General features: G+C 37.3%; 3 protein-coding genes across 3 annotated transcripts; 2 read left to right on the forward strand and 1 right to left on the reverse strand.

Annotated features, from left to right (window-relative positions):
* Positions 1–5,020: 5,020 nt before the first annotated feature.
* Positions 5,021–5,594, forward strand: LOC146930063 (uncharacterized). The gene is made up of 2 exons (XM_085701718.1): positions 5,021–5,177; positions 5,275–5,594. Exons 1-2 carry the CDS (start codon positions 5,087–5,089, stop codon positions 5,409–5,411), a joined length of 228 nt encoding a protein of 75 aa, XP_085557844.1. The 5' UTR covers positions 5,021–5,086; the 3' UTR covers positions 5,412–5,594.
* Positions 5,595–7,528: 1,934 nt separating this feature from the next.
* LOC146930064 (uncharacterized) lies at positions 7,529–8,236 on the reverse strand. The gene has a single exon (XM_085707462.1). It carries the CDS (start codon positions 8,234–8,236, stop codon positions 7,529–7,531), a length of 708 nt encoding a protein of 235 aa, XP_085563588.1.
* Positions 8,237–29,317: 21,081 nt separating this feature from the next.
* On the forward strand, positions 29,318–33,794 carry LOC146930065 (zinc finger protein WIP3-like). Its single transcript, XM_085701719.1, has 2 exons — positions 29,318–29,756; positions 32,820–33,794. Exons 1-2 carry the CDS (start codon positions 29,325–29,327, stop codon positions 33,264–33,266), a joined length of 879 nt encoding a protein of 292 aa, XP_085557845.1. The 5' UTR covers positions 29,318–29,324; the 3' UTR covers positions 33,267–33,794.
* Positions 33,795–72,089: the final 38,295 nt, after the last annotated feature.

The raw sequence follows: 72,089 nt of genomic DNA on the forward strand, positions 1-72,089 counted from the left end.
TTTTAGTAATTGTCCAAAATGTTCATTCAAAAAATAATAGTGTCAAAGTTCAATGAGTCTAAAATTAAAAGGTCCATGTCCAAAAAATCTTTCTCTTCTCTATGCCACAACTTTAGGAGCAAGTCCCAAAAATCAACACCTTTTTTTTCTCCTCAAAGTTATTTCCTTTTTGGCAAAACTCTAATCCTATAAATACACATCATAACTAACACACAAAAGACACAATTTTTACCCAACACACAATTTCACACACACAAAATATTCCAAAAAACAAAACCCTAGCTAGCCACCGTACAATATTTTTGAGTCTGCACTTTTTTTTTCTTTTCGATTCAGTCATAAAATTCTCATTCATTCCAATCACCGAGGCTTTTGTTATTGCTGCCTAATTATTTTCATGTTACTGTTCCAAATCCAAATTAATTGCCGTGCCCTTCTTTAGATCAATTCCATCGGTTATTTTTTTTCTTTAGCTCTATATTGCTTTCTTTTGTTTTCCATCGGTTATGTTATAATTGCTGGATTCCAATTCATTCCATATTGATGCAATTCCATATTCCATTGAAAGCTGTGCCCTTCAATTCCATTGCCGTTAGTGTATATGCCCATATTATTCTATTTTGTGTTGCATGATTAATTCAATCCTTAATTGTTTGCTGCTTGTTGGTCTATTTTCATTCGTTTGATTTGCTACTACTAATTCTTGTATTGTCGCAGCACTTATTCTTTTTATTTAAAGTTTCCATCATTAATCGAGTGTTCGTCGTGGCTGTTCTATTCCATTCTAATTGCAAGGCTGTGGTTGCTCTCCAAAGTTAAAAGATTCCATCATAAAGAGAAGTTTGCATTTCTTTTTCTAATTTCTTCTTCATGCATTTTTTTTCTTTCTTTTCTTTAGCATTTTATTTATTTTTTTCTCATACATTTTATTAGTTTAGGTTTATTATTTTGCAACCTTAGTATTACTCATGCATATTTGTTTAATTTTCGTCATTTATTTTATTGCATGGATTAGAATGTATTTTAGGTCCAATGTAAAGTCATAAATAAAAAGTGTGTGTGTGTGTGTGTGTGTGTGTGTGTCTTTTATTTCTTTTCCGCTTTATAAATATCAAAAATACAAAAAAATTAGATTAGAGATTTTGTGGTGATCCAACGTCACTACAAGTCCACGCGCATTTATTTTTTATTGCTCCGTTAGTTTATTTTCATGCTTTAAATTAATCAATCAAACATCAAAAACTTTTCATAATAAACCTTGGTTCCAAAACCAAGTGATCTCTTTTATTCTATTTTCTTAATCAAATTCTAAATCAACTTAATCATATTTCGAGTCTATTTTCTCTTAAATTAAAAAACACAAACAAGCTTACTTACCACTTGACCTTTTTCCTATTAAAATCTTTTCAAAATTAATAAAAAATACAAAACTAACAAAAAATCAATTTCTACCACGAACTACGTGATTTTGATCCCTCACGGGTACGTAGGCAAAGGACTTGTCCTTCCAAATCAATAAAATCTAGATAAACTAGGTCTCTTTTCTTTTATCATTTCAAACTCCATTTTTTTCAAAACAAGCAAGTTACAGCAAACTAATTAAATGAAACCAAGAGGTTCCCGTAGAGTACTGTGGACATAAAGGGTGCTAGCACCTTCCCTTTATGTAACTAACCCCCGAACCTAAAATCTTTTCAAAATGGGGTGTTTGAACTTTTTTTCCCCTTTTCTAAAAAATTAAATGTTCAGTCGTGAAGATAAAAGAGTGAGTCAAAAGCTAATCAAATAGCCTTGACCTCCGAAAAATGACGCGACACATGGCTTCTTTAAATTCTTGTACCTGAAAAGGAGCAGTTAGAAATCATTATCCTCTTCTGACACTACATTCTCAATGACCTCAAACACTGGTGCTCAACTGCTATTATTTTCAAGAAAAAGTTCCTCAAAGTAACCTTTTGCAACCTGACATAAGCCTTGTTCATCAGTTACATGGACCCCATCATCATTTTGTAAGCAGAGAATACGGTTTAGCTTTTTACAAGAGGTAGCAGACGCGTGAAAAAAAATCATGCTTAGATCACCATCACAGTACCAGTTAGTTTTTGCACGCTGTCGCTAATATTTATCCTATTGTATCATCAACTGAGTTATCTTCTTAAGATCAAATGCACAATGCTCTAGTCTCTCTATTATTGACATACCTGCACTAGACATCCAACTATCAGAAACAACATCATGAATTCTTGGTTCAACACACCAAGCATTCTCAAATTTAAAGGTTCTTTTGGGCACCCAGACAAGTGTAACAGGTTCCCTATTGAGAAGTATCAGATAGTAATCAGAGGTCAGGGCTATTAAATTTTCACATTTGCATTTGGAAATAAGTAAATCCAGGATGCATTAGAAAGTGCACGATCCAACCGTCCCTCAACTGATCTTGGGGTACCTAAACTTTTAAACCATGTGAAGGGATAACCTTCCACAAAAATATCTACCAGACATGCATGAGAAACAACTTGTCTAAAACCGTTAATTAACTACTGAGCACGTATTGAACCCCTTTTCTTCTCATTGGCATCCAAGATATCATTGAAATCACCAAATAGACACCAAGGTTAAGAAGTATTATTAGATAAATTTCTCAAGAAATTCCAGGAATCTCGTCTTCTGCCTCCTTCTGGAAATCCATTAAAACCTGTAAATTATCATTGCCCTCGGCTAGAATCATTGACCTCAACATTTATATGATTATCAAAATAATTCAACATAGTGCAATCAAAAGAATTTTGCTAGAATAGTGCCAAACCACCACTCTGACCATTACTACTAACAGCAAAACAATTATCAAAACCAAGCTTATAACGGAAATAAGGCATCAAGCTTATAATAGCAGACTAGATATTTTAATTTAGGAACTACGCACAGGTTCGCTAGGCCTCGACAGTTCCAACTTATAAACTCATGGCGGTATATCCATTTCATCAAGCAGAAGGTTATTCTTAGTAGTCATTGCTAATTGTATCAAGACAACCAATAACAACCCTTAATCACAAATAATAGTGGTGATGAAAAGAAACCCAGTAGAATACACGAGTGAAACAATACCTTGAATTAATACATGGTTGATGGCAATTAGAGTTAATCAAGAGATGAGATATATAAATTATATAAGGCAAAAGGAAACAACACACCAACCTTGAACTCTAAGACTAGTTGTAATGGAAGGGATGACACCTTGATTCAAAAGATATATGGTGGCACATGGATTCAAGCATGTTTACAAGAGAATACAAAAGTAAGAGTAGCTTAAGGCAAAGGAAAAACGTTCAAAGGAGAAGAATTCTCAACGAACGACCGCAAAATCCTTTACAAGGGAGCATCATCGCTAACCCTAGAAGTGGCGGAAAAGGCATCTATTTTAAGACACATATCAAAAAAAATCCTAAATATCAACAATAGTTCGCCATTATATTATTCGATCTTGTCGAGTTATTTAATAGAATGACATTTTGTTTCAGTAGTGTGTCTGATTGCAAGCCTATCCTGATGTGTCGCAGCTAACATCTAAATGTTCCTTTATTCATGTACCTAACAAAGGAAGTCTATGTCTAACACTCCCTAAGTCAAAAGATTAATTTTGGATTGCATGTCTAAAATGCATTAAGTGAAAAAATTGATAGATCGCTATAGTAATTTATAATTTATATATAACCATCCAAATAAAATATCTACACTAGAGTCATATAAATTTCATCCAAACTTACAATACATCACAATAATAAGAGAGAGTCGACATTGAAGAAGATGCCTCTGTCATTTCTGCCTTCAGCTGTCTCCCTTTGAACCTTATAAATGATGAAGTGAAGCTTGTATTCAAAGAATTCTAAAAAGTGAACTTTCATTAGGTGAGTGATGTCTTCGCTAGGAGAATGGATATTTCTTCCACTTGAAGTCTTTTTGATCTCAGTCACGAGGGCTCTAAACTACCACCACTCGCTAAGAAAGTCATTCCTTTGTTGGGAGAATTACCTGTTTAAAACCATGAGCTTCTGTCTTGAATTGCTGGGCGAATGGATGTGCTCACATGGCGATTTTCTCTCTTTTGATCTTCTTGATTCACTTGTGATGTGCTTCATGACCAAGCTTCCATTTTTTTGTGACCAACTAACCTTCCTAATCAAGTTTCTTTCATGCTTAAGTTAATTCAAGGTTAAGCTTCCTTGGTTTCTTACTATCTAAGTTTCCTTCATGATTAAGCTTCCTTGGTTACTTGCTAGTTAAGTTTCTTTATGGTTAAGTAACTTCTTGGTTAAGTTTTCTTTGTTGCTATGTTTACTTTTTGATAAAGTAAACTTCTTGTCTAAGCTTCCTTAGTGGCTAAGTTTACTTTTTGGATTTCTTCATGGTTAAGTAAATTGACTAACTAAAGTAATCTTCATCATTGCAATTTCTTCATGTTAGTATTTACATAAAATGAGGATTTTTCATAATGTTTCTTGCAGAATAAGTTATTATGTTCCCTAAAAGACATATGTAATGTCATTTTGGGATTTATCACCATGTCCATAAATAATTAATTTTCTCTTTCCTTGAGAAAAATAACACGAGATTTGCTCAACTCATATAATTTCCACATTTTATATGTAATAATTTTGTTATAAAGTGTTATAAAAAACAGCATACGGTACTTTTAATTTGTAGACAAATGTGTCGTCACCTCTTCGGTTTGTCCCTCATACAACTAATATTTTTTTTTTCAATCATTCATTATTGTTTTTGTTTTGGGATTTTTCCATATCTATTATGAAAGTCTAACATATACATATAAAAATATATCAAGAAGTTTAATAAAAAAATAATTAATTTTAATGATAATCTAGATTTTTATGTGATCTCTTTATTAAGGTTAAATGATAACTTGAGTGGGCTAAATGGATACACGCAATATATTGATTAAAGACATTAATATATATTTCAATTTTATAAATGGCTCCTTACAATTCCCAAGTGCTACAAGCTATTCAATTGAAGTTATCAAAGCATTAACCATTTACTTATAAAGCGATAAAAAACTTATATTTTTTACATGCAAATGAGGAAAAATATGACTAAAATTCTCATGATTGTTTATGCTTTGATGATCTTTATTTTGCTATCGATTGCTGTATCCATTACATGTATTTCTTTTTTTCACCATTTTATAATTTATTTTATACACAATATTTAATTTGTCACCTTTTAATAACACCATTTTTTTCTTATTTGACAATGCAGGTGACATTTCAGGGAATCTTGCCCGTGCTTCTCGAAAGAAGCCAGTGGATGTCATTCCATGCATTATTGACGATGATTGTCCAAGAAAGCTATATTTTTTGGAACAATGTATTGGTAATGTTTGCAAGTACTTATGAACATAGTAATTAAGTTTAAATATAATTATGGTACCTCTAAGAGTATGATTTTATATATAAGTCACAATGTTTACCCTTTTATAAAGTACTTCAAAATTCAATTTATGTTTCTCCAGCCTTTCTATTTTCATAAATAGAACAAAAGTGTATAATTATAATAATATGCAACTATTGTTACCTTCATTTTTTGGTTACAGTTTGTTATTGTTACCTTCATTTGATCATAGAAGATATACTAAAAAAATAATGTTACTCCATAATTAAAATTATCTAATTTAATAAATGAATGAAATATATGATTACTTTTAGAGATTAACTTCCTCTTTCTATTAGAGAAGATTCCCTTTGTTTTCTTGTTTTGTTTTTGTACGTCATTGCTTATTTTTCCCCCACTGATATGAGTTAGGTTCCCCCGTGTTGTTTTCATTTTTTTACCACTGACTCCCCCTTTTAAAAAAATCATTGAAATGAGATAAATTAAAACTTTTATGTCATAAATTCTTGCCAATAAATTTAATATACTCATTAAATAATGTATCTTGAGTAGTGTTAGCATCACTCTATTTTGAACACTCTCTTTAATACTCACTCTCTTATTGGTTTGAATCATTGCGGGTCTACACTTTGGAAATAAAACCCATACAAAGTGGTTGTACATACACTGATTCCATTCAATGAAAGAGTGAGTGCTAAAGAGAGTATTCAAAAAGTGAATGTTTCTAGCATTCCTCATGTCACATTATGCGGCGTCCCAAATTTTAGTCCATAATCACTACAAGAAATTTTTAGTTATATATTTCTGTATTTTAAGTATTTAATAATATATTTATTTAAATTGGCAACACAAACTGCCCCATTCAATTTTATTTTTTTTAAAAAAACTTAACATTTGCGACTGTTGGTGAAGGGTCGCAAGCCCCTTTTTTTTAAAAAAACTTAACATTTGCGACTGTTGGTGAAGGGTCGCAAGCCCCTTCAAAACTTTGTGAAAACTCTTCATTTGCGACTGTTGGAACTGTCGCAACACCTTCTGCAGCAGTTGGTGTGACTGTTCTATGAAGGGTCGCAAAAGACAGTTGCGACCCCAACATTCGTGACTGTTGGGGAACAGTCGCAAATGTACATTTACGACCCTTCTAACAGTCGCAATCAGTAATTTTAAAAGTCGCAAAATGCAGTTTTTCTTGTAGTGAATCCTACTTAAACATATTTATTCTTTTGAAAAAAAGTGTCTAAATATTTGTTTCTTTTAAATGTTAACATAATACATAGCCAAAAATTATTTTAGAAAACTCTATTTGATCAACCAGAGTTGAACTAATCAAGTGATTTGTTTAATATCTATTGTTATCACCATTGCCAACCAGCCAAATAGAATTAGACTGAACTTCATGTATGTTAGTTTTAATTCCAGAACAAATAGAAGAACGTAAATGATAAGGAATTCTGCTCTTTACCCAATTGATTTTGCTCATGCCCAAAGTAAAAGATCAAATTGCCCCTACGCATGTTAAGTCACGCTAGTGCAAATGTTAACGAATGTTAAGTCACGTTACGTAGGTTCACATGCGTTAGTGTTATTTGTAGAAAAACTTTGCGCATGTTAACATGCGTTAGTGTAATGCAGTGCGTGAGTTAACTCACGTTTCCATTTGCACTAGCGTGAGTTAACTCACGTTCATAGCAGAAACAGAAACTGCATTAAATGCATGCAGTAACAGAACAGACTTTTGAAAAGTCTAGAAAGACCGTAATCACGCCACATTCATAACTTAACCAAATTACGCCAGTTTAAGAAGTTTATCGGATAATACGACATAATCGATCAAAATTACTTAAAAACATTGTTTTTCTCACAATAACGTAATCACATATAAACGATCCAAACGGTCCAAATTTCATAAATTCGCCGGTAATGACCCGCAATAATTTAAACACACTTAATGACACGTAAACGATCCGAAATAATTTTTTTCATATATTTATATAATATTAGTTACATATTGGCCATAAATATCAAAATTACACAATAGGCCACCAAAAAATACGTCGGGGTGTAATACCACCAAAAAATAGGACGAACACCCACCGACCCAAAAATGTCATAACCTATCTAACTAGACTAGTGATAATGCATAATCTTCATCTTCATCCATGACATCGTTCTCTTGCTTTGACTTTTCTGGAGTGTCCAAAGTAATAGGATTGTGCTCATTTGTTGGTTTCTTTGGCAGCTTCGGCTCCTTTGACAAGAGCTCATCGAAGGCGGTGTTTCTATCCAAAAACTCAAAAAGCCATTGCTCTGCATCACCAATCTTATGAGTCATCCACTCCTTAGGAGGAGGTGGTAAAGGACAATTTTCTTTCAACTTCACATGAAGAAAGTGGTCCGGAATCAAGCAAAGGCACATTATGTTGGAATGTGGCTTAAGTGGTGGAGCACTCCGGATTGGAAAATATCTCTCACATGAACCACCCAATTCGGGCAAAGTCAATAGAACAACCGCTCTATTGTAGCAACTAGCAATAATGTGACCCATATCCGGAGTGGTCAACCACTTCTCTAGAGGTGCAATACCACTTTTACTTGTTGGAGGGTGTAAACCATCCAAGATAAGTTTGTAACGGCTCTCGGTAGCATATATTGACAAGTAGTCACTCTTGTGAGTTTTCAACTCATTAATAAGTGCATGACGAACCAAAACATGATCTTCCTCATTAAATCCCATGTGCCTAGCTACAACCCGGAAACCACAATTACCATCCCCTCTAACATTCACAATGTCTTCAACGTAAGGTCTCATGAGATTTGGAATTTGTGACATGTATGGTATTTGCAAATAAGGTTGTTTTTTTGAAGTAGGAGTTGAAGTTTGTGAGCGGGAGCAAGTGCCAAGACGTGAACCTTTAGTCTTTTGAGACTTACTCTTGCCATGTGAGCATTGACTATCGGGATTTTGAGCATCAATAGTCTCCCACCTAGAGGGGATTCGACCGGTGGACCTCGTTTTTTATGTAGACTTCACCCTTTTAGGTGCCCCCTTGGTGGCCACTTGTCTCGGAGGTGGCTTCAACATTGTTTCCTCCGAAAATCCTAGTTCACGCAACTTGTATTTGATGAAGAGTTTCATCTTGTAAGGGGCCCTCTTGATACGTTCTTGAATGGCGTCTCATTCCTCCATAACGGAAAAATTGGCATCAACCTCTTCTCCAATTACACTTAACCTTTGCCAATGAAGGTGTATTCATCCAAAAGAATAGGCAATTTTTTCTTTCTCTTCTCGGCAAGAATACAAGCACAAGGCAACCCGAACGTTGCCATTTGCACACAACCACAATCTTCTTTAGCAAAGCCAAATCTCCTAGACCTTTCAAATTCTTCATCGATGAAACCCATAGCGGCCTTAGAGACATAACCCTCCAACTCGAAGAATAACTTTTTTTTTGTATTTGTGCACCATGACAGTTTTTCTCCTACCAAAACTCCCATGTATCTCACCGAATTGGTTTTTCAACATTTTGTCAATTTCATCCCAACATGATGCCAAATCTCCCACACTACTCCTCAAGTATCTTTTCAATTGTGCATGAGCCGATTCAACAATGTTGGTGGTTCTACACCCTAGATGCAAGTATGTATTCGTCCATGCCCTCACAAAATGCTTTTTAAGGAGCAAAACGGTTTCCTCAACATATTTAACAAACAATGGAAACGGTCCGCATAACTCATCTTTGAATGTCAACCATGCAATTGCAAATGAATCCTCCGTAGGAGAGTTAACCACATCTCTCCAAGCACTCACTATTTTCTTAACAAGCTCACATTGTTTGTCATCATCCGCTTCCTTTGCTTCTTTGGCATCAACTTTTCCTTTTCCTTTCGAAGGCTTGGCATTGACTTTACAATCCGTGATGCGCCTAGATCTTACATTCTTCTCAATATGAAAATAGCAAAGTACATGGTCCGTTTTAGGGTGAACTTCGGCAACGACTTTCCTCAAAGCGGGGTCCCTATCCGTGACAATCACCTTAAGCATGTTGTGTTTTGAGGTCAAAAGACCAACCAACATCTCAAGTGTCCATATGAAGTTATTCTCTCTTTCAAAGGAAAGAAATGCAAACGCAACCGAATAGGTTAATATGGTATAGGTGACACCGACAATCTCAAATAATGGCATTCAGTATGTATTGGTTTTGTAGGTGGAGTCCATGACCAAAACGGTTGGAAAAGTGTTGAGCATATCAATTGAATCCGGATGAGCAAAGAATAAATCTTCAAGAGTGGTTTCCTCGCTATTTGCTCTTATGAAATAGACATACCGATGCTTCTCCAACTTTGTAATTAAGTATTGCAACTCGGTCTTGTCATTTCTTTGCCCCTTGCGCCATCAAGTTCGTGCATTATACACTTGCTTGATGAGTGTCACACTTTCTTTGTTTTTTTCCTTCAAATCCGTGAGAATATTCCTAGGCTTTGCCAAGCTCTTTGTCATGTCAATAACTCTTTGCTTCTCCTCCCCTTTTAGTCGACCCGCAAGAAGGTGGCCAGATAACTTTGGCGCCAAGTCATGGTTGTGAACTCAACAAAGCATTTCAATCCACCATTCTTGTGTTTTTTTTTCAAAGAAGCATTTCAACCTAAACGGACAATTGCACTTCCTTGATCTCGTGCCTTCAAGTTTCGGTTTCTTCCTCGTCTTAGGTGGCTTGTATTCACCACTCCTCTCACATTTGCGTCGTCATGTATGGCGCTATTGTACTAGATTTATCTATAGAAATAGTAAATACCGCCCTAGCCGCTTGTCGACGAACCCAACCAAGCAATTCTTCTCGATCTTTCCATCTCTCGTTTGTTGTGAAAAATGAACCGGTGTTTACTTCAATAACACGAACACTGGTAGGTACCGGTTTAGGCTTCTCTTCAAAGTTACCGGTAGGTACCGGTTTTGCTTGATTGTGAAGTATGTGAGCTTCAACTTGAAAAGGAATTTTCACTTTAAACTTCACATCATTGGTTGGTTTGCCTACGCCGGAAGCTTTATTTTTGCCCGGTTTGGGCTCAACGCCATCCTCCGCCACATTTTCAACCATGCCACTCAATGTCTACTCAATAAAAAACAAAAGAAAAAATAATTAAATGACTTGTGCGGCAAGCAAAGCAAGTAAAACAAGAGGCGCAAAATTTCAAAATTTGGGCAACATAGTAGCGTGAGTTAACTCACGCTAGTGTTATCTTCCTGCGCAAGTTAACTCACGCAACACTTACAACTAGCGTGAGTTAACTCACGCTCAGCCCTAGCACGTACTGAACAAAATGACATGACAGGCAAAAAAACCAGGAAAATAGGATGAGTTTTGGGGATACATTACCTGTTCTTTGATGCTTGATGAGCGTAGAAACTTGCTTCCTGACGATTTGCAATGATTTGGAATGAAGATTTTGACCCCAAAATTCGTACTTTTTGGGTTTTTGAAGGGCAAAGGAAAGAAAAAATGGAGCTTTGTGGTTGCCTGCTAGGTTTTGAACGGAAAATGATACTTAACGTGGCTGCGTGACTTAAGTCACGCAACGCATGTTAACTCACGTGGCGCATGTTAACATGCGTAGGGGTATATATGTATTTTACTTTGGGACTGAGCAAAACTGTTTGGGTAAAAATCAGAATTCAATGATAAGAAACTGGAACATTGTTCCTACGAAATATTTTCTATAGAGAATGGCCCAATCTTCCTTTGGGCTGAAAAATCTCAAACAAAGATATGAAATGGTTGCTTCATTGATTTTTCTAGAAGGCTTGATACCTAAGCCTTCCTCTTCCAAATATAGACAAGTTGGCTACTACCACTTGTTATTCAAGCAGTTACGGCCAACTTCGATGTCAGAAGAGTCATGATAGACACTGGGCCTCTTGTGACATAATGTACATTGGGATCTTCAAAACTCTCTAAATGACGGAGAACAATCTCTCTCCCTACGTGGGATTCGAACTCTACAGATTCAACGGTTCTTCCACCAAGCCCTGGGGTTACGTTGAGCTTCTCGTAACCTTCGAGGAGGGAGATGGGAAGAAGACAATATAGATCCCATTTTTGGTACAACTGCATAATCGGGAAAACAGGTTCAACGCAACTTGGAGCCGCATGCTCAACTGCCCATCTAAAGCTGAAGTACCATGCGGATGACAACACCATTACCACCCTGCACGGGGACATAAAAGCCGCTCGGATATGCTTCCTGCAGGCCAACAAGAACCAGAACTCGGTTTCCCTCTCTGAACTGTCTTTTAAGGACAAAGGGGAAACTGCTGCGAGTCTTCACGACTCCAATCTGATCGAGCTCGATCCTCGCTTCACCAAGTCTGAGCGGAAAGAGCTGAAAAAGTAAAAGAATGACCCACTCAACGTGGAAATTCTTAGACCTATTCCAGATGGAGACTTCGAGATGATTCCTTCTGGGGACAATCCTACAAAGTGTTTCAAGCTCGGCAAAGGACTCCCCGAGCTCGCTTGTGCTTAGCTGATAGCTTGCCTGAGGGAGAACGCTGATCTCTTCGGATGGAGCACTGCTGACATGCCTGACATTGACCCTAGCGTTGCCTGTCAGCGGCTGATAGTTAGTCCTAGTGCTAGCTTTGTAGCCCAATGACGTAGGAAGTAGTCTCCAAAAAAAGCAGATGCTGCTGAAAAAGCTGTAAAAGACCTCCTAGAGGCAAATTTTATTTCTGAGGCCAAGTATACAACTTGGATCTCAAATGCTGTACTTGTAAAAAAATCTAATGGAAAATGACGTATGTGTGTTGATTATACCGATCTCAATAGGGCCCTAAAGATGCATATCATCTTCCTAACATAGATAAACTAGTTGATAATTCATTCGACTACAAACTCTTGTCATTTATGGACGCCTATTTTGGGTATAATCAAATACCCATGGCCAAAGATGACGAAGAAAAAACTGCTTTCATGACCGAATCAGGGTACTACTACTATCGAGTAATGCCCTTCGGATTAAGAAACGTAGGGGCCACATATCAATGAATTATGAACAAAGTATACGACAAAAAACTACTGGGCAATATTCTTGAGGTATACATGGACGACATGATTGTAAAATCTAAAGAGTAGATCAATCATGTTGCCTATCTCAAAAGAGTATTCGAACAAACTTGAAAATACAACATGAGGTTAAATCCTGAGAAGTGCAGGTTTGGGGTGCATGCAGGCAAATTCCTCGATTTCTACCTAACAGAACGAGAAATTGAAGCTAATCCGGACAAATGCAGAGCATTTACGGAGCTCCCCATAGCTAAATCCAAAAAGTGCATCCAGATGCTGAACAGAATGATAACCTCACTCTCTCGCTTCGTTGCCAAATCCGCCCAACATGCCCTACCTTTCTTCAGACTACTAAGAAAGGAAACATTGTTTGAATGGACAGATGAATGCAAAAGTGCTCTAACGCACCTTAAAAATGCACTTTCCCAACTATCAGTATTGTCTAGGTTGGACGAAGGAGAAACATTATATCTCTACCTCTCTGTCTCCTCTGAGGTGATCAGTCTCGTACTTAACACCAACAAAGCTTTACTAGGGACCTGAAACGAGGTACAAAAAAAATGGAAAAAGTAGCCCTCGCCTTAGTAACCGTTGCTCGAAGGCTGAGACAATACTTTTTGGCTCACACAATCGTAGTCAGGACCAACCAACCCGTAAGGAAAATCCTGGGTTGCCTAGACGTCGCTGGAAGAATAATCAAGTGGTCGCTCGAGTTATCTGAATTCGACATACACTACGAATCACAGAAAGCACTAAAGGCACAAGTGTTCGCAGACTTCATTGTCAAGATGACTTTCCCAGCTGAGGAAAAATAAGAAGGAATATGGACCATCTTCATCGATGGATCATCCAATTCCAAAGGGAGTGGTGCCGGCATAATCGTCGGAAACGACAAAGGAATCATGATCAAACTGTCCCTAGAACTATCTTTCGCGATGACAAACAACACTGCAGAATACGAACCTTTCCCGGCAGGATTAAAGATCGCCAAGGATATGGGAGCAAAAGGAGTCAAAATCTGCACAGGTTCTCAACTCGCGGCTTCCTAAGTCACTGGCGAATACCAAGTTCGGGAAGAACATCTGCAAGAGTACGTTCAGCTAGTATAAACCAAGCTGAAAGAATTCGACTCCGTGGACCTGACACATGTTCCCCACGAACAGAACGCCCGGGCAGGCATTCTTTCAAAACTAGCTAATATGCGAACCTCTAATGTGAACAAAACCGTAATTCAAGAAGTCCTCACAGAACCAAGTGTTCAGAGGAAAAAATCTTGCCTCCTTGAAATCAACACGATCTCAGAGATTCAAGATTCGCTACATCACTAACAGGGAACTTCCTGTGGACCCCTACGAAAGAACAAAATTAAAACGAAGAACCTACTCGTTCACTTTAGTGGAAGGAACCTTATACAAGTGTCTCGGACCAAACGAAGCCCAAGAAGCCCTAACTGAAACTCTGAAGGATGCCAAAGACTACGTTACTTTGTGTGATAAGTGTCAAAGGCATGGGGATATGCATATCTCCCCTCCAACCGAACTCACATTACTAACATCTCCTTGGCCATTTTCATGGTGGGGAATCGATCTTCTGGGTCCATTTCCTAAAACTGTCAAACAACTAAAATATTTAGTCGTAGCGATAGACTACTCTACAAAATGGATCAAGGCTGAGCCCCTGGCAAAAATCACAGTTACAAACATACTTCTTTTCTTCAAAAGGAACATCCTGGCAAGATACGGAATACTAGCGCTCGTAGTTTCTGACAACGGGACTCATTTCATCGATCGCAGGTTTAAAGACTACCTGAGAAACTTGAATATAAAACAAAGATTCACCTCTGTCAAACATGCTCAAGTCAACAACGCAGCCGAAGCAGCGAACAGGGTCATCCTAAGAGGAATAAGAAGAAGGCTCGACGTAACCAATACCAGCTGGGCTTAGGAGCTTCATACGGTCATCTGGGCCTATCAAACAACACCTCACTCCACGACGGGCGAGTCACCTTTTCGATTCATGTATGGAACGAAAGCGGTCATCCTCATTGAGGCAAACAAACTCAATTGGCGGACTAGCACTGATACAAATTTCCAGACCAATGCGACCAACCTACGTCAAGAACTCGAGTTCGTCAACGAAATAAGAAGTGAAGCATCCCTGAGGGAAATAACACTAAAACAAAAAATAGCTGCCCGACATAACTAAAGGGTAATCAAACGAGAATTTGAGGTTGGCGAACTCATCCTACGAAGGAATCAGAAGGATTTTGAAGAAGGGAAACTCGCTGCCAACTGGGAGGGACCCTACAGAATTCTGATGAAAACCGGGACAGAAGCCTACGGCCTCGAAGACCTCACAAAGGGGTCGGTTCTTAGAACTTGGAACGCTGAGAAGCTCAAAAGGTACTACACCTAAAAGGTAACGTGGCGAACAACTTGTAAGCACTCGGTTCAAACTACGCTATCACAAACGAGCACTTACAACGGAAGAAGAAATTCGTGTCACTCTGATTTAAAAACCAATATAAAGGATCAATGAGATCTAAATACAAATAGATTCTTTGACTCCTTAGTATGTTCACTTACAGCTGCGACATCACTGCTCGACATTGTTAGGTAGAACCCCACCTCGCGATGGGTGATTCACGCCTCGTGGCATTGAACTTAAAATTTGTTTTCGTTCGTCCACCGTTATACGTTTACAACACAACTCCGAACACACACCTAGATAAACAATCTCTTGGATGTGAAAAGCCTCTAACAAAAAACACCTTGCGTGAAAGTTAGAATTCTCACGCTCGGATCCCCTCGCGGAATAGCGCACAAGTGTTTGTTTTTGAAACAAACAAAACAACACTTCGAGGAGGAATGGCACACCTTTAATTCACAATAACCAATTAAAGTGCATAATCCGGCGGTCACAATTGTCAGCAAAACCCCAATCATCACTTCACTTTACACAATAAGCAACGACTGCCGGGGGGGTAGGCCCTCACCGCCACCATATCAAATCTACTTTTGATTCATTGCTCGGATTAATCACAATAAAAATCCTATAAAGCATACATCTAAGTCAGGCTCACGCAACGAGCACTCAATTCGCACATTATACTTGGAAATAAAACAAAAATTTTCAAGCAAGCATGATAAAGAAATGCGCAAATTAAAACGACAAACCAAAATATTAAATTACATAATTTTGGGGTGCTAACCACGAAAGGCTCACAATGTCAGTGGCGCACAGGCCAGTCACAGCAAAAAACAACAATTGTTCAACAAAGAAAATAAAATTACACGACCTCTTCGGTCGAGGCGTTAATAACATGCACATCAATATCCATCGCAGAAGGCTGGGGTGACACAATCGCTCTATATTCAACCCAATTCAGGAAACCAATTCCCTCGACGCACAACTCCACGTCGGGATTGATTATCTTGAGCTGGGCGACATCATTATCAAAACCATGCTTATCCACGTCCACCAAATTGGTCTCAAAGACCCCAATCCTCTCCAACAAATGAGAACGGTCCAGATCAATTGTGTCATGAGACTCATACTCCCTTGGTAGATTTACCTTGCGAAAATCCTCAAGAAATTTAATCTCCTCAGCAAGCTTCGCCTTGGCCTCAACCTCTTGCTCCATGGCCTTCTGAGCATCCGCCACCTGCTTCTCGAGCTCAGCGATCCGACCGTATGACACCGTTTTAGCACTGGCCGTTTCTTCTTCCATCTTGGACACCTTGGCCAAAAGGGAATCCTGCTCCTTCCCCAGCACCTCAGTCTTGACTTCCCCCTTAGTTGAGGCGTTATTTACAACCACCGTGATTTCAAAGCCTTCATCGCAACAATAATCCCTTCAGTCATCGCCCTGCTCCGGCCAGCGGTCCTAAGGTCCTAAATAACCTTCAATTCAGGGTCACTCAGGTAGAAGGTGGTGGTAGGCCCATAACGGTCTATTTTAGACCATGTGCTGGGCAGCGAGAACAAACCCTCCTCTTATTCAGCTATATCCACCCTCTTCCTCTTTGAGGATTCAACAGCCTTTCCTCCAGCTCGGTCATCGCGGGGCAAATCTACCACCGGAGTCGAAGAGGAATCAGAGGCCGCCCCCACAGAACGAACACCTTTCTTTTTGTTCCTCCCAACAAACTTCTGGTTCGTCTTATTCACAAGCTCCTAGAGGTTTTTCATTTTGCCTGCAAAATCATCAAGTACGGGGAAAAATGTTAAAACAACAGAGAAAAAATTGCAAAGAGAAAAAAAAGAAACAAGACAAGTAAAACTACCAAGCAGATCCTTCGGATCCTCTACTACCATCAGTGCGTGGGTGTCGATAAAGGGGGTCGACGTGATTTCTTTCCCATCCACACCCACTGACTTTGCGGACGTAAAAGATTTCACGAAAGCCCACAACTTATCATGTGCCACCCACTTTTCATCAGTCAACCGAGCGATAGTACGACAGTAATTGCCCGACCTAAATCTATAATGGTCGCCACTCCATTCCAAAGGAAACCGAGAGACCTTGGCAGGAGCTTCGTCGCCCGTCGTCAAAGGCACTTACGCTGGACGCAGAAGGTTGTTGAGTGCCTCTTCACTCCTTGGCTTAACTAAGAAGTAGCGCGTTTTCCAACTCCTGAACTTCCCCGCGAAGATGGCAAACATTTTCTCTTTTTGGCGGAAGGACACCCAACCAGAACCTCCTCCCTTCTTTACTCCCCACTGCACGGTGAAGAGAGTAAAAAATAAGTTCTTGGAAGGGGCAATCTCCAAGTGTTGGCACACCAATTCAAACGCCCTAATAAACACGTACGAATTAGGATGGATTTGGGAGGGAGTCAGTATCGTCAACCGAAAACCTCCCTTTGGAAATCCGAGAATGGCAGCCGGAAACCCACGTCCTTGAAAACCACCTCATACTTAGGGAAAGAGTAGTCCGGGAAGTGTGAACATACTATATCTGAAGTACTCGGCAGCGCCATTTCCTAATCTTCACTCCTCCCTATACAACAAGAAGGGGTTTCCGCCGTCCCATCCAGCTCAAAGGAAGAAATTGTTTTTAACGGCTCGTCCCCCATCCAAGAATTGTCGGCCATAAGAAACCTGAAAGATAAGGAAGGAAATAAGTGAATCTAAACAACCAGATCCACCCTTCCTTCACCTATCAGACCGGCCATGACGAGGAAGGGATTGAGCATCTTCATAAAATGACAACAGATTCGAAGAGAAAGAGCAAAAAGGTAACAACTTTCCACGGGAGAAGTAACCTCACGGCGAAGACCACCTTTCCCACGGCAAAGAAATCTCTTTTCCGACGGCGACGGATCAGAAGCTTTATTAACAAAAACTCGACCCATCGCCAACGTTCCTTCCTCCAAAAAAACTCAAAAACACAACAGTTAAACAAACTCTAAGTCCTAACACTCCTCGTAATCGGTGGAAACCACCAAAACAACGGTGGAAACCACCGTAACGGAGTAACCCTAAGCCATTCATGCAGGATTACAGTTTTTAAACAACAAAAACTACGATGATCAAGCCATAAAAACAAAAGAATAATGCAGAAGTTAACAAACCTGTGTTGGAGACGATAAATTGGACTTGTTGATGAAGGGTCGAAGGACCAAAATGCACTGGAATTCTCAAGAACTTTTGAAAACTTTAGAGTTGCTAAAATACGAAGATGTGTAAAATGTTTCAAACATGTGATTGAACTTAATTATACTCCTTTCGCAACCTTTCAAAAAACAAACGAACGCGATCTGGTACATCCCTTCACATACAACTCTTCATTAATAAAGCGAAACAACGATCCAGATCATCCCTATCCACACATCCAACGATTCTAATCAAATGCAGTTGGTTCCCAAACGTTAGGATTAAATCAAAGGTTCTGATAACGCCTTGGAAACATACATCGAGGCACCTTCAAGGTGCTAGGTACTCAAATACTATCATTGCCTTCACACATGGTAGTGAGGAACCAAAGGTCATGTCCCCTCAGTCTCACCCACGAAACATGGGCATTAATTACTGAATGACAAGCGACCAACTCTCTGACGAGGCAATTTTTCCCCATTTCTGAATGCCATGGGCGAACATAGCAATGGCAAGCACATGTTCACTAGACAACGACCCCGACAGTAGGTGGCGAACATATGAAAAGGGATAGCGAGCACATACCACGTGCACAACGCCATTAACCCTGATGTTGATCTAACCACCAAAATGCTAAGTCTTGAGACACACCCGTCTATACCGATCAACCAAACCGCTTATGGTAGAATTTATGCGGCATTCCTCAGAAAACCACTCGATTCTGTTGCGAATACGTCAACAAAGGCCCCACAGCAAGCGAGTTTATCCAAAAAGGTCCCGACAGGCAAATTCTCGTGAACGGCACCGTTAACCCAATATCAAAGGTAATCGTCGATGTGATATGTTCTGAGGTATTTATACTTCCCTTATCCATCTGGCCCGCTCATTGGAGAACCTACTGAACATCTTATAGCGAACAAACATTATTCCGCCGCTAAGATGTTAGAAAGGTCTCAACACAAATGGTGTGCGCACCCTTGCATTATCCTCTCCATCAGGATACATCCCAAACCCCACATAAAGACCTCTGCGATCAGTTCCCCTCCCGTGACTTGGAGGGCTACTGTTCTGGACTAGTCAAAGACCTGGGCTCGATTGCAGGCCCAATAAAAAATCAAGCCTAAATGATGCAATTAACAATTTATTCGCAACACACCCCTTCCCCACAAGGGGGTTCTCAGAGCAACGGAGACCGGTTTAAACGAACTGTAATGTTTCTCTCCACGTTCTCGCGAATATCTCTCCGGCTGTTATACTTCCCACGATTTCGTAACTGCTGGACACACGTGTGCCATTACAATGGCTCTGCATTCACCCACCTCTATAAATAGGAGGCTCCTCGCAGCCTCCAAGGTAGATCTCTTTCACTCTAAAACCCCCAATTCTGAACCTCTACTGACTTGAGCGTCAGAGTGTTCGCAGGTACACCCCCTTGTTCCAACGCTCATTGACGCACTTTCATCACTGTGAACCACCGCATTAAAGAAGCACCGACAACCACCTTCTGATCAGATACAATCTTAATATTTTTAGTTTTAATCTAGTTTTACCTATTTCCTTTCATTTATGAAGGTTCTTGAGCTGGAAGATTAAGACAAAGCATATAGTTTCATAATTATCAATATTCAGAATGTTGTCAGCTCCACTGAAAAAGCAGGAGCCTGCTAAGCGAAACTTCGCTGAGCAATCATGAGCATGCGTAGCGAATCGTATCATGTTAGATTTGCCAAGCACAAGAATTGTGCTTAGCTAAAATGAGGTAGTTTATAGAAAGAGAACTCATAACAAGTTGCAAAGAAAAATATACTTTTGCCATGTCACATCATCCTTATGTTTAGCCTATTGTCACCTTATCTACACACATACAAGCTACAAAACTTAATGATAAATTAAATTTAAGTGGAAAAGGAGGTGAAGGAACCCCTGAGTGAAATAACCTTTCCTACTGGTTCAAGAAGTGGCAAGAAACATCTATAAATAGGAAGTAACATTCAATTGGAGAGGTATCACATTTTCTACACCAAGAGAACTAATCTTGGTTCTTTGCAAATAGTTTTAGAGTCCATAAGCAAAGAAAAAAATAGAGTGGCCTAGATGGAGAGAAAGTTGAAGCGGAGGAGATTGCGGGAGAAGCTTCGACGTTGAATCTTTCTACTTCTTCTTGTTATCATTGTAAGGTTATCATGTATAACTAATCATTTCTATTGTTAAGATTTAGCCTAGTGCCTATGAAGCTAATATAAATACTTAATCTGGCTGGTTGTATATGATTTATGTTCTCAATATAATTTTAGTCTAAATATTTTCTTAATGCTTTGCCGCCGACATAGTGTGCCACAGTTGACATTTCGATTTAGTCAGACCCTAATAAGGCTGGCTATCTAAGGGACATGGTTTAGATTATGTATAGGTGCTATCGCCCGAGAGATCGTGGGTAGGCTATAGTCATGTATAAATTTTCGACATATGCCATAGAAACAATCGACTATTTTTCCACCGAGCATCAGAAGTCAGTTTTTTCTATGTTATTTCATGTCATTAACCTTAGTTTGGAAATGTATGCTGAGGAAAAGGTGGAGTTATATCTGAGGCATAAAAAGTATAAAGTCAATTAAGGAAGGATATTAGATAAATAGTTCACGAAGCATAATCCCGACAATATAGTATTTCTACTCTTGTTTTATCATTTAAATTTTAAAGACCAATTCCTAAGCAAAACTCTTTTACAAATACTTTGTTTAGAAAATATGTCGATATAAACTTAAGTTAACTAAGTGGGGTCCATGTGGATAAAATATTTATTTGTTTAATAAAACTGGCATACTTACCACTGTGCTAGAAAAATACAAAGCTAGTGTTTTTCCTTTTATCAATATCAAGAGGTTGTTATGATCTAGATCTTGCTGCCTTGGAAATAGAAATATGTCAGTTGACAATGAATAATGATCTGGCTCAAAAACAACCTCTTGGGACACCTCCCCTTTCATCATCATTTCTCTTATTATATTGTTTTACAATGTTGAGTTATGTCGTTTATTTTTTTTTCTGTGTTATTTACCACGAAAAACCTCCAAAGATCAAGGTTAAGCACATTATGGGATTGTTCATATTATGTAATTTGAAATAGTTTTGAGGTTTTGACATATATAATCTAAGCAGTCTGTAGATGGCGTCATAGTGTTGCATCAAAGGTTTGGACGATTTATGGTGTGTTAAATGAGTTTTAAATGTTAAGCGTGTTTCCTTTGACCGGGAGATTTTATGGCTATAAGTAGTCTTGCAACCATCAACATTTATATTCATTCTTTACTTCTCATCCATTCTCAAAAAAATTGATTTCATTTTTTAGTTTTCAGTTGTTTATGATATCATGGTCACTGCTTCCCATTCATTCAATCTCTACAATTTCCTTGCATTTATGTGGGGATTGTACAATGATCAGCAGAGACCTTTTGATATCAAATACATAGCCATTTTCTGTGTTTCAGCATGTTTTGGTTTGTATAATCCAAAATTCCCTCGATAGGGGTTCAAATTATATTTGCCGAGCAAAGAGTATTTTGAGGGAAAAAATAGGGGGCGTGAGAAACCAATAGGGTGGAAAAAGTAATAGTCAAACAAGTTTTATCCTAGGACACAATGCATATCTTCTAAGCATTTATATCGATTTCTTCTCTTCTCCCAGCAAGTTTCGCTCCCACCCAACCAAACTGACCAAAATACCCCTGCGTTAGTTAACTAATGCAAGTGTAAAATTAACATGACTTAAAATTTCGTTTGTTTTACACATGCGTGACTTAAGTCACGCCGCATGAGTTAACTCACGCAGGTGTTATACCCCGCGTGAGTTAACTCACGCTAGTTTACACATAGAAAATCTCGTGCTTGACATATCATGAAGCATCTCACTGTTTAATGATAACAAATCTGAAGAATTAAGATCACTCCACTTACTCCTTGTAACAACATCAGAGATTAATATTTTATGATTGATCAGATGCAAAGGTTGTTCTTGCTTCCACTTTGTAACATTGCTGCTTCCACCTTCTTCGTGATCAAGAAGAACAAGTTCATGTTCTTGTTCTTCTTTTTTGTTCTTTCTTTGTGATGGTTGTCTCTGAATAAAGATTTCAAGATTTGGGTCTTCACTTAAATTTGAAGGGACCCTTAAGAATCTTGAGCTCAAGTGAAGTTTCTGATGTCACTTTCATCAACCATGTACCTGCTAAGAGGACAAGTAGAGTGAGTTAACTATGTGTAAACTAGTGTGAGTTAACTCACGCGGGTATAACACCTGCGCAAGTTAACTCATGTGGCGTGACTTAAGTCACGCATGTGTAAAACAAATGAAATTTTAAGTCATGTTAATTTTACACTTGCGTTAGTTAACTAACGCAGGGGTATTTTGGTCAGTTTGGCTGGGTGGGAGCAAAACTTGCTGGGAGAAGAGCAGAAATCATTTATATCTCCACTCCACACAAATTATTGAACCATCCATCAAGTTGTTTTGTTTTAAGAGCGAATATGCCACCTATATATGCTGAAAGAATAGGCGAGCATACCATGGATAATTGATTTAATAAGTTGAACTCTTCCCATATTTGAAAGAAAATCACTTTTCCATGTAGCCAATTTAATCTTAAATTTATCACATATATCTTTGAAGTGCATTTTCTTAGGTTTTCCGTGGAAAATTCGAACAAAATTCGAACTCTAGGATGCTTGAAAGGAATTGAAGCTAAATTCAACCCAACCGCATTTGCCAAAACAACACTTCTAGCATGACAAATGACTCCAGGATAAAGGTTACTCTTGCTAAAATTGACAGGTTGACTAGAATAATCACCATAGTGTTTAAAAACATCCTTGAGACATATAATATTATTTTAAGAACCTTTGCAACAAAAAAAAAAAAAAAGAGAGAATGTCACTATCATAATGAATATCGTTAGTTAAAGTAATGCCTTGAGGACCAAGCATAGACTGTAAATGACCATTTAAAACTTTGTTTGCAATATCTTTACTTAAAACTTCTTCTGCAATACAAAACTGAATTGGGGAGATAAGTTCCCCCTTTCTAACCCCCATACTGCAACTGAAAAAGCCATCAATTCAGCCACTGAACAAAAAGGACAGCTTTGCAGAAGAAAAATGGGATGATGATCATTAAATTTTTTGGGAAGAGAACATCAGCTAAATTATTCCATAGATCAAGCCAATCATGGTTACATATTTCCCTATCAAGCTTAAGAGAAGTATGAGCAACGCATATTCTTTTATTTCTCTAAGTAAAAAACACTCCTTTAGTACCAAGATGAATAAGACTGTTGGCATTAGTCCAATTTATGAAGTCATCACCTGAAATAGGAGGAAGCACTCCAGATCCTTTTTTTCATGAGCACCGAATATGGCATTAAAGTCATTGCTGAACCAAAATGGGTTTTGTACAATGCCTCTGAAGTTTTGATGATAATAAAGTATAAAAAGAACAATTAGATATACTAATATGTGTTCTATATTGCAGGAGTATAGAATTAAACTCAGTTTATTAAATAGAGTTTTGGTTCTGAAAGATCAAGATTCCGAACATATACAAGAGCATTTGAAAAAAGTGGGAAGCTGAAGATTTGAAATAGACTTTGAAGAGGCCGGGCATATGAAGATCGGAAGCACCTGAAGGTCTGAACTTAGAGGATGTCAAGATTATGAAGCCACGTCAACATCAGAAGCCTTTGACCAGTTTTTCGTCTTCAGAAGAAGGGTCACTTTCAGCCTCTGGTAGTACAATTTGTTTTTATTCTTTCTGAATCATTTGCAGAGACAAATTCAAAACAAAAGGAATGAAACAAATAATTCCAATTGAAGCCAAAGAATTTTGAATGTCTTCTAAACGACATTAAACAAATCAAGAAATTTTCCAACGTCTTGGTTCAAGCTTCTCAAGGACTCAAATTTATGCGCTAGCACTCTCCAACGTCTCTCAAAATTTCTATTATATAAGGAACTTAAGACTTGAAGAATAACAACAACTCTACAAAATGTTACACGTGCCCTTACTCCGTCGAAATCAATAGCAAACGAATACTTATAGAATTTCTTATAAATTTTCATATCTTAGAAATTCTTAAGTCTTAAAGTCCAATATAAACTTTATTATATTACACATCTGATTGTTTATCAAGTGTAAAACAAAACGATCTTTTATTTGATTAAGTTAGATTTTAGAAGTCTCTTTCTTGATTGTGCTTGAGCATTGAATGTCTCTTTCTTGTGTGATTGAGCATCGGAAGTCTCTTGATAATGATGAGAAGAAAAAAAGATAAAGTTAATTCAATTGGGTTCAAATGTGGAAAAGAAATTGATAGTGCTGGGAAGGAAAATGAGATAGTTGTTAATCTAAGACCCTTAAGTTTAACCATATAAGACATGAGCTTTTGCTCCCCGTGGGTCACATGGAACATGCTTGCCAAGAAAATGGCGCATGTGAAGGCTTCCAACAACTATAAATTTCCCAAGAGAAATTTCCTACACTTGAAATTCATTTAGGTTGATAAATTTATCTAAGATAAATTGATATAATAAAATCCAAAAATAAAAAAATCTCCAGCATCAAGTTACGTCATTTAGAAGTTTTCTCAAAGATTAAATGAAAACTTTTCCTACATGAAAAACGGTAAGCATGAGGAGTATTGTCACAAGATAAATAAATGGAACGTCTAGATATTAATTGAAGAAAAATATAATGAGATATGAAAAATAGAAGTTTTTATGTTATATATGTTATTTCAGTTAGTGAACCTTGTTTTTGTTGTTTGGGACGATCACCACCCTCATATAAGGATCACGTTGAAAGTCCTTGTTGCAGGTTAGTAAACATACTCTGTCAGATTTTGGTGTGGGTCTTGTGGATCATTTGTCTGTGACAGGGTTATTTTAGGGCAAACTTATTAATTAACTTATGTCCTTTTGAGCTTATCATTTAGCTAGTATTTTGAGATTGTAATATAGCTTTTGAAAATTGTAATTTCATGTGGGATTATGTTATGTGTAATGCTTTATAGTTACATTGTTTTCACATTATAAGTTATACGCTATATTTGAAGTATTGTGGACAACAATGTTTATCGATTTTTAAAGGAGTTACAACACACACACACACATAATCTCCTTGATTTTACAATTACGTAATTAATAATAGGTAGGAGTTTATTAAAATTTAATAGATTAATTAAATTTAAATATTTACAGATATATGACTTAAATTTTAAAAATTGGTTTTTATAAAAAACATGACCTAAATATTTGTGTTTGACACTCTTGGCTTCTTAGGACCAGACGTTGTTGACTTTCTACATAGAGTTCAAAGAGATATGCATAACAAAAATGAATGTTGTGTTTATGAAGATTGATTTTTCCATCCGAAAAGGTTTAGCGGCACAAATTGTTGCATGTATTCCATTCATCGGTATACATTTAGTTTTTGGATAAAATACAAATAAATAAAACTTTTTAAATTCAAGCCCGTATTTTTTTTCTTTCTTTTATCTCGATACAAAGAAAATGATATATCTCATAACTAATTGATTCTTATTTCAACAAAAAAAAAAAAAAAAACTAACTGATTCTGTTTGTTTTATTGCGCAAGATAACACAACATTTTCTCAACACATACATTTTCCATATTTTTTTGGTTACAAAAAAATTAATGCGTCATCATATTTGATATCATTAATTTTGATATAAAATGTTGTAAAATAAAAAGTCAGCATATGATAATTTTAATTCATAAATAAATGCGTCATCACCTCTTTCATTATTTATACAACTAACTTTTTTTTTCTCTTTCATTGTTTTTTATATTTTGGCATTTTACCCTATCTATTACGAAAGGTTAAAAATATAACTAAAATAATGAAGTTTAATAAAATACAAAAAGAATTTTGATGATCATCTAGACTTTTATGTGAGATATTTACTAATGTTAAGTGGTCAATTGAGTTATCTAAATGGTTATGCGCGACATATTGATTAAAAACATTTAACATCAACTCCGTCTTTGTAAATGGCTTCTCGTAACTCCTAAGTGGTATAGGTTATTTGATTGAAGTTAACAATACATGAAATATTTACATATAAAGAGATAAAGAAACTCATGTTTATTATATGAAAAGGAGGATACATATGGCTCAAATTATCATGTTTTTTTATGCTTTGATCATCTTTCTTTCCCCATTTCTTGTTGATCGTCGTTCTTTCCCCTCATCTTTCGTTTCCCCTAAGTCCTATACAAGTATGTCGTTTTTTAAAAATTTCTCAAATTTTCTAATTCATCTTATACACAATGTTTTATTACCTTTTTTGGTTACATTACTTTTTTTTTATATGTTTGACAAGCAGGTGAAATTCGTTGCAATGCTGACCGTGATTGCCCATATGAGTTATACTATGAAACAAAGTGTGTTGAGAACTTTTGTACATATTGGTGAATATGTTAATTAAGTTTAAAAATAATTATGTTCCTTCTAAACGTATAATTTTATTTGTATGTCATAATATTTGTATTTTTTTATAATTTACTTCAAAATTTGATTTATATCTATATCACCTTTCAATTTCTATGACTAGCTCAACAATTTATTAATATAATATGCAAGTTCCCCCCCCCCCCCCCGATTTTACTCACTAACAAAACAAATCTCACCATTTTAAAATTAACCAATTAATTTGGTTCCTTCCTAAAACTCTTGGACTTGAAGATCATATGGTGACATGATGATGTAGAATCATCAACGTAAATTAATTATATAAATGTCTTTAATTAAACTACAAAAATGAATAACTTTTAAGGTCGAAACCAAATATTCAAGAGGATTTTTTGCAATTTCGTAGGTATACTATATCACCAAATTTAATTTTTCTATGTCATGTGACTTAGAACATGCTGTGTGTGTGTGATATGGAGGGAATCAACTGCATGGAAGGGTGAAAATAAGGGTATCAAGACTAACAAATAAATATATTATTATAAATAAGCACCATATACGACCTAGCTAGTGTTTTTTTAGGGGAGGTCCTCGTTGTTGTTTATTGGTTCACAATAATTTATTTCTTTTTCTCCTTTTAGGTATTGACCAAACTAATCCAATTGATTAAGGTCAATGTTTAAGATACGATGGGCCTACCTTTAACATTCGCATGGTATACGTGAAAAAAATGAATTGATGCAAATACGCTTCATACTAATTACCGTGTTATCAAATTGAGAGATGTTAAACAAGATTGTGGACATTTTGCAGTGGCAACATAATTGGGTTTGCTTAAAAAAAAAACATAATCGGATGTCTTTGCATGCTCTTGGTTTATTAAAAAATTCTTGGATATGTATAATATATACCTCCAAATTGTACCAAGAGTCCAAGACTATAATATGGTTGTTTCTAAAATGAAAGTAGCATGAATTTATTACGTAGGTTTGTATGTAACTTGGATTCATATCTTGCATTCTGGGCTCAAGAGTCAATATGTTGGATTTTATATAAGAATAACAATAACTATAGATAAAATATAGCATATCTACATATTACGAGATGAATCAAGAACTATGTACTTTTTAGGTTCTACGAGAATCAATGGACAATGAAGGAACAAGAACTTGTTAGAAAGAAAGGTGAAATATCATCATTGCCGTCTAGAGTTTCTCCACATTGTTAACCGATAAGTAAAAGGATAATTACTACTCCCTCCAGTCTCAAATGTAAGAGAAAAAAAATGCACACATATTAAGAAAGTGGATTGACCACATTTAAGTCCTTATAAAAGGTATTATTTTTCTAATTTTACCCTTGTCTTGGAGTAGTAAAGACATTAATGAAGTGGTTTTAATGAGGGTAAACTTGGAATAGTGACATTTAATAGGTTCATTTTACTATACTTTTTCTTATACTCCCTCCGTTCCTTTTTAAGTGTCACTTTTGGAGAATTTTTTTGTTCCTATTTAAGTGTCACTTTACATAGTTCAATGCAACATTAAATGTTATTTTACTAATATTACCCTTATTTATTATTGTGGAGAGAGAAATATATGTAATGAGATATTAAATAAATAAGGTTATTATAGTAAAAATATAAATTATTGTATCAAAAGTAGCAACATTTATTGATTGTCTTGGTTTGTGTACAATGTCAAAATGTGACAATTAAAAAGGAACGGAGGTAGTATTTGAGACCATCAATTTTATTTTTTTGTTTTTTACATTTGAGACCGGAGGGAGTATGTTATAGGACCTAGAATGAGAACCTCCTAAAAATTGAAGAGAAGTAAATTAGACTTAATTTTATTAATGATTATAAAAGAGAGAGTGCAAGATCTTATATAGACAATATTATTCTAGATCCTTCCTAACAACTAGTGAGTCACCACTTAATAGCAACCTTATGATTTCACTTTTAATGATGATGCTTTTAAGCTTCCCTAACTCATTGGACTCTATCTCAATCTTTAATCCCAATTCGTTGCAGCTCATATCCTTGTTCGTATCATTAACTGTCTAACAAGATAATGATTAAAAAGAAAAATGCCTAATATAAGAGACCTCTCATTGAATTTAACCAAATGGTTCAATTCATCAAAGTTCCTCATTCAAAAAAATAGTGTGTAATTAAAATAGACCCTAATCTATATGAATAATAATCTCAATAATCGGTCATTGTCAATTTATAATTCATTAATTAAACAATTAATCTAACACAAGCTTGTAAATATTTTTTAATGGAAAACTATATGCCATATAAGTAAACATAAAAGGGTTTGTCTAACATGTGTAATGTTGCACATGTTAAAGCAATTAAAAGTATAAATTTTTTATTGAAAAAACAATTTTTATCAAAAAGGTATATCATTACTATTTTAAATTTTTAACATATGTAAATTTGCACATGATAGAAAAATTCAACATAAAAATAGTGAGATAAGAGATTAGTCATCAACAAAGTTAGAGGGTTTTTTCAATCACAAACAATGGCTACTAAAAAAATTGGTGAATCATGTAGTGGATGTCATTTTCAATCCCCTACATTAATTACTCTCTCTCACACATCTCTCCATAAAAGAAACGAGCAAAAAAGAGAAAGCAAAGGTTAACATGAAAAGGAAAAGAGAAAGTTCACAAACAAACAAAGAAAATCTCCCAAATTAATTATTAATTTTATTAAATCAAACCATCATATAAGTGCTTGGTTTCACTCATCAAGGTAAAGAGTATGGCTATGATGGAGTGTGATGTAGAGGACAATAATTTCATTGAGTGGCTCAAACCATCTAATTCCTCTCAATCATATCTAACTTCATCATCATCATCTTCTTCTTCTACCACTCGAAATGAAACTATACAATTCTTTCCTATTTTGAGTGCAAAGTTTTCAAAGGATGAAGAGCGTGAAGTGCCACAAATTGAGGGTTTTGAGTTCAAAGAAGAAAAAGAGACTGTGGCTTTGCATATTGGATTACCTCATGACACTAAAACCTATCTTCATGAGAAGAAGTTTTTCCATGTTAAAGAAGAAGAAGAAAAGCCTTCTAAAAAAACCTTCCAAAGGTTTTGGATACCAACTCCTGCTCAGATCCTTGTTGGACCTATGCAATTTGCTTGCTCCATATGCAACAAAACCTTCAATAGGTATAACAACATGCAGGTTAGTTTCCTTTTAATTAAATTTCATGAATATGAGACTTAGAAAAATTTCATAATTTTTATTCAACTATTTTAGCCTCAGTTACTTGTAAAGAAAAATGGAAAAACTCCCATGAAAAAAATGGAAAACTATAAATAAACACTACTAAAAAAAAATAAATTAGGCTGTGTTTGGTAACACAAATAAGCTAGCTTATAGCTTGTTGGACTAGCTTATAAGCTTGTTTTGATAGAATAAGACGTGTTTGGTAAAAAGCTTTTTCCACTAGCTTAGCGTTTTTTGAAAAGCTATTTCAAGTAGTTTTTGAGCTTTTAGCTTGTAGCTTTTTATATTTTCTTCCAATTTTAACCTTATTAATTTAAATTAATTATTTTTTAATAGAACAACTACCCATATTCATAATTAATAACTACCCACGGTTTATATTTTGTTAACACGTTATTCAGTACTGCTCACATTATTTATACTTTTTCGTGCTCCATATTTTTTGTGACTTGCTCGTAGATTGGCCACTGCCCTTTTTTTCTTTTTTTCATGATTCATATAATATATAATTTTACATAACATATATAATCAATAGTGACGAAACTGTAGTTAACTAAATTTCATGATTCATATAATATATAATTTTACATAACATATATAATCAATAGTGACGAAACTGTAGTTAACTAAAATTTGTAAAAAAAAATTGTTAAATAAAAAATGTCAATTGAATTCATAAATACATTTATCATTTGGGAGATGAAAATATTTTGAAATAAATTAAAACATTTAAAAAGAAATACACTAATTTATAAAAATTGTATATATGATTTATAAAAAAAGATTGTCCTTTTACGTCATTTTATATTTATCAGCCACTTGAACAACTAATTTTACCAAACATTTTTTATTTTAATAAGCTAACTTTTCTGCTATAAGCTATCAGCTATCAATCATCAGCTACCAGCTAGCTTTTCAGCTACCAGCTAGCTTATCAGCTATCAGCTAGCTTATAGCTTCTTTTTACCAAACACACCCTTAGTGAAAAAATTAGAGATATAAAACGTAAAACCCTCACTAAATTTACTTACGAAGGTTTTTTATTTTCATTACTAAATTTTGTCACTAATTTTATTTTAGTTTATTTTCTAGTATTGAATATAAAAACTATAAGGTCTAGCAGGAGAGGGTTGAAAAAATGATATTTAATAAAACTTTTTAATTACTCTATATCAAGAAGTTCCTTCATTTTTTGAGTGGCAAGGCAAATTTTAATTATAAGGGATTTTGGACTGATTTTTCTTCCTTTCTTTCAACTATACCTTTTATTTAAAAAAATCAGTTAAATTTCATTATAATAAAAACAAACTTAGTTAAGTTCTTATTTGATTGTGCATATTTCAGAAAGAAAATTATAATCATATATGATATGATAAATATATAATTAAACACAAAATATACAAGACCGATATAACAAAAAAAAAAAAAACTATAAATGGGAGGCAAAAAAAACACCCAAAAGAGTCCCAATAACGAGAGATCACCATAACAAACACCGAGAGATAGATGGAGAGAAATCGGATGGAGGGGCGATCGAGAGCAGACATAAGACCAACCAGGCGATCGTGATCCATCTCCAACAATCCTGTATGCCCTATCAGTTTGAGCACGGGATAGGTTGCACCTCCCACTCATAAAAGGAGCATCAGTGTTTAGAATTTTTACCAATGAGTCGTTTCCAAGACGAGAACTTCATTGACAACCCTTAATTTGTTTACTTCAAATTTGAATAGATTAGCACCTACATTTAGGCATACGGACAAATTATACATGAGAAATCAAAACAAAAAAAAAAGTTTCCATGAATTTTACAAACACAAAGCCAGCAATTTGATATTCTCCTTTTTTTTTATAGGCTATTTGTTCTTAAAATAAAACTGTTTTTGCCTACATAATACAATTGCAATATTTATGATGCTTTAACCTTCCCTAACTTTTCTCTTCTTGTCTTGACAATAATTTTCTCTTCTCGAGCTAGCTATAGCTAGATGGCCTCTTGTGTCCCTCTAGCATTCCCTTCACTTTCAAAAAGTTAATTTTTCATGGGTTATGATCACTTCAAAGGGAACTTCTAATAGTCTTCAGTCTTAATTTATTTATTTTATTTGTGTTAGAACTTTTTTGGGTTGAAAATTAACCCCTGGAATATTGTCTGCTTTGTGTGTTGGTTAGTTAAGGGAAGAAGCACAATATTTTACACTAGCTAAAAATAGAGCTAGTGCCCGGAAATTGATATGAAAAATGTCTATAGTTCCATTACTAAGTCTTTAAAACGTCAAACTTGAAGATCAATTTTATTTCTTGGTCACTAATCTTTATTGATAATTCAACTTTTTCTACTTAACTGCGAGAGAGGGAGAGAGCTTTTTGTTTGCACTTTTTTAATTTACTATATAAATACAAATATATGTAGGACATATGGGGCATAGTAATTTGTCAAAAGGGGGTAGGTGTAGGACATGTAACATCGAGGACTTAAGAAAACAAAACAAAACTTTGGATTCTCCTTTTGATTATACTAATTAATTGTATATATTATGAGAGGATTCAGATTTCAAATAGATTTTGTTTTATTTCAACATTCATGGGTCTAGCAGTTGCTGCTTTTGATTAGAATTTGACTTATCCTACCCCATCAGGGAAAGATTAACAAAATTATTGGCAACAATTAGGGGTAAGCTAGGTCAAATAATTCAGGCTACTACTTGAAGATTATTTTTTTATGGTCTAATTTAAAGTAAGGGTTGTTTAAGATACATTATAAAAGCCTAAAAAAAGATAAATTATAATAAATAAAAAGATGAAATGCATTATTTTACTTATGATTATTTTACAACAATTTCTTCTCTTAAGGTTATATGGTCAAACTTTTATCACTACACCTCATGAAGAAATCAAAGATGAAATGAATTAAGTTTATCTTTGTTCCCATAAAAAAAAAAAATGCATGCATGCATGTGTTCTTTTAATTCATAAACTCAAACTACATCACCAACTTAATAAATATTTTTCCATTAGATGCATATGTGGGGGCATGGATCTGAATTTAGGAAAGGACCAGACTCACTAAGAGGCACACAACCAGCTGCAATGCTAAGGCTACCATGCTACTGTTGTGTTCAAGGTTGCAAGAACAACATCAATCATCCAAGAGCTAAGCCTTTGAAAGACTTTAGAACTCTCCAAACTCACTACAAAAGAAAACATGGAACAAAACCATTTATGTGTAGAAAATGTGGGAAAACATTTGCTGTCAAAGGTGATTGGAGGACTCATGAAAAGAATTGTGGCAAGTTATGGTATTGCACTTGTGGTTCAGATTTTAAACACAAAAGATCTCTCAAAGATCATATTAGGTCTTTTGGAAAAGGTCATCGTCGTCTTCCTTCGATTGATGATCAAGCTTTCGAGGGGGAGAAGGGATGTGTTACTGGCTCTGAAGAAGATGAATTTGCTTGTACATGATCTAAGCATCTACCATTTCTAAATTTTAATTGTCTTTGTTATATTGAGACAGTTAGAAAAAGTTGAAAAAGCAACAAAAATTTAGAGAAGAAAATTAGAAATCTTGTCTCTAATTTTTGTTGCTATTTTAACTTTTTCTAGTATAGTAGTATAATAAGTAAAATATGTTGTCAAGTTTAATCACTATTCACTACTCTTGTGCTCAGCGGCAAAACATTCTCAATAATATTGCCGAGGCATGAACGTGGGAATGTTTTGCTACGGAGCACTTAGAGGGTAGTGATGAGCTATCATATCTATAGAGGTTTGATTTGTAGTTAATTTTAATTTTAATAAATACGGTTACCTCAAGTGGCGAAGTAGATGAATTTTCTTCTCATAGTAAAAGAGGGTAGGTGTTATGTCATGTTTAATTTTTGTTATCCCTCTTCAATGGAGAAAATTTATCGCCTTCATTACCTAAAGGATTTCCGTATGTAAGTGTTGTTAACATCATTGTGAACTTTGATAAATTTTCTGGTATGAAAACCATTGTCGGCTAGATTATTATATGTTGTTTTATAATCTTCTAGTAATATACAATAAAATGTCAAAAAATACTAATAGACAATTACCTAAAAGCTTGTTAAATGTGAAACCAAAGTAATAATGCTCAGTGGTGAGTGTATATATGCGGAGTGTAGGGTTTGAATTCTTGTACTCAACCTCTCTTTATCGCTCTCCAACTTGTATTTTTCTTAACTTTTTTTTAATTGAAATAAATCAAGGACTGCGAAATAAAGAAAAAGACATCCAATATATAGCTCCTGGTTCAATGCAGCATCACAGTCAATCTTAGTATGCTGTGTGCGTACACATTTAATCGTTTGGTTTTAGTTGCATCATTATTTATTTTTTTTTTAAACCAAAAAGAGGAGTGGCAAAGTGCCACTACCTCAAAATATAGATATGAAAAAAGAAACACAACCAAAGGAGGGGGACCAAACCAAAACCTCCTAAGCGTTACAAACCCTAAAGTTTGGAAGCCCATGCTTGTCATGCACGAACAAATCCCTAAGAAAACCAGGCAGGGTCAACCAAACAATCACACCATTAGAATCCAGACCAACAGAGGCTAACTTATCAGCACATCTATTGCCTTCCCTATATATATGGGTGACAACAAAATTCATGCGGGACAAAAGGTTCTTGCAGTTTAACCACCTATTTCTAAAGCAATAAGGAATCATACAATCATTTTTGAAAGCCATGACAACTAGAGAAGAGTCAGATTCAATCCAAAGGTTCTTCCAATTTCTTTGAGCAGCATACTCAGTTGCCTTCATTACTGCTGAGAGCTCAGCAAGATATGCGCTGCCAACACCTAAATTTTCAGCAAAGCAAGCAAGCAGATTAGAGTTTGAATCTCTGAAGATCCCACCACAGGCTGAGTTGGTTGAAGTAGTGATGAGTCATAGATAGTATTATTTATTGCCTTATTTAGTTTAGTTTTATTTTAGATTTGATTTTATTTTATTACATTTTATTTTAGTTTAGAATATTTTACTTCAAACTGTCTTTTATTTTATTTTAGGAATAAATATATGGTGGAAGGTGCCTTGGAGCAAAAGAAAGAGGACTGGAGCAAAATACAGCGCAAGAATACGAAGATACGGGGCAAAAATATATTCCCCCAACTCAGAAGCTTGGCACGGCCCGTGCCAACATGTGGCACGGCCGTGCCCGTCCCAGAAACCACTTTTGCTGCTTTTTCTTCAAGGCCAAGTTACCCTGTTGCGGCTTTACCGTTTTGTCCTTTTAGTTGCTTAGTTTCTAAGTCAATTGTAAAGCTATAAATAGAGTAGCTCTCCACCATAAACAATCATGCTTTACTTTGTTTATTTCAATTGCTATTTTAATAAAAGTCTTTATTTTCCCTTTTACTTTCCTTGCAATTTATTTTACCGTATTTCTCTCTTCTTCCTCCATGTCTACGATGAACATGAGTGAGTAGACTTCCTAGTCTTAGGATTGTTGGGGAGTCTAATGACTCAATCCTAAACAAAACATGTCTAAACCCTAATTTCTATGTAACCCTAATTTCTAATCTAGATTCACCGTCTTAACGTGGATTAACAATTATCAAACTGTGGAAGCGAAAGCGGAGGGTTTGATAATCGTTAATCCATCATCCCAAACATCAATTCATAAAGCGAGAGCGGAGCTTTGATGTTGGAACAAGTGAATCTAGACAATAATTGCAAAACAGTGAAATAGTCTTTGCAATTATTGAGACAAAGAGTAGTTTCAATCCTCTATGCATCTTCTAGTAATCATGTCAGTGAAATAGGCTTGGTTGCTAGAAGTAAACTCTCACCAGACTTTCATCGGAAAGGTGAGGGGCTAAGGGAAACCGGTCTTTAGAAATTAGTGTGTAAATCATGAAATTAGATGTTTAGGTTTTGTCTAGTGAAGGATTAGTTATTAAGATGAACCAATGATCCTAAGGCCCTTTATTATTATTGTTTTTACCTTCAGCAATCAAACTCTCCCTTATCAACTTTCTCTCCTCTAATCATTCATTAAAAGTTAATTAAGTTGAACAACTCCCTAGCGGAACGATACTCTACTTACTACTATTACTTCGATAGGCCGTGCACTTGCGGTTTGGCTCTATCAAGTTTTTGGCGCCGTTGCCGGGGAGTTAACTAATTTAATTAGCTTTTTCTTAGTGATTAGAATTCTCTCTTCTTCTTTCTCTTTTCTTTTTCTTTTTATTTTTAACTTTTTATTCTTTTCCTTCATCATTAACTTCTTGGAAAGCACAAAAATAATACCAAACATGGCTGAAAGACGTGCTCTTAAAGAATACGTGACTCCTTCAATGGAAGAGCCATATGCTATTATTGTGTATCCAACGGTTGAAGATGAAGATTTTGAAATTAAGCCTGCCCAACTTAAAATGGTGCAGCAAAATTATTTTTCGGGATCCCCCGATGAGGATCCCAATCTCCATATCTCAACTTTTTGGCGGCTCACCGTAACATATAAGAAAAACCAAGAAACCTTGAGACTACATCTCTTCCCTTTTTCTCTAAAAGATAAAGCTCTCAATTGGTTCCATTCCCTAAGAGTTGGTTCCATCACCTCATGGGACCAATTGAAGCGTGAATTTCTCATCCGTTTCCTTCCCCCATCAAAAATTGGCCAATTAAGGGCAAAGCTTTTTCAATTTACTCAAAAAGAGGGGGAATCTCTTCACGATTCATGGGGACGTTTTAAGGATATGCTTAAACTTTGCCCCCTCCATGGACTAGAGGAATGGTTAATCATTCACACTTTTTACAATGGTTTATCTCATGCTACTAAAATCTTTGTTGATACAGCTGCAGGTGGTGCTCTAATGAACAAAGACTTCGAAACAGCCTATGCATTGATTGAAGACATGGCTCGAAATCTCTTTCTATGGACTGATGAAGAACTCGCTACAAAGTCTTCACCCTCCAAAAAGAGGGCAGGTATGTACGAAGTCTCTAATTATGACCACCTTGCTTCTAGGATTGATGCACTAACCCACAAATTTGAAAAACTTAATGTTAGTGATACTACTCCTACATCCCCTTGTAAAACATGTAGTGAATGCAAACTAGGTAGTGTTGAACAAATAAACTTTATTCAAAACAACCAAGGGGTAAGTTTTGACCAAAGCCCTAATGAAAATCCCTTGGTTCAAAGAACAACACCACCAAGTTATGCTAATGACCAAAAGGCTATTCAAAAGTCTAATCTTGAACTTTTAATGGAAAATTATCTTCTTAACCAATCCGAGCAGCTCAAAGAGCTTGCAAATCAAACTAGACTTTTGAATGACTCTTTGGTTTCACTTACATCAAAAGTTGACTCTATCTCCTCTCACAATAAGGTCTTAGAGGCTCAGCTCTCTCTAGTTGTTCAATTTTGCCAACCTAGAATGAACGCCGTTACACTTAGGAGTGGTAAGCAATTAGAAGACCCCTTAAGAGTCAAGCCTAGTGAGGAAGAAACTAGTGAACCGCAAGGTGAGATGGCTAAAGAAGAGAGTGAGAAACCACAAAGTGAGGAAGTTACACCACCTCCCTTCAAACCAAAGATTCCTTTCCCTCAAAGATTTGCCAAGTCTAAGCTTGATGAGCAATTTAAAAAGTTCATTGAAATGATGAATAAAATCTACATTGACGTTCCCTTCACCGATGTCCTAACTCAAATGCCCACCTATGCTAAATTTTTAAAGGAAATTCTTTCAAAAAAGAGAAAAATTGAGGAAAGTGAAACGGTGAACCTTACGGAGGAATGTAGTGCCATCATCCAAAATAAGTTGCCACCCAAGCTTAAGGATCCAGGAAGTTTCTCAATACCTTGTGTCATAGGGTCTGAAATAGTAAAGAGGGCAATGTGTGATTTAGGAGCCAGTGTCAGCTTGATGCCTTTATCTCTTTATGAGAGATTGGGATTGGGGGAGCTTAAGTCAACTAGGATGACCCTACAATTAGCAGACCGTTCCCTTAAGTATCCAACTGGAATCATAGAGGATGTCCCTGTCAAGGTAGGAGAAATCTACGTCCCTACGGACTTTGTTGTGATGGAAATAGAGGAGGATAACCAAGTACCCATACTTTTGGGAAGGCCCTTCCTTGCTACCGCCGGGGCTATAATTGATGTTAAACATGGGAAATTGGAATTTAATGTTGGTGAAGATACTGTTGAATTTGAACTTGCTAAACTTATGAAAAATCCCTCCACTAAAGATTCTTGTTGCATGTTAGATATAATTGACCGTTGTGTGAAAGAATGCTCCTTAGCATCAACTACACATGATGGTTTGGAGGTATGTTTGGTTAGTGATGCAGGTACAAAGCTAGAAGGAGATGCCAAAGCCTACGAGGAGTTATTGAATGAAAACCCTCCCATGGAAGGCTTGGGCATGGAAGAATTAATGAAAGAAGAAACAGCCTCTCTACCAAAAGAGGCACCAAAGGTGGAGCTCAAGCCACTTCCACCAAGCTTGAGGTATGAATTCTTAGGCCCTAACTCAACCTACCCTGTTATTGTGAATGCAAGCTTGAATGAGGTAGAAACTGAAAAATTGCTTTATGTTCTCAAGAAATACCCTAAAGCCATAGGTTATACCATTGATGACATTAAAGGAATAAATCCCTCATTGTGTACACATAGGATATTGCTTGAAGAGGACTATAAGCCCTCCATTGAACACCAAAGAAGACTAAACCCTAACATGAAAGAAGTTGTGAAAAAGGAAGTCTTAAAGCTCCTAGATGCAGGTGTTATATATCCAATTTCTGATTCTAAATGGGTTAGCCCGGTTCAAGTAGTACCTAAAAAGGGTGGTCTTACAGTTATTAAGAATGATAAAAATGAATCCATTGCAACTAGAACCGTCACCGGTTGGAGGATGTGCATTGACTATAGGAAGCTTAACAAAGCAACCCGTAAAGATCATTTCCCACTCCCCTTTATAGACCAAATGTTAGAAAGGTTAGCTAAGCATTCACACTTTTGTTACTTAGATGGCTATTCTGGATTCTTCCAAATACCCATTCACCCTAATGACCAAGAGAAAACCACTTTCACATGTCCCTTTGGTACCTTTGCCTATAGGAGAATGCCCTTTGGTCTTTGCAATGCCCCCGCTACCTTTCAAAGATGCATGATGTCTATTTTTTCTGATTTTGTTGAAGATATAATGGAAGTTTTTATGGATGATTTTTCTGTGCATGGATCTAGTTTTGATAATTGTTTGACTAACCTGGAAAAAGTTTTGGAAAGATGTGAACAGGTGAACTTAGTGTTGAATTGGGAAAAATGTCACTTCATGGTAAGAGAAGGAATTGTCCTAGGACACTTAGTCTCTGAACGAGGTATAGAGGTAGATAAAGCAAAAATTGAAATTATTGAAAAAATGTCTCCTCCTACCTCGGTCAAAGAAGTTAGAAGCTTCCTAGGACATGCGGGATTCTACCGCCGTTTCATTAAAGATTTTTCTTCAATCACTAAGCCACTAACAAGCTTGCTCCTTAAGGATGCAACTTTTGTGTTCGATGATGCATGCCTAAAAGCATTTTGCAGGTTAAAAGAGGCCCTGGTCACTGCCCCAATCATACAACCACCAGATTGGAATTTACCTTTTGAAATAATGTGTGATGCAAGTGACTATGCAGTTGGGGCTGTGTTGGGGCAAAGAAAAGACAAGAAGATGCACGCCATTTATTATGCAAGTAAGACCCTTGATGAGGCACAGGTAAATTACGCTACAACTGAAAAGGAACTATTAGCAGTAGTCTATGCTATTGACAAATTCAGGCCATACTTGGTAGGATCAAAAATCATTATTTACACAGATCACTCGGCGATAAAATATTTGTTAAACAAGAAAGATGCCAAACCAAGATTGATCCGATGGATTTTGCTCCTCCAAGAATTTGACATCGAAATAAAGGATAAAAAAGGCACTGAAAATGTTGTAGCTGATCACCTGTCCCGCCTTAAGGAACCCAATGAGGATGAGTTGCCTCTGGATGATTCCTTCCCGGATGACCAACTCTTCTTATTGGCGCAAACTAACGCACCTTGGTATGCAGATTTTGTTAATTTTCTTGCAGCAGGAGTACTACCGCCTAACTTGAACTACCAGCAAAAGAAAAAATTCTTCCATGATCTCAAGCACTACTATTGGGATGAGCCTTACCTCTTCAAAAGAGGTTCGGATGGTGTTTTTCGAAGATGCATCCCTGAAAGCGAGGTAAGTAGTATTCTTCACCATTGTCACTCCTCCTCCTATGGTGGCCACGCCAGTAGTCAAAAAACTTCTTTTAAAATACTTCAATCTGGTTTCTGGTGGCCATCACTTTTTAAGGATGTGCACCTCTTTGTTTCTAAATGTGACAATTGTCAACGCACCGGTAATATTACTAAAAGGAATGAAATGCCCTTAAACAACATCCTTGAAGTTGAAATTTTCGATGTATGGGGTATTGATTTCATGGGGCCATTTCCTTCTTCTTTTGGTAATCAATACATATTGGTGGCTGTTGATTATGTGTCCAAATGGGTTGAGGCCATTGCTTCCCCCACCAATGATGCACATGTAGTTATGAAATTGTTCAAGAAAATTATCTTTCCAAGGTTTGGGGTGCCAAGGGTTGTCATAAGTGATGGAGGGTCTCACTTCATTTCTAAAAATTTTGAAAAACTTTTACAAAAATATGGAGTGAAACATAAAGTTGCAACACCCTATCACCCACAAACTAGTGGACAAGTCGAGGTCTCAAATAGACAAATAAAGGCCATCCTTGAAAAGACAGTTTCTATCTCTAGGAAAGATTGGTCAAGTAAGCTTGATGATGCTCTTTGGGCCTATCGAACGGCTTACAAAACTCCCATTGGAATGACTCCTTTTAAGCTAATTTATGGGAAATCTTGTCACCTTCCGGTTGAACTCGAGCACAAGGCTTATTGGGCAATTAGGAACCTTAACCTGGACCCAAAACTAGCCGGTCAAAAAAGGAAACTTCAACTGAGTGAGTTAGAAGAACTTAGGATAGATGCCTATGAGAATGCCCGCATTTACAAAGAAAGAACAAAAAAATGGCATGATAAACATATCCTTAAAAAGGACTTCAAAATAGGTGACCTTGTACTACTCTTTAATTCTAGGATGAAGCTCTTTCCAGGAAAACTAAGGTCTAGGTGGTCTGGTCCGTTTCAAGTCCGCAAGGTCTATCCCTATGGGGCTATTGAAATCTTTTCTGAAAAAACCGGACCATTCAAAGTTAACGGACATAGGCTAAAGGTTTATAATGTAGGGGAAGGGACTGAAGTAGTGGCTGCTTGGAGACTTATTGACCCGCCTTAAAGTTGTTTTTCTTTTTGTCAAGCTAATGACGGTAAAAGAGCGCTTCGTGGGAGGAAACCCACGCTTTTAACTGCTTTTGTTTTGTTTTTCTTTGTCCTAAGTTGTTTTGTAGGTAATTGTCCAAGTATGATTCGACAGGAATTCAAGAAATTGAAAATTTTTGAAGCCTCCTTATCAGAAGGTTGGCACGGCCCGTGCTAAGATTGGCACGGTCGTGCCATGTTTTTCACACAAAATGGAGGCAAGGAAACAGAATGTTGGCACGGCCCGTGCTGAGGCTGGCACGGCCGTGCCAGCTTACAGATCCCAAAATTCATCAATTTTTGCTATTTACAGCACACTGTGAGCTTTCTGCACCCCTTTCTTCCATTCTATTTCTTCTTCTTCTTTTTAATTTCTTTTTCTCTTGAATCATTGAGGACAATGCTTCTCCTAAGTGTGGGGGGGCCTAATAAAGTGTCTAGAGTCGTAGTGTTCCAAACTCCCTTGAACTTTATTCTTTTGTTTTGTTTTTATAGCAAGAGGCATGACTAGTAGCTTGTTTTTAATGTAAAAATTGGCATGAAATTTTTTTGTTTTGTCTCTTCTTTAAAAGGTTGCTTCTTGTACATAAAAGTAGTTTCTTGTGTTTCTTATGTTCTTGCTATACCCATATCATGTTTTATTGTGAAATTCTCCAATGAGAAAAGCACCCGGTTGCAATCCTTGAGTAAATGTATGAATAGGTATTTTAAGGAACACGTTCTATCTTTAGTGTTAACTTAGACCCTTTAAAGTCTTAAGAGTAAAAGTAGTATAAGTTTGTGTGGGAAAATTAATCAAATTGTTCTTAATTGTTATATTCTTTAATTTGTTAATGTTATATGGGGCGGGAGAATGGCACCAACATATGGGGGAAAGGGCAATTACATCCTAACTTCCTAATTGTGGTGGTGACTCCCTAATTTGAACTTAAAGTGAAACTAATTCATCAATGCTAGGGGGAAAGGACAAATACATCCAAAAAAGACTTCCTACGTGGAGATGAAACAATAATTTTGCAGCACTGCTTAGGGTGATTTTGAATCTAGGGGGAAAGGACAATTACATCCGAGAAGACTTCCTATGAGGATAGATAGCCCCTAAGCATCTGCAGCCCCTTGTGCTTAATTGTTATGTCTAATTTAATTTTTAACTCAAATTCCCATCACTCTTATATGAAATGAAGAAAGGACTTTTCTCGGTTACTTTAGCACTAAGGATAGAACCTATTCCTCATAATATCTGTCTTATACAGGAGCAAGAAAAGGGTTGGACTGCACACACACACACTCACTTGAGACTTGATGTTGGGTAGAATAGGTTTATGAGAAGTATTTGAAATTGTAATTAGTGTACTTGAGGCAAAGCCTTTCTCTTGAGACATTTGTTCTTAATATTGCCATAATCAAATCTTTTGTTGCTGCTATGTTTGCTGCCTTTTGCTTGAGGACAAGCAAAGATTCAAGTGTGGGGGAGTTTGATGAGTCATAGATAGTATTATTTATTGCCTTATTTAGTTTAGTTTTATTTTAGATTTGATTTTATTTTATTACATTTTATTTTAGTTTAGAATATTTTACTTCAAATTGTCTTTTACTTTATTTTAGGAATAAATATATGGTGGAAGGTGCCTTGGAGCAAAAGAAAGAGGACTGGAGCAAAATACAGCACAAGAATACGAAGATACGGGGCAAAAATATATTCCCCCAACTCAGAAGCTTGGCACGGCCCGTGCCAACATGTGGCACGGCCGTGCCCGTCCCAGAAACCACTTTTGCTGCTTTTTCTTCAAGGCCAAGTTACCCTGTTGCGGCTTTACCGTTTTGTCCTTTTAATTGCTTAGTTTCTAAGTCAATTGTAAAGCTATAAATAGAGTAGCTCTCCACCATAAACAATCATGCTTTACTTTGTTTATTTCAATTGCTATTTTAATAAAAGTCTTTATTTTCCCTTTTACTTTCCTTGCAATTTATTTTACCGTATTTCTCTCTTCTTCCTCCATGTCTACGATGAACATGAGTGAGTAGACTTCCTAGTCTTAGGATTGTTGGGGAGTCTAATGACTCAATCCTAAACAAAACATGTCTAAACCCTAATTTCTATGTAACCCTAATTTCTAATCTAGATTCACCGTCTTAACGTGGATTAACAATTATCAAACTGTGGAAGCGAAAGCGGAGGGTTTGATAATCGTTAATCCATCATCCCAAACATCAATTCATAAAGCGAGAGCGGAGCTTTGATGTTCGAACAAGTGAATCTAGACAATAATTGCAAAACAGTGAAATAGTCTTTGCAATTATTGAGACAAAGAGTAGTTTCAATCCTCTATGCATCTTCTAGTAATCATGTCAGTGAAATAGGCTTGGTTGCTAGAAGTAAACTCTCACCGGACTTTCATCGGAAAGGTGAGGGGCTAAGGGAAACCGGTCTTTAGAAATTAGTGTGTAAATCATGAAATTAGATGTTTAGGTTTTGTCTAGTGAAGGATTAGTTATTAAGATGAACCAATGATCCTAAGGCCCTTTATTATTATTGTTTTTACCTTCAGCAATCAAACTCTCCCTTATCAACTTTCTCTCCTCTAATCATTCATTAAAAGTTAATTAAGTTGAACAACTCCCTAGCGGAACGATACTCTACTTACTACTATTACTTCGATAGGTCGTGCACTTGCGGTTTGGCTCTATCAAGTAGCTGCACCATCAGTGTTACACTTGATCCAGTCAAGGTAAGGAGGAGACCAAAGAACTTCCCTGATGCTTATAGGTTTAGAAGGATTGATGGAGACATCAAATTTCTTCAGGATAATTAGATCTTTGATAGAAGAATCTGAAACCTTTGAAGTGTTTTTCCCAGAAAGGTGAACCGCAGAAATAATATTATTGATTGCCGGCTTCCAATTTGGTTTAATATCCTGGAATCTACTTTGATTTCTATAAAACCAAATGGTGGAAAAGATGTTGACAATAGAAGCCTGAATCACCACTTTGCATTGAGGGGACCATCCTCTATCACAAATGGTCCAAATATCTTCTATGGATTGGAAATGCAGAGCCGAGTCAAGAATAGAAGCAAACCAGCACCAAATAATAAATGCAAACCTACATTCAAAGAACAAGTGAAATGTTGTTTCTGCCTCTGAGGAACATAAAGAGCACATATATGAGAATGAGCATCCTCTTAGTTGCAGCTTTTCATCAGTGGGCATTTTATCATGAATAAATCTCCAAGTCACTAATGATTTAGATGGGGGAATATCAATGCTCCATATGTGCTTTGTCCAATGAAAAGTAGATGAAGGATGTTTGATGAAGGAGTAAGCATCCTTTAAGCAAAGGTCTCCATGAGTTGTATGCTTCCAGATCAAGCAATCTGAAGATTCTTCGAAGGGAATGATTACTTGCAAAATACTAGGTCTTAAGGTTGGAAACTGATCAAGAATAGATTGAGGAATGTTCCATTGACCTTCATGAATATAGTCACAAACAAGCTTGGGAAAATCCTGAACATCTGCATTGCTTAGCTGTAAAACCTCCTGTATGGGATCCCCACACCAAGCATCTGACCAAAACTTAATGCTTCTACCATCCCCAAGATGCCAACAAGAGTTGTCAATCACTCTAGGGAACTCATTCTTGATACTAGACCAAATTGAAGAGAAAATGTGATACTGAATGACATGGTTACCTCTGATAGCTCTCTTTTTCAGAATCATAGCCCAGTCTTCATTTGATTGCATCATATCCCAACAGAGCTTGAGATTAAAGGCTTCATTTAAGGAAATCAAGGATCTTAACCCCAGGCCTCTTTCAGAGTATGGTTTACAAAGCTTCTTCCAAGCAACTGTTACAAGTTTTCTCTTTGTAGTATCACCACTCCAAATGAAGTTTTTTTATACATCTTTCCATGTCTTTCAATAACGAAACTGGCCAAGAATAAATTGACATTGAATATGTTAACATGCTGAAGATTACAGATTTTACCAACTGCACTCTTCCTGCTATAGATAACAAGGAAGCTTTCCAAGCTGAGAGCCTGGCCTTTATCTTGTCAGCTATTGGTTGAAGGTAAATAGATTTTGGTCTCCCCTTGAAAATAGGCACTCCCAGGTATATAAAAGGTAAGCTTCCCACTTCAAAACCCAGAAGGTTAACAATATTTTGTAATCTGGCCTGTGAGATTCCACCAGCAAAGATAGTGGATTTTCTAGCACTAATGATTTGGCCAGCACAATTAGCATATCTAGTAAAAAGATGATGCAAAGCTAAAAGGCTATCAATGTTACCTCTACAGTAAATCATGATGTCATCAGCATAAAGACAATGTGAAGGTATTTGAATATTTCTTGCACCAGTTATCAGCTTCACTTTACCTTCATTAACAAGCTTGGAGATTCCTCTACTTAAGACTTCCTCAGCAAGACAAAAAAGAAGAGGGGATAGGGGGTCACCCTGCCTAACCCCTCTTGAGCATTTAAAATAACCCTGCTGGCTGCCATTGATGGAAATGGAAAGAGTTGCTGAAGACAGGATGACATCAATCCAGTTGCAGAACGTTTGATTAAAACCAAAAGACTTCAGAACCTTTAAGAGGAACTTCCAATCAATGGTATCAAAAGCTTTGGTGATATCAATCTTGAGTGCTAAGTTACCACCAAAAGCCTTATTGTCCAATATGTTGATAGCTTCAGAAGCAAGACACACGCAGTCTTTGATATTTCTGCCTTTAATGAATCCTTTCTGGTTGTTTGAGACAATATTAGGCAGAATGCAAGCCAATCTATCAGCAATGATCTTGGATATCACTTTAAACTTGAAATTTGCCATAGCTATGGGTCTGTACTGTTCCACTCTATCTGCATTGGGCTGCTTAGGAATCAGGATTAAGGTATTGGCATTATAGTTTGGGAGAATCCATCCTGTAACAAAAAACTGCACAACAGCATCTATTAACTCTTTATTAATGATTTCCCAATAAGTCTGAAAGAAATATGCTCCAAACCCATCAGGGCCAGGGGCACCATCCTTATTGAGACTAAACACAGCTGCCTTTATTTCTTCAATAGAGGGGAGCATTGTGAGCATATGATTTGTATTGTCATCCACCAAATTAGGTATTACTTCATCAACAAGTAAAGGATCCTGCAAAAAAGGGTTAGTACAAAATAAACTCTTAAAATAATCAACAATATGATTTGAAATAAGATTTTGTTCAGTGATGATGTTCTCTCCAACTCTCAAGCTAGCAATCATTTTTGTCTTGCCTTTAATCTTAGAGAGTCTGTGGAAATAAGCAGTGTTTCTATCACCATTCACATGCCAATTGGTTTTAGCTTTCTCTTGCCAGTAACATTCTTGTCTTGCTAGGGCATTGTTGAAATCAGACTGAGCATCTTTCTCAAGGTTTAGAAGGCTATCAAAGGGACCATCAATGTGGATTTGAGCTTGGATCTGAGCTAAATTGGATTCTGCAGTCTTAACATAATCATGAACATTCCCAAATGATTCTTTATTCCAGGCTTTGAGTTTTGTTTTGAGATTTTGAAGTTTTTTCGTAAGAATATACATTGGGCAACCAATGACAGGTTCATTCCAAGAAGAAGAAATAACATTCTTACAATCTTGATGGAGGGCCCACATTTTCATAAACTTGAAAGAACTAACAAATTTTTGTTCTAACATATCAAAAGCCAGAAGAAGGGGATAGTGGTCAGATTTGGTTTTGATTAGGGATGAACAAGAAGTTGATTGACAAGAATCCAGCCAGTCTTGATTGCAAACAGACTTGTCAAGCCTTCTTTGAGTATGAGCTCTTCCTCTTCTACCATTGTTCCAAGTATAATAAGCTCCTTTGGTTGGTAAGTGAATCAGGTTGAAGCTGTCAGACCAATCAAGGAAATCTTGCATAGGGGGTCTGGCAGGAGAGAAGTTACCATTGTGCTCATGAGCTCCTAAGATGGTGTTGAAATCTCCAATGAAGTTCCAAGGCAGACTATGTTGAGTTTGAAGATGGTTTAATGTTTCCCATAGCTCTTTCCTTTTGATATTTGAAGTGGAGGCATAAACTGCAGCAACTGCAAACTTCTTGCCATTGTCAGTCAAATAAAAAGAAACATGTTGTTCATCAATGTTCAAAACATCGGGGTTCAAGTTAACGTCACAAAAACACCACAGGTTGGGGATGTTGTTAGGTCTATTATTAAGGGCAAAAGGTTTCAGGTTTAAACTGGCAAACCAGTTTCTAGGGACAGATGTAATATTAATCATGGGTTCAGAAAGAATAACAAAGCTAGGTTTGTATTGGGTAATGAGGTTTTTGAGGGCCAGTCTTGATGGGGAATTGGCAAAACCCCTTATGTTCCAGTATAAAAGTTTCATCTGAAAGGTTTAGGATTAGGAACCTTTGACCTAGTTTGGTAATTGGGTTTGGAAGAGTTGGCTTTGTTTGTCAGTTTTTTGTTTTTAATTTTGGTAACTAATTGGAAAGGTGGATTTTCTAGATCAGTGGGTTCCTTCTCCAAATCCTTCAAAAGCAAATCCTCATTATCTGCAGCATCAGCAATATTGGCCCAAGACTCCTTAAGAAATTCTGCATTCTTCATGTTTCTATCTGCAGAAGTATCATGGTGACCATCAGAGCTTTCCTCTGATTGTTTGTTATCCATTTCATGCTGGGTGGCATCCACAAATTCAGAGTCCTGAGAGCTTTGAACACTCTCATCATCCTCCACTTCTTGATCATCTTGTTGATCCACATTCCCCTCCCTTTCATCATCAACAAGAACTTCAAATCTGTTTTGCTGTACCACAGGCTCTTCATGTATTTCTTGATCTAAGTGTTCAGTATTGTTACCCATAGCCTGCACTTCATCATTAATCTCCTTCTCCAGCTCTTCATCAAGAGATAAAGTATTCACCTGCTTCCCCTGTTTCTCTTTTCCATCCTGCTTTTGGACATACACCTTCTCAGGCCTAGCAGTTTGCAACTTTTTCACTGGCACAGCCTGTTGCTTTCCATAGTTATCACCCTGATTCAACTTCCTGCAGATTTCAACATAGTGACCTATGGACTGACAATGAGAGCAATAATCTGGTAAATTTTCATAATCCACATCAATGAAGAATGCAAAACCCTTTCTTTCGACCAGTAGCTTGTATCTTATAGTTTGAGTAATATCCATATCAACCAAAACCCTAACATATTGCGCAAAAGTTCTATCAATTCTGGGCTTTGCAGCATTTGAATCAGTACATATAGGTGACCCTAAACTACCAGCAATAGTAAACAAGATATTCTTACTCCAATACTCCTGAGACAAGCCATAAAACCTGACCCATACCTGCGCATTAGAGTTCCTCTGAGTTTTAGGGCTGAAGTCACGAGACCAGGCAAACAGCTTCAAGAACCCTGGATTCAAATTCCATGAAGTAACCGATCTGACCCTGTTTACATCTTCAAGGGATGAAAATACGAACTCGTAATATACTCTACCAAGTGAAGAGACTCCCCACTTTGATAGATCCTTCCAATACGTCGCCAGCTTGTTCTTTAGGGCAACAATCGTCAAAGGAGTTGCACCCTTTGGCCAAATCACTCTCCCATGTAGATTTAGCTTGCATGCATCAACGTTGGCAACGTAGTCCTATTCTGGTATCATAATAGCTAGATCATCACCTTTAACACAAGGTTGGGGCAGTTGCGAGGTTGGTATTTCACATATATTAGCTAGAACCTGAGCGAAGGTTTTCTGGGTTTTCTGAGGTGGTTTAGGTGCGATGGTTGCGGTTTCCTCAAGATCCAAACATTTCCAAGGGATTTGGAATGAAGACATGGTTAAACGGCGGGGAAAAAGGTAGGCGGTGGTGGAAGAAAGTGGTTGCTTTAGGTTTAAGGAAGAAGGCAGTGAACAGTGTTAAAATCACCAAAGATTTCTCCAGACTCTCTCTCTCCTCTCTCTCTCTCCTCTCTCTCTTTAGTTGCATCATTAAGTACATTAATTTTCTTATTATATATAAAAATATATGGAAAAAATAGATAGACACCTTTTTTATGGGCTGCGGTTATGGTGCATAAGGAAAATCCTTATGTATCTCTCATGTACACTTCTATGTGGCAGAGGTAGTTTAGTAATTTCACATCACACTATCACCCTCTCTTATCTCTTCTTTCAATGTTTTTGCCACATGTCACAATTATATGTGGATGTCAAATGGTGTATGTTACCTAAGGTGGTTCATGTATAAGGGCTCTAAAAATATAGAGAGGTTTGTTAATTTAGACTAACAAAAAACATGAAGGTCAAAGTTATCGAAAATGCACCTTTTCATTTAGATAAAAATATCTTTCATCTTTATTATTATTTAAAACTCATAGTTTCAGGGTTACTTTATAAATTTTCATTAAAACATATTTGTTAACTTGCACCAATTTGCTAGCTTAGAGACCCACTTTTATTTTACTACAAATAGCTTGTGGGATAGTTTAGTAATTTTTTCTACCTTTTTCATTTGGACAAAAATATCATTTATCTTTATTATTTAAAACTAATAGCTTGAGGGCTACTTTAGCTATTTGTTTCTTGTGTTTTTTATGGTAATATTTGGTATTTGATTTGCGGCTGGTTAGGGATTTATTCGGCCTCCCCTCGCACATTATCTTCACATCTTTAACACTTCTATGGATTGGGAGGTTTTTTGAAAAACTTTTGTTTAGCTTTCAAGATGATTGGTTAGTTGTTGTCTATGTTATATGGAAAGAGAGAAACAAACGTAGTTTTCAAGATAAGGAGGAGCTTATTGTTGAGCAGATTAAACTTCTCGTGTTTTGGTGGTTTAAATCAAATATTGTCTCATTTGATTTTCACTACAATGTTTCGAGACAAAACCCTTTGATGTGTCTCACTGCTTTAATTTAATTTTTCTCCTTCTACTTTGTTGGCCCTTGTTGTTTCACTCTTTTTGAATTGTATCTCGGATCTTTTGATGTCTTCCTAAGCACTTCTTGGTTGCTTGACACTTTTGTTGAGGTAATATGAGTAAATAGTCAATTACCCCCCCTGAAATTGTAAGTTTCGTCAATTACCCCCCTGAAATTAACAAAACTTCAATTATCCCCCTGAAATTGCACAACGTTAATCAATTTACCCCCTCCGTCAAGTTTTTCTGTTAGTCAAGATGATGTTTTGCAAATACCCCCCCTGAAGTTTTGCACTTATGTTCAAAATGCCCCCTGAACTTGAAAATTTATATATTTTTTTCTTATCCTTAAAAGTGATTGCATTATCACTGAATTGTGGAGCATATTAGCTAAATTTTGACGGTATACAACCATATATTGGTAGTATGGTAGAACAAAACTTAGCTAATATGGACTAATTATCCAAACAATGTAGTTTAAGCCAATTCTTTTAAGCACATCCTAAAAACACACCACTCACTAAAATTACTCTATCTAAACAGACATTGAGGTTTCTCTCTGTTTGCGACATTAAGGAATTCTAGCAATAGGAAAGTGAATCTATGAAAATTTGACTAATTAAGGAATTCATAATCGAGGCTCCAACTTCTAACAACCTTAAAACAATACTAACTACCTGCAAATATGATTAGAAAATGGTAGCTAGGAATATATAGAATCCGGAAAATGGTAGCATATATTGCACCATCCTTTTGAAAATTATTGTAGGTTTTACCGAATACTGCCAATTTGTTCTACCATACTGTCAATATATGGTTGTATATCGTCAAAAACTTAGCTAATATGCTTCACAATTCAGTGATAATGCAATCACTTTTAAGGATAAGAAAAAATAAATATAAATTTTCAAGTTTAGGGGGCATTTTGTGAAGGTGAGAAAAAACTCAAGAAGGGGGGTTGAATTGTGTTTTGGAAAATTCTTCGTTTCTCCTAAAAACTGAACACACTGGTCAGAAGCTAAGTGAAACAGCTTCTGAAGTGGTTATCAGAATCTAAATGCAGCGGAATAAAACAGAGAGAGAGAAGAAGAACGACACAAAGCAATTATACTGGTTCCTTCCACAATCCGGAAGTAGTCCAGTCCCCCTTGCACTTCCAAGGAGATTTCACTAAGAGTAATATCTGATTACAATTGCTCAAGCACACAAGCAAGAGACTTCCTTTGCTCAAGAACACAATCAAGAGACTTCCCTGCTCAAGCACAACTGCAAGAGACTTCTAACTAAACAAAATTACACAAAAAATTGTTTAAGGTTGAACACTTAATATACAATCAGAGGTGCTCACAATACAAATCAGATACAGACTCAATGACTTAAGAATTTCTAAGATATGACTTTGAGACACAGAAATTCTAAGTGAATGCAGAACAATTTCAGCAGAGGTTTGGCACTTGTAATAATGTTGTGAGTCTTTTGTTCAGCATTACCAAAACTCTAAGTCTTCATTCCTTTATATAGAGGTGTGAAAGAGACGTTGTGAAATTGCCAGCACATCAAAGAGTCGTTGTTGAAGCTTGATCTTTCACCAATGATCTTTTGCCTGATTTGGTTGTTGTCCTATGAAGAACCAATTTGAAATTCATTCCTTATCCAAAGGAACATCTATGCAGGCGAAGCCGTATTCTGGAGCTGTTTTCTTGTCTTGTAGTGTGGACACAAAATAGAGTAGTGGAGAAGGTGGTTGTACAGTTCGTACAACAGTACAATGTCAACGCTTTCGTCCAAATTTCAAGCACATGCCTTCAAACACCTTTGAAATGACCGTTGCAATGCTCCACTAATTTTTCTGCTATGTTTTCGAATCCAATAGACAGCTTTTGCAGTGTTGATTCTTCAATCTTTGAATCTTTTGCAAAACCAGTTGATCTTCAGCTTCTGGTGAAATGACTTCTGATGAGGTAGCTTCTGATGGTGCAGCTTTTGATAACGTAGCTTCTGATGATGTGGCTTCTGGACCTCTTGTCTTCAGAAGCAGTAATCTTCAGGAGCACCATTTCTTCAGGAGCAGCTTGACTTCAGGAGCGCTTTCCGTCTTCAGGAGCGTATTGCCCTCAGAAGCGTCTAAGCTTCGTTTTCTTTTGCTCTTTATTTGTTCATTCAAAACCAATTAATGATGTAACTTTTTTTAACTGTGGTCATGTACACTTGAACAAATATTAGCTAGTCCAATTTACAATTTTTAATACCTTGTTATCACTAAAACTCTTTAAGGTTCTTTGTTAAACACATTTTGTTCCAACATTTTGCACGTAAGTGTAAAACTTTAAGGGGGTATTTGCAAAACGTATGTTTACTAACAGAAAAATTTGACGGAGGGGGTAAATTGATTAACATTGTGCAATTTCAGGGGGGTAATTGAAGTTTTGTTATTTTCAGTGGGGTAATTGACGAAACTTACAATTTCAGGGGGTAATTGACTATTTACTCGAGGTAATATATTTCATTTTAGCCTCTTCAAACAAAATAGTAGATATATATAAAATCTCTATAAAAAAAATTAATCTCTACATGATTAAATGTTAAAATCATTTATTTTTGAATATGTAACAAAAGAATCTAAAAAAATGGTGGATTCTAGGGTGAGGGCTCAATTAAGGATCCATTTGGATATTAGCTTATTTTAGAGCTTATATAAAACGGCTAATCTATATTATATATAAAGAAAACTACCCGTATCAGCACTTTTGGGTTGGACTTTTCTTTCCAAAAATACCCTTAATTTTAAATACAAATAACACATGTAACAAATAGATAAGAATAAATTTAATTTAAATATTAAAACAATTGTAACAATCGTGAGCAAAAAAATAATGTTAAAGATTGGACTTTAAATCCTCTAAAAAAAGATTAGTAACAAACGTGAGCAAAAAATAATGTTAAAAATTGGACTTTAAATTTTCTAAAAAAGAATATTAGTTACAAACGTGAGCAAAAAACAATGTTAAAGATTGGACTTAAAATCCTCTAAAATAAATTAGTAACAAACGTGAGCAAAAAATATTGTTAAAGATTTGACTTTAATTCATCTAAAAAAAAGATTAGTAACAAACGTGAGCAAAAAATAATTTTAAATACTGGACTTTAAATCCTCTAAAAAAAAGATTAGGACTCAAAATATTTTAGAAAAAAATTTGTTAGCACTATATTAAACGTTAAATATTAATAAGTAGGGTTCTCACAGTTCATAGTTCGTTCTCGTATTGTTTAGTTTTTCTCAACCTCTCCCAGCCCTCTGCATCAGAATTCAAAATTAACCTGTAAGTTTTTTTTTCTTTTTCTTTCATGTTACAACTAATCAAAGTCGAACAGTCAATGCAAACTCTTATTGAACATATTTTTCCACAATTAGATTTGCATGGATGGGATGCATCGTATATGATCAAAAAAACTATAATTATACCTACAAATGATGATGTTCAAAAATTAAATGACATAATTATCAATCAGTTTCCAGGAGAATAACATAATTTGTTGTCATTTGACGAGGTTGAAGGGGATACTCATAACTTATATCAACAAGAATTGTTAAACTCAATTGCTCAAGAAAGTATCCCACCACATATTTTAAAGGTAAAAAAAGGTGCCCATTTGATGTTGTTGCGAAACATAGACCCTAGAAATGGCTTGTGTAATGGAACACGATTGTTATGTCGTGGTTGTTATACCCTAATTTTGGACCTAAAAATACTTGTTCAATTCTTCTTTTCTTGCATTATAAGTCATTTGGTATGTCTTTGATCAATTGCATCTTTCTCTGCATTTTATTTCAATATTATTTGCAAAATTCACGTAAAAGGGTATTTTAGTCATTTCCTGCATTCAATTCATTTTAATCTTTGAAAATTGTTTGAGTCTTTTAAATTGGTTTGTATAAGCCCTTGTTTCAATCTCATGTCAAAATTCATTTCAAAAAATATCAGTTAAGTCATTTTTTTAGCCAGTATAGCCCCTAGGGGCATTTTAGTCATTTCCTATGTTAAAATTTCTTTCAATCTTTGAAAATTTGTTTGAGTCCTTTCAAATAGTTTGAATAAGTCTTCATTTCAATTCTATGTCAAAATCCATTTTAAAATTGCATTTGAAGTCATTTCGAGTCAGTTTTGCCCCTAGGGGCATTTTAGTCTTTTCATGTGTTAAAACCCTGTTTAAATTCTAAAATTTGTCTCTGAGTCTTTTAATTTGTTTGAATAAGCTCTTGCTTTAATCCCTTGTCAAAAAAATCATTTTAAAATTGCATTTGAGTCGTTTTTAGTCGTTTTAGTCCCTAGGGGCGTTTTGGTCATTTCACATAATATTTCTGATTCGTTTTAATCTGCTTTGTTGTTTTTAATCGTCTCATTTTACGTTAATTTTCAATTTACTTTTTCGATTCAATTTTAGTGTTAATTTTCATTTTAGTCCGCGCACTTTCGTTATTTACATTTTAATCCCTTTTAAGTTTGTTAGAGTCCAAGTGCCATGTGTCCAAATGCTATTGGTCCTTAAGAGTTTGTTACAAGTCTAGTGCCACATGTCTCTTTCCAATTGGTCCAAGCTTTCCCACATCACCTATATAAGTCAAACTAGGGTCAATTCATTCAATTCAATCATTTTTTACAAACTCCAAAAAAAATCACAAAAAAAACTCTTTTCTCTTTTCCTCCTTCTTCTTCATTCACGTGACCATCACCACCACTCCTCCTCCACAACTAACTTTCTCCACCCTAACTAACCACCCTAACTACCTCTAACTAATTCTAACCACCACTTCCACCACCCTAACAACCTTCTCTCTCCACCACAACAACCTTCAACCATCATCATCTTCCTCCATAACCACCCAATCTTCATCATTCAAATTCTAAAACCACCACAAACCTTCATAACCAATCCCTTCATCATCGATCCATCATCTTCTTCTCCTTTTTCTTCAACAATTCTTCATCCAATCCTTTCAATAACTTCATTCCCTTATTCAACCTTCAAGATCGGTTCACTTCAATTCATCAACAACACTATTTCCTCTTCTATTTTTTCTCAAAAAAAAATCAACAAAATCCACTCCAAATCGCAATATTCATTACGGCGTTGCTTCTGCGTTTTTTTTCATCAAGAACAACAAGCTCACGTAAAAACGCAACGGCAACAACGGCGTAACGGCGAAGTTGCGAAAAACAGAATCGGTGACGGAGAAGGTGGAATCGAAGCAACGTGAAGCTCCTCGTCGCAGTTCTTCAATCCGCCAGTTTCTGCTCAGGTTTGAATTCGTCCTTCTCTGTTTGTGTCGAAATCAAGATGTCAATTGAAGCTTTGTGCCATTGTTTCCATGGGTTTGTCTATGCGTGTATGCTCCTCTTTATGGCTTTTCCAATTGGATTTGATTTTGAACCCTTATACATGGATTTGTTTGAACCTGATTGTGATTATTTGGCATGAGTGTAAAATGATTTTGGAAATAAAAATGATTTGAGAAAGAATGAATAGAGAAGGATGAATGTTGGTTTTGTTTTCACGTTTTTGTTAAATGAAGAAGAAGAAAACGTGTTCTTGTAAATAAGGAAGAAAAGATCCTAATTTATTTCTTTGACCCATAATCCATGTCCATACCCGCTCCATGTACCCAAAGCCCAACGAATTCTTGCTCTGTTTTTCCAGTATGCTTTTCACACCCCCCCCCCCCTTTTCCTGCGTATGTGTGTTATATTTTGCTAATTGCACCCCTAAGTGTTCAAAAACTCCTTTAAAAATTCCCAAAAAATTCCTATAATTTTCTTTGTACTTTTTGATCAATTTTGACATATTACATGTCAAGATTGATCAAGAAATACTGGAGAATTATTTTTACTTTGGTTTATTGTTTTTTTCTTTAATTTTTTGTTGAAAATCTTTGTTAAAAACTTGTAAAAAACATTGTGATTTCTTACGTTCGTTTTGAGTGATTAAGACTTGTGTCTTGTGACCTTTTGCATGTTAAAAATTGTTAGAAAAGGTGCATGTGAAATTGTGAGTAATTTGTGTTGTTTCTTATCGTATTTTGTGAAGCCTTTTTGCACGTTTTAATTCCAATATCTTGGCTCATGATAATTGGTACTTGATGGGTGATCTTAGGGTGTTATTTGCTGCATAATATGTAGTGTTTGGTGCTGTTTTGAATGGGTGATAATTGGTTGCTTAGTTGGCAAGTTATTTGTCATTTTAATATGTGAATTGGTGCAAAAATAGACCTAGTTTCATATCATGATTCCTTGGCTTATAATTTTCTTGTAACTCTCACATTAGGGCTGACCCCAAAACGCTTTGAAAAATGTTACAATGTGAGGGTTATGGGTCTTTTGTTTGCTTGGAATTTTGGTATCTTGTTAGATGTATTTTGTCATCTTTCCTTGTCATTTTATCATGTTATCATGCCTTATTTCTTTGTCAATCTTTTCTACTATCACATGCCTATTGTTACTAACCATTTATTCATTTGTTGCATACACCATGAGCATTCCATATCTCATCCCTTTCTCCACTTTAATTTCTTGCACTTTAAGTTTCAACTTCATGTAAAAATTAGAATGTAAAGATTTAGGAATTCTTGTAATATTTTACTTTCATGTCATTTTAATTTCTTGGCAAAGAGGCCATAGAATGTATCTAGGGTATGATGTAAAGGACAATGGACTCTAATGATGTACACCGACACAAACACCGACACATGCACACACATCACTATAATATAGCTAGAATATGCATGTTTAGATGTATGTTTAGGATTGTATGTTTAGATGAATGCCTAGGGCTTATACTTAGAAAAAACCAATTTTCCAAACAAATGTGAACAACTTCACTCAAACCTTTTCCAAATAAACCTTGGGATCCAATATCCCATTGTATTTTCTCTTCCATTTTCTTAATCAAATCTCAATGAAAATAATCAAACTTTGACTTCTTTTGCAATTCACTAATTCAACCTCACTATTTTCCAAACTCATGCCCTTGAGGCCTCTTTCTATTCTTCAAACTCCATTTTCAAACTTAAAATCAACCAACAAAAACAAAAACATTTTTGAGAGAGAACTACGGTGGATTTGATCCCTTAATCGGGTACGTAGGCAAGGAACAAAATTCCTTCAATTCAAATAAAATAAAAATCCAAAAACATTCTTCTCCCTCCAATTCTTCACTTAGAACATTCTTAGGTTTAATAAACATTTTCAAATAGCATTTAAAAATAAAGCGCGCGCGTAGAAATTAAAGACGGTTCCTATAGGATACTATAGTCGTTATGGGTGCCTAACACCTTCCCGTAGCGAAAACAACTCCCGGACCTCGATTCTCAAGGGTTTTGCTTACTTTTTCCCTTCCCAAGAAAAAATAAGATATCACCGGTTTAAAGGGTTCAAACGTAATCAATGTTTGGCACCCGAAAACCAAGATAAAACAGCTGGCGACTTCACTGGGGAGATTCGAGAGTTACGCCTAGTCTTTATTTCCACGTTTGCGCTTGTATTTTTACTTGCTTCTTTTACTTGCTTTCCTATGTGAATAAATGTTTAATTTCTTGCAAACGTGTGGGGTGAGAATATCAAAAGTCCTGCACCCGGGCTGAGTGAACTTAGGATTTAGGAGGGATATAATCGACAATTCATTCCGGGGGTTGCCTCGTGTTTTGGATTACGCGATCAATCCCACATAGCTGAGGCATTTTGGGGGTGATGTTGTCGGCGCGAGTTGTCGCGTTTAGGCACTTTGCTTCTAATTGTTCTATGACGCTATGAACCGTAGATAACCAAACCCATCCATGGCCATTTTCTAGGACGTAGTGCGGAGGCTAAACCGGGTGTTGTCTCGAGTTTTAGTCGTCACGCGGTACTACACTCAAGTTAGACCTTCCACGTATAATCATGGAGCGAGGGTTGTCTCGTGACACCATGAGATACGTCGGAGAGGTTGCAACTTGGGAACCTTTTTAGAACCCGGTTACTATATCCTAAAGCCCTAGTTTCACCGGACACCGTGTCCACCCATGACTCCTCGACTTTGAACTTCAAACCCACCATGTTTTCTCCGAACTTGAACATAATCATGCATTCATGCATACATGCATACATGCATAAACTTTTTCCATGCATTGTTATCGAAGGGCTTAGACAAGTTGAAATTGTAAACATTGTAGGGATGAAGATGACTAAATCCTACAAGTTCAAGGAAGTGGATTTGGCTAGTTTGAGGGATTTGGCACTCAAGATTGACGATCCGACTGGTTTCCGACGCCGTTACGGGGCTTTACTCCCTATTCTCCATACTAATGTGGATGAGAAGCTTGTGCACACTCTAGTGCAATTCTATGATCCGGGGTATCAGTGCTTTACTTTCCCAGACTTTCAGTTGGTGCCTACTCTAGAGGCTTATTCTTCCTTGATGGGTTTATCTATTGCTAAGGGGGTACCTTTCTCAGGACCTGAAAACCCTCCTCCTCCATTGGTTATTGCTAAAGATCTCTATCTCAAGACCACCGATGTCTCCAAGAATCTTGTCACTAAGGCACACATCCGAGGGTTCACTTCAGAGTATCTTCTTGGGAAAGCCAACCTCAACACCACTTGTCAGGACACTCTTGAGGCTATTCTTGCACTTCTCATCTATGGGCTTATTCTCTTTCCGAATCTTGATGGCTTCGTGGACATGAATGCTATTGTGATCTTCCACTTCAAGAATCCGGTCCCTACTTTGCTAGCTGACACTTACCATGCTATCCATGATCGTTCTGGCAAGGGTCGTGGCTATATCCTTTGTTGTGTGCCTCTCCTCTATAGGTGGTTTATTTCGCACCTTCCGCAGTCTTTCCACGACAATCCGAGGAATTGGTCTATTTCACAGAGAATTATGGCTCTCACTCCTAATGAAGTGGTTTGGCTCACTCCCGCTTCTAGGGTCAAGGAAATCATCTTTGGTGGTGGAAAGTTTCTTAATGTACCTCTTCTTGGTACCCGGGGTGGAATCAACTATAACCCGGAGCTTGCTTTGCGACAATTTGGTTTTCCGATGAAAGATAAGCCCATCAATCTTGCTACAGCTCCTTACTTCTTTCACTACTCCAGTGCTCCCACAGGCATTAGAGAAGATTTCATGCAAGCTTGGACCAAACTTCGGAAGAAAGAGGTAAAGCATATGGGTGTGAGGTCTGGTATCGCTCATGAGGCCTATACACAGTGGGTGATAAACCGAGCTGAGGAGGCTGGTACGCCTTACCCCTCTATGAGATATGTGTCTGCAACTGTTCCTACCATGCCTTTGCCTCTACTCCCACCTACCCAGGAGATGTATCAGGAGCACCTAGCTATGGAGAGTCGGGAGAAGCATCAGTGGAGAGCTAGATACTATGAGGCTGAGAACTTGATCATGACTTTGGATGGAAAGGATGAGCAGAAGACTCATGAGGTCTTGACACTGAAGAAAGAGTTAGCTAAGGCTAAGAGAGAGATTGAGGAGAAAGATAGGCTGCTTATGAGGGACTCCAAGAGAGCTAGGGGTGCCCGTGACTTCTACGCACGATACTGCAGCTATGAGTCCGACTCTGAGGACGATGCTTCCACTTCCTATGCTTGAGGATTTCCATTTCCTGTTGTTATTTCCATTTGTTCATGTTGGATTTGTCTTGTAAAACTATATGTTAGTTGTTTGATTCCCGATTATGTTAATTGTTGTTTAGTAATGTTTACAAGTTTATAATTTGTCTAAAACCCTTCGATAACACATAAAATGAGTCTTTTTGCATATGCATTTTACACACTTCATGCATCATATGCATTCATTGGTCACAAAAAACTTCTCTCGTGCTCATTGCCTCCTGGTTTTGTCCGCCGCAGTCTGAAAAGTGGCTCGTGTTCGCAAAGTCTACCAACCAGATAGAATTCATCAGACAAGATTTCACAAGAGAAGGATAATGGCTAACTTTGAAGAAGAAAATGCTCAGCTCCGTGCCGAATTGGCTGCTATGAAAGAAGATTTGGCCAAGGCTCATGACGCTATGTCCGCTATGATGGCTTCACAAGAACAGCCAGCCACTCCTGTTCCAGTTACTGCTGAGGTGATTCCCTCTATCCCACTATCTACTGTGGCTACTGATGCTCGTTTTGTTATGCCCAACGGCCGTCCTTATGGCCTCTCAGCTTACTACTCTCCTAATACTGCTGCTGGTGTCTCTGGTTTTGCTGGTCAAGGACAGATTCCTGTGTCTACTGCTATGCCTCAGGTAACTGCTGTTGTTACCGACCCTATTGTACACACTGTGCAACAGGTAATTGATGTTGATACTCCGCGTGGACAAGATCCCGCAATGGAAGCTATGAAGAGACAGTTGAGGGAGTTGGCTGGAGAACTCCGTGAGGTCAAGGCTAGCCGGGGAAACAATGGTGCTCCTGCTAAAGCTCGTGATCTGTGCTTGGTATCCCGATTTGAGGTTCCTAAGAAATTCAAAGAGCCAGAATTTAACAAGTACAATGGGACTTCTTGCCCACATAACCACGTTATCCGGTATGTCCGAAAGATGGCTAACTACGCAGACAATGATGCACTAATGATCCATTGCTTCCAGAGTAGCTTGACAGATGATGCAGCAGATTGGTACACTAGTTTGAGCAAAGACAACATCCATACTTTTGAGGATCTGGCTGCTGCTTTTGAAGGTCAATATGAATTCAACACTCGTCTGAAGCCAAATAGGGACTCTCTTAAAGCCTTGTCTCAGAAATCAGATGAAACCTTCCGAGAATATGCTCAGAGGTGGAGAGGGGCGGCTGCCCGTGTTTCTCCTCGACTTGATGAAGAAGAGTTGACACAGACATTCCTAAAGACTCTGAAGAAGGAATATAAGGAGAGAATGATAGTCTCTGCTCCGAACAACTTCTCTGATATGGTTACAATGGGAACCCGTCTAGAAGAGGCTGTCCGAGATGGTATTATTGTCCTCGAGAAAGGTGAATCATCAACCAGTGCACCAAAGAAGTACGGTAATGGTCATCACAAGAGAAAAGAATCTGATGTAGGGATGGTGTCTGGTAACCCGTCTGCAGCAGCCATGCAACTACCTTTGCCCTATCAATACATGCAATACTCTCAACACCCTTTCTTCCCACCATTTTATCAGCAATATCCTCTGCCACCGGGTCAACCACCCATGTCCGTCAATGCCATCCCCCAGCAAGTACAACAACAGCCTCCTGCTCAACAGCAACGGCAACAACAACAGGGTCCCCGACCCAAACCTTCTTTTCCAACAATACCAATGCTTTACGGTGAGCTGCTCCCAACTCTACTTGCTAAGGGACACTGCGTCACTAGACCAGGCAGGCCTCCGCCTAATCCATTGCCTCCCAGGTTCCATCAGGACCTAACATGTGAGTTCCATCAGGGTGCTCAAGGCCATGATGTCGAAGGTTGCTTTGCCCTGAAATATATTGTGAAAGATCTGATAGAAAAGGGACGGTTGACTTTTGAGAACAGTGTTCCTCATGTCCTCGATAATCCGCTTCCGAACCATGTTGCTGTCAATATGATTGAGGCCTTTGAAAGGGTTCCCGTTCCTCAAGAGGATCCCATGTTGGATGTCCGCAATGTCGTTACTCCCTTGGTGCCATTACATGTCAAGCTTTGCCAGGCTTCTCTGTTCAAACATGATCATGATTCTTGTTCAGAATGCCTGCAGAATCCTATGGGCTGTTGTGTTGTGCAAAATGATATCCAGAGCCTGATGGATGACAAGTACTTGATTGCCAGTGATGTATGTGTGATTGTGCCAGTATTCCATGACTCTCCTGTTGAAGGTGCATCTCAGATAAAGAATGTTGAGCCTTTGGTGATCAGGCTACCTGGTCCAGTATCTTATACCTCTACCAAAGCAATTCCCTACAAATACAATGCAACCATGGTTGAAAATAGGGTGGAAGTACCTCTGGTATCCCCAGCTACAATTGACAATGTTGCCGGTGAAATTACAGCTCTCAGAAGCGGGAAAGTCCGTCCACCCTTGTTTCAAAGACAGGTGGTGACACCCATTGCCACGATAGCTCCACCAGTTGTCCCTCCTGTTGACAAGAACACCGGCCCAGCAGGCCAATCTATTGAAGAGTCCAACCTGGACGAAATCCTGAGACTTATCAAGAGAAGTGACTATAAGATTGTTGACCAGCTGCTACAGACTCCTTCAAAGATATCCATCCTGTCTCTGCTCATGAGCTCTGAGGCTCATAGGAAAGTGTTAATGAAGATACTCGAGCAAGCTTATGTTGACCACGAGGTCTCTGTGGATCAGTTTGATGGGATAGTGAGTAATATTACTGCCTGCAACAACTTGGGGTTCGGTGACGATGAGCTCCCCGAAGCAGGGAAACGCCACAACTTGGCTCTACATATCTCAGTACATTGTGGATCTGACCTGATATCCAACGTATTGGTAGACACTGGATCATCTCTGAATGTAATGCCCGAATCCACGCTAAGACAATTGAGCCATCATGGAATTTCCCTGAGGGGTAGCAGCTATCTGGTTAAAGCTTTTGATGGATCCCGCAAGGATGTTCTCGGGGAAGTGGACCTGCCAATCACCGTTGGTCCCGAGACATTTCAAATAACTTTCCAAGTCATGGATATCAATGCCTCTTACAGCTGTCTCCTCGGAAGACCATGGATCCACGACGCTGGAGCGGTAACTTCCACTTTGCATCAGAAGCTCAAGTTCATGAGGAATGGTAAGATTGTCACTGTGCATGGTAAGGAAGCATATCTAGTTAGCCAGGTATCATCGTTCTCTTGTGTTGAAGCAGGGTCCGCTGAAGGGACGTCGTTTCAAGGATTGACTGTTGAGGGTGCAGAGCCCCGGAGGGCTGGTGCTAGCATGGCTTCACTAAAGGACGCCCAGAAGGCTGTTCAAGCAGGGCAAGCTGCTGGCTGGGGCAAAGTGATTCAGATCCTGGAAAACAAGCGTAAAGAGGGCCTTGGATTCTCCCCAACATCTGCTGTTTCAAAGGGAACTTTCTACAGTGCTGGGTTCATCAACGCTATTACTGAAGATGCTGCTGAAGGAAGTCACGTGCCTGCATTTGTTATACCAGGAGGCACTGTGAGAAATTGGGAAGCCATTGATGTTCCTTTAGTCATGCATGCTTCCATGTAATGTGTCTTGTTGCTCATGTTATTTTGTTTTCAAAATAACAATCCTTTCGCTATGCCCAAGGCGAAAGTGATATCATTGTAAGGGCGTGTTTGTTTCGGCATTGCCGTTATCAATAAAAGTTGTCGTTTTTCTCACGACTCTTTGTTTTTTTACTTTTTAGTGCCTTTTTCTTGGAAATAATGGTAATGCCAGAAAAAACCAAAACATCTGTTTTTTTCTTATTAATTTCAAAAATCTGCATGAAAAACTTTTTCTAAAATCATCCCAATCATATTATGCAGATTGAACCATAATAAACCCGTTGAACACAGTGACCCTATGGTTCCTCCAAATTTTGAATTCCTTGTATATGAAGCTGAAGATGAGGATGATGATGATGAAGAGATACCATATGAGATCACTCGACTGCTTGAGCAAGAAAGAAGAGCCATTCAGCCTCACCAGGAAGAGATTGAACTCGTCAACCTGGGTACTGAAGAGAACAAGCGAGAGATCAAGATTGGTGCTGCACTTGAGCCAGAAGTGAAAAGGAAGATCATTCAGCTTCTCCATGACTATCCAGATGTCTTTGCATGGTCCTATGAAGATATGCCGGGTCTAGATCCCAAGATTGTGGAACATCGGATACCGACAAGACCTGAATGTCCTCCTGTCAAACAGAAATTGAGAAGGTCTCGTCCAGACATGGCTCTTAAGATCAAGGCTGAAGTACAGAAGCAGATTGATGCGGGTTTCCTCATGACAGCTGAATATCCTGAGTGGATTGCCAACATCGTACCAGTACCAAAGAAAGATGGGAAAGTTTGAATGTGTGTTGATTACAGAGATCTGAATAAAGCCAGTCCAAAGGATAACTTCCCACTACCTCATATTGATGTGCTTGTTGACAGTACTGCTCAATCCAAGGTGTTCTCCTTTATGGATGGTTTCTCTGGTTATAATCAAATACGAATGTCTCCTGAAGATAGAGAAAAGACGTCCTTCATCACTCCATGGGGAACGTTCTGTTATAAAGTAATGCCGTTTGGCTTGATAAATGCTGGTGCTACCTATCAAAGAGGCATGACAACTCTGTTTCATGATATGATTCACAAAGAAATTGAAGTATATGTTGATGATATGATTGTAAAGTCAAGTGATGAAGAGCAACATGTTGTGTATTTGAAAAAGATGTTTGAAAGATTAAGAAAGTACAAGCTGCGGTTGAATCCTAACAAATGCACATTCGGTGTACGATCTGGGAAGTTGCTAGGCTTCATTGTCAGCCAGAGAGGCATTGAAGTTGATCCTGATAAAGTCCGAGCCATCAGAGAGATGCCAGCCCCTCAGACTGAGAAGCAAGTCAGAGGTTTCCTCGGACGTCTGAACTATATTTCAAGATTCATATCTCACATGACTACTACTTGCGGACCAATTTTCAAATTGCTCAGAAAGAATCAGCCTGTTGTATGGAATGATGAATGCCAGGAAGCTTTTGATAGCATTAAAGAATACCTGTTGGAACCACCTATCCTTGTCCCGCCAGTGGAAGGAAGGCCATTGATTATGTATCTGTCAGTGTTAGATGATTCAGTGGGCTGTGTTCTCGGTCAGCAAGACGAGACTGGTAAGAAAGAGCATGCTATCTACTATCTGAGCAAGAAGTTCACCGACTGTGAGACTCGGTATACAATGCTTGAAAAGACTTGTTGTGCTTTAGCTTGGGCTGCCAAACGCCTGCGTCATTATATGGTGAATCATACGACTTGGTTGATATCCCGAATGGATCCAATCAAGTACATCTTTGAAAAGCCTGCTGTTACTGGAAAGATCGCACGTTGGCAAATGTTATTGTCCGAATATGATATTGTGTACAAAGCTCAGAAAGCAATCAAAGGAAGTGTCCTTGCTGAGCACCTTGCTTGTCAACCTCTTGATGATTACCAGCCGATTAAGTTTGATTTCCCTGATGAGGAAGTTATGTATCTGAAGGCAAAAGACTGTGAAGAGCCACTGATCAATGAAGGGCCAGATCCCAATAGCAAATGGGGATTGGTGTTTGATGGAGCTGTTAATGTTTATGGTAAAGGAATTGGAGCCATCATTGTAACCCCGCAGGGGCACCACATTCCTTTCACTGCTCGAATAACTTTTGAATGCACAAACAACATAGCTGAATATGAAGCATGCATCTTGGGCATGGAAGAAGCCCTCGATCTGAGAATTAAGCACCTTGACATCTATGGAGATTCTGCACTTGTTATTAATCAGATAAAAGGTGAATGGGAGACTCATCATGAGAAGCTGATCCCATACCGTGACTATGCAAGACGTCTGTTGACATACTTTACAAAGGTTGAACTGCACCACATCCCTCGGGATGAAAACCAGATGGCTGATGCTCTCGCTACTTTGTCTTCCATGTTTCGTGTCAATCACTGGAATGATGTGCCCGTAATCAAAGTGCAGCGTCTTGATAGACCCGCTCATGTGTTTACCATTGAAAATATGCCAGATCAAGCTGACAAAGATGTGAATGACAAAAAGCCTTGGTACTATAACATCAAACAATTCTTGCAGAATCATGAATATCCATCCGGTGCTTCCAACAGGGATAAAAAGACTTTGAGACGATGGGCTAGTAGATTCCTTCTGGACGGAGAAATCCTATACAAGAGGAACTATGACATGGTCTTGTTAAGATGTGTTGACAAACAAGAAGCTGAGAAATTGATGCATGATGTACATGACGGAACTTTTGGGACCCATGCTTCGGGCCACACCATGTCAAGAAAACTGTTAAGAGCCGGCTATTACTGGATAACTATGGAACGTGACTGCAACAGACATGCTAAGAGATGCCACAAATGTCAAGTTTATGCTGACAAGATTCATGTGCCTCCACATGCTCTCAATGTTATATCTTCCCCATGGCCCTTCTCTATGTGGGGCATTGACATGATCGGAAGAATTGAACCAAAGGCTTCCAATGGACATCGTTTCATTCTAGTGGCAATTGACTATTTCACCAAGTGGGTTGAAGCTGCTTCCTATGCAAATGTGACCAAACAAGTGGTTGTCAAGTTTATCAAGAATAACATCATCTGTCGATATGGTGTTCCCAACAAGATCATCACTGACAATGGTTCCAATCTGAACAATAGTATGATGCAAGCTTTATGTGAAGAATTCAAAATTGAACATCACAACTCTTCTCCTTATAGACCCCAGATGAATGGTGCAGTCGAGGCCGCTAACAAGAACATCAAGAAGATTGTTCAGAAGATGGTCACTACTTACAAAGACTGGCATGAAATGCTACCTTTTGCCCTGCATGGTTACCGTACTACAGTGCGCAGTTCAACCGGGGCAACTCCTTTCTCTCTTGTATATGGTATGGAAGCAGTTCTCCCTCTGGAAGTGGAGATTCCATCTCTTCGAGTGATCATGGAAGCAAAGTTAACTGAGGCTGAATGGTGTCAAAGTCGGTACGATCAATTGAATCTGATTGAAGAGAAACGTATGAATGCCATGACTCATGGACAGTTGTATCAAGTGCGAATGAAGAATGCTTTTGACAAGAAAGTCCGACCTCGAGAATTCAAGGAAGGCGAACTTGTATTGAAAAGAAGGATAAGTCAGCAACCCGACCCAAGGGGCAAGTGGACACCTAACTATGAAGGTCCTTATGTTGTCAAGAAGGCTTTCTCTGGTGGTGCTTTGATTCTTACACACATGGATGGTGTTGAACTCCCAAATCCTGTTAATGCCGATATAGTCAAGAAATACTTTGTCTAAAAAGAAAAGAACAGCGTGGTAGGTCGAAAACCCGAAAGGGCGGCCTAGGCAAAAATGCGCTTCCCGGTGGATCGAAAACCCGAAAGGGCGATCCAGGCAAAAGTTAGGGACAAAAAAAATGAATATGAAAAAGCTCGCTGAGATTGTACGCAACTCAGGCAAGAATGAGCGCCTCGATGAGCCGAAAACCCGAAAGGGCGGTTCATGCAAAAATGAGGTTAACAATAAAAGACAAGTAACTATATCTGGCAAATCACCATCACCCCTTGGGGCATCTGCAACTGTCAATGATCTTCTTCATCAGAGGCTTCTGTACTTGTGAATTCAAAATTTCTATGAAATGTAGCGGTCATCGTGTTCAATGTATCACCAACCAATAAAATTACCATTTTCCAAGCTTTGTAAATCCGTAAAGCCATGCCTTTGGCTGACTTTCACTCTTCTACATCAATTTGAGCCTTTCTATTGTTTGAAACTCTATTTTTCTTTCTACTTTCAATGCTATATACAAAACATTTTCTGTCTATTTTGATAATGTTAATGTCTGAAACAAACATTTTTGAAAATTGAAAAATCTTTTTCTGTCTATTTTGAAAGCAAACCTGAGCAATAAAGTACATTTCAATGAAACATGCATGAATGAATGAATGTCAATGTCTATTTCAATACATGTTACAAGCAGGTTACTCCCCAGGATGATCTGTGGTCAATGGCAAGAATAAAAAAAAATAGAATGAAAATGAAAAATAAAAAATGAAAAGCTCGCTAAGTTGAAAACCCGAAAGGGCGGCTTAGGCAAAAATGAGCACCCCGCTGATTGACAACCTATGAAGGCAATTCAGGCAAAAATGGGGCAATGAAGAGAATCTATTCCCCGGTGAATCGAAAACCCGAAAGGGCGGTTCAGGCAAAAATGGGGTTGAAAATGAAAGAATGAAAGAATGAAAAGAATATTGAAAAGCATTGACCACAGATGCGAACATCCAATGATTACCCAGCACTGACACGCCTAGCAACGGCGACCTGTATCCAAGAACCTTCCAAGGGTCCTCCTTTACAAGTTTTATTGCCCTCAGCCATGGTTTTGATACGTCTCGCAACGACGGTCTCTCCAAAGAGGTTTTTCCCCTGTGAATATGTTGCAGCACGAGCCACTACGTGCCCAAACTTCCAACGCTTTGTCTGCCTTTGTGAAACTTCTCTGTCAAACTGCCAATCAATCATGCATTTCAAGCATTCATACATGCATAATCATGCATTTTATGTGCTCGTACATCCAATAATCTTGCTATACCATACATACATGTTGCATATCCAACTTTCAACTCTCAACTGTCAAATCCAATCCAAATTTCAACTGTCAAATTCAAAGTCAATTCCAATTTCAATTCCAACGGTCAAATCCAATTCAATGTCAAACTGTCAAATTCGAAGCAATTTCCAATCTCAATTTCAATTTCAACTGTCAAATTCGAAGCAATTTCCAATCTCCAATTTCAACTGCCAATTTCAATTCCAATTTCAATGTCAATCTCCAATTTCAATTCCAATTTCAATGTCAATGTCAATGTCAATGTCAATGTCAAATGTCAAATGTCAATATCCAATGTCAATGTCAAATGCAAATGTCAAATGTCAAATGTCAAATGTCAATGTCAAATGTCAATGTCAAATATCCAATGTCAAATGTCAATGTCAAGTATCCAATGTCAAATGTCAATGTCAAATGTCAATGTCAAATATCCAATGTCAAATGTCAAATGTCAATGTCAATGTCAATGTCAAATGTCAATGTCAAATATCCAATGCCAATGTCAATGTCAATGTCAATGTCAATTTCAATTGCCAAGCCAATGTCAATGTCAATGTCAATATCTAATGTCAATGTCAATGTCAATGTCAATTTTCAACTCAAATCAATGTCAATTTACTCTTGGGCCAACAAAAATGGTCATGTCTATTTTCAAATCAAGTCAATGACAATTTACCCTCAATTGGTATCTTGTTAAACCAGACTTTCAATTTGTATCTTGTTACTGGTCAAGTGCCAGGTTCAATTCAAAAAGAACCACTTGTACCTGCTTATATACCTATGCTTCCGGACAAACGGCAAGTTCGATAGAACAGTTTGTACCCAGCTTATGTTCTATTATCGGTCAAACGGCAAGTTCGATAGAACAGTTTGTACCCAGCTTATGCTTTGTTATCAGTCAGACGGCAAGTTCAATCTGTAGAACAGTTTGTACCCAGCTCATGCTTTGTTATCAGTCAGACGGCAAGTTCAATCTGAAGAACAGTTTGTACCCAGCTTATGCTTTGTTATCGGTCAAACGACAAGTTCGATCTAAGAGAACAGTCTGCACTCTCCCACATGATGTGGTGATAATCCAACAAGCAAGTTCGATCCAAAGAAACAGCTTGTATCAACCCTTTTGTCTATGTCTCCAGCCAAACGGCCAGTTCGATCCGAAGAACAGTTTGTGTCTGTCTATCCGTTTGTATTTTCAATCAAGTGTCAAGTTCGATCCAAAGAACAGCTTGTATCTGCCTATATGTCTATGTTTTCAATCAAGTGTCAAGTTCGATCCAAAGAACAGCTTGTATCTGCCTATATGTCTATGTTTCCGGTCAAGTGCCAAGTTCGATCCCAAGAACAGCTTGCACCTATCACTTGCTTTGTATTCCTTGGTCAAGTGGCTAGTTCGATACAAAGAATAGCTTGTACCTGTCTATTTGTTGCCCGTTCTTTCTACCTTGATGTCTATAAATCCCTTGGTGGTGTGACACAGCCCGTAGATTCCGGTTTGATTGTCTTGCATTCATAAATGAAATGTTGCATGGCATTCATGTTTTTGAAAATCTGAAAACGTATTTTTATGTCCAAAAGCAGTGCAAATGTTAATATTTAAGTATCTTCGTCCCGTCAATTCTAAGACTTCGTCTCTTGACTCCCCGGACAAAGAAACTTAAATAGGGGCAGCTGTTATACCCTAATTTTGGACCTAAAAATACTTGTTCAATTCTTCTTTTCTTGCATTATAAGTCATTTGGTATGTCTTTGATCAATTGCATCTTTCTCTGCATTTTATTTCAATATTATTTGCAAAATTCACGTAAAAGGGTATTTTAGTCATTTCCTGCATTCAATTCATTTTAATCTTTGAAAATTGTTTGAGTCTTTTAAATTGGTTTGTATAAGCCCTTGTTTCAATCTCATGTCAAAATTCATTTCAAAAAATATCAGTTAAGTCATTTTTTTAGCCAGTATAGCCCCTAGGGGCATTTTAGTCATTTCCTATGTTAAAATTTCTTTCAATCTTTGAAAATTTGTTTGAGTCCTTTCAAATAGTTTGAATAAGTCTTCATTTCAATTCTATGTCAAAATCCATTTTAAAATTGCATTTGAAGTCATTTCGAGTCAGTTTTGCCCCTAGGGGCATTTTAGTCTTTTCATGTGTTAAAACCCTGTTTAAATTCTAAAATTTGTCTCTGAGTCTTTTAATTTGTTTGAATAAGCTCTTGCTTTAATCCCTTGTCAAAAAAATCATTTTAAAATTGCATTTGAGTCGTTTTTAGTCGTTTTAGTCCCTAGGGGCGTTTTGGTCATTTCACATAATATTTCTGATTCGTTTTAATCTGCTTTGTTGTTTTTAATCGTCTCATTTTACGTTAATTTTCAATTTACTTTTTCGATTCAATTTTAGTGTTAATTTTCATTTTAGTCCGCGCACTTTCGTTATTTACATTTTAATCCCTTTTAAGTTTGTTAGAGTCCAAGTGCCATGTGTCCAAATGCTATTGGTCCTTAAGAGTTTGTTACAAGTCTAGTGCCACATGTCTCTTTCCAATTGGTCCAAGCTTTCCCACATCACCTATATAAGTCAAACTAGGGTCAATTCATTCAATTCAATCATTTTTTACAAACTCCAAAAAAAATCACAAAAAAAACTCTTTTCTCTTTTCCTCCTTCTTCTTCATTCACGTGACCATCACCACCACTCCTCCTCCACAACTAACTTTCTCCACCCTAACTAACCACCCTAACTACCTCTAACTAATTCTAACCACCACTTCCACCACCCTAACAACCTTCTCTCTCCACCACAACAACCTTCAACCATCATCATCTTCCTCCATAACCACCCAATCTTCATCATTCAAATTCTAAAACCACCACAAACCTTCATAACCAATCCCTTCATCATCGATCCATCATCTTCTTCTCCTTTTTCTTCAACAATTCTTCATCCAATCCTTTCAATAACTTCATTCCCTTATTCAACCTTCAAGATCGGTTCACTTCAATTCATCAACAACACTATTTCCTCTTCTATTTTTTCTCAAAAAAAAATCAACAAAATCCACTCCAAATCGCAATATTCATTACGGCGTTGCTTCTGCGTTTTTTTTCATCAAGAACAACAAGCTCACGTAAAAACGCAACGGTAACAACGGCGTAACGGCGAAGTTGCGAAAAACAGAATCGGTGACGGAGAAGGTGGAATCGAAGCAACGTGAAGCTCCTCGTCGCAGTTCTTCAATCCGCCAGTTTCTGCTCAGGTTTGAATTCGTCCTTCTCTGTTTGTGTCGAAATCAAGATGTCAATTGAAGCTTTGTGCCATTGTTTCCATGGGTTTGTCTATGCGTGTATGCTCCTCTTTATGGCTTTTCCAATTGGATTTGATTTTGAACCCTTATACATGGATTTGTTTGAACCTGATTGTGATTATTTGGCATGAGTGTAAAATGATTTTGGAAATAAAAATGATTTGAGAAAGAATGAATAGAGAAGGATGAATGTTGGTTTTGTTTTCACGTTTTTGTTAAATGAAGAAGAAGAAAACGTGTTCTTGTAAATAAGGAAGAAAAGATCCTAATTTATTTCTTTGACCCATAATCCATGTCCATACCCGCTCCATGTACCCAAAGCCCAACGAATTCTTGCTCTGTTTTTCCAGTATGCTTTTCACACCCCCCCCCCCTTTTCCTGCGTATGTGTGTTATATTTTGCTAATTGC

Source organism: Medicago sativa, chromosome 4 (genome assembly GCF_051527215.1).
Source record: "Medicago sativa cultivar Bolivia chromosome 4, Bolivia_mono, whole genome shotgun sequence".
In the NCBI taxonomy this organism is placed as follows: Eukaryota; Viridiplantae; Streptophyta; class Magnoliopsida; order Fabales; family Fabaceae; genus Medicago; species Medicago sativa.

Excerpts from the sequence above, each read along its gene's own strand:
- LOC146930063 (XM_085701718.1), top strand. The coding sequence starts at position 5,087 with ATGCAAATGAGGAAAAATATGACTAAAATTCTCATGATTGTTTATGCT. Across the intron at positions 5,178-5,274 it reads GATTGCTGTATCCATTACAT|GTGACATTTCAGGGAATCTT; the intron begins GTATTTCTTTTT and ends TTGACAATGCAG.
- LOC146930064 (XM_085707462.1), bottom strand. The coding sequence starts at position 8,236 with ATGTCACAAATTCCAAATCTCATGAGACCTTACGTTGAAGACATTGTG.
- LOC146930065 (XM_085701719.1), top strand. The coding sequence starts at position 29,325 with ATGGCTATGATGGAGTGTGATGTAGAGGACAATAATTTCATTGAGTGG. Across the intron at positions 29,757-32,819 it reads ATAGGTATAACAACATGCAG|ATGCATATGTGGGGGCATGG; the intron begins GTTAGTTTCCTT and ends TTTTTCCATTAG.